Genomic DNA, 70,583 nt, shown 5'->3' on the forward strand with positions numbered 1-70,583 from the left:
CTCTTTTGTTTGTTTGTGTCGGTTGTCTTTTACTAATAATCCAACGTCCCATGACTCTTGGAATTAGTCTTTTAGGTGTCTTCGAGGTTCCAATTATTGGTGCAGAAGATTTGCAGCCTTTGTCCTTTAGTGAACGGAACATTCATGCTGTCCTGACTGTTACTTAGCTTCGTTTGTTCTTTTCGAATGTTTCACGGCTCATGCTGAGTTCCTACAAGGTCAGCTTCGTTTTGTTTAACCGCTCCTGAAGAAGTCTTCAGTTTTAGTCAGCTTCGTTTTGTTTCTGAATTTTAACTCCACTCAGCTTCTATTCTGTCATGCTGAGTTCCTCTCTACTCAGCTTCGTTTGTGCTGACTTTTATCCTGTCTTTACTTTATATATTTTTGCACTCAAGATTTAACAAACATATTAGTACAATTAAATCAAAGCATCTAAATTTAATTGCCTCTTAATCATGGATGATTTTGTCAAATCAAAATCTTGTGAAAAGGTGTTTCAACAGTTGAGTTCGACGAAACTGACCCTGTAGGAAAGACAACTCAGTCCGCCGAAGATGACCCAAGCTCAGCTTCCGCTGACCAAAATGGAGCCGCTGAGTCATCACCACAAGAGCTGACCAAAAGTAAACACGAACCCGAAATTACCTTTGCTAACCAATCTACTCCTGCAGACATTGTAGAAACACATATTCCTGACAACTCAACATTACCCAAAGAAATAAAAATTCCAAGAGGACACTCGGAGAAGTCCATTATTGATGCTGCTGAGAACAACCTGATGACAAGAAATCAACTCAGAAGATATCTTAGCAATGTTGCGTTCATCTCAGTCTATGAACCAAAGAACTTCACCGATGCTGAGCACGACGAATTCTGGATCAATGTTATGCAAGAAGAGCTTGATCAATTCAAAAGAAATGAGGTATGGGATTTAGTACCAAAACTTAGGAATCATAAGACCATAGGAACTAAATGGGTCTTTAGAAACAAATTAGATGAGCAAGGCAATATAGTCAGAAACAAAGCCCGACTTGTAGCCCAAGGCTATAGTCAGCAAGAGGGCATTGACTATGGTGAGACTTTTGCTCCCGTTGCTAGGTTAGAGGCTATACGTATATTATATGCATATGCTAGTTTCATGAACTTCAAACTATATCAAATGGATGTCAAAAGTGCTTTTCTTAATGGATTTATAAACGAAGAGGTATATGTTAGTCAGCCTCCGGGGTTTGAAGATCTAAAATTTCCAAACCACGTTTATAAACTCAAGAAGGCCCTGTACGGGCTAAAACAAGCACCACGTGCTTGGTATGAGAGGTTGACCAGTTTCCTGCTGACCATGAACTATGTCAGATGCAAAGCTGACACAACCTTGTTCATTAAGAAAAAAGGTAAAAATACTCTGCTAGCACAAATTTACGTAGATGACATAATCTTTGGTGCTACTGATGAATCTATGTGCAAAGAATTTAGTAAACAGATGCAAACTGAGTTCGAGATGTCAATGATGGGAGAACTCAACTTCTTCATTGGACTACAAATAAAGCAAGGGAAGAACAGAATCTTCATCAGTCAGTCTAAGTACGCCAAAGAAATGTTAAAGAAATTCGATATGGAAGAATGTAAACCCATATCTACCCCAATGGGTACTGACACTGTCCTTTGTACTGACGAGAAAGGTAAGTCAGTAGACAGTAAGTTATATCGAGGTATGATTGGCTCTCTACTTTATCTTACCGCTAGTAGGCCTGGCATTCAGTACTCAGTATGTTATTGCGCTAGATACCAAGCTGACCCCAGGGAATCTCACCTTATAGCTGCAAAAAGAATTTTCAGATATTCGCAGAGCTCAGTTAATGCAGGTTTATGGTATCCAAATACAAATGACTTTACACTCATTGGATATACTGATGCTGACTATGGACGAGATAAGCTAGAGCGTAAGAGTACTTCAGGAGGGTGTCACTTCCTTGGAAGCTGTCTAGTATCTTGGTTTAGCAAGAAGCAATCGTAAGTGGCCCTGTCAACAACTGAAGCTGAGTACATTGCAGTTGGAAGCTGTGTGGCCCAGGTCCTATGGATTAAGCAACAGCTTAAGGATTATGGTGTAAAAACAGAGACCATCGAAGTCAAATGTGACAACAAGAGTGCCATTGACTTATCCAAAAATCCAATCCAACACAGCAGGATGAAGCATGTCAGCATAAGGCATCACTTCATAAGGGATCATGTACTCAAGGGTGAGATCAAGCTGACCTATGTTCCAACACATGAACAACTTGCGGATATCTTTACGAAGCCTCTGGCTCGTGAGCAATTTAACATACTAAGGGAAGCTATCGGTATGTCTAATCCTCTTCACTAAAATTCTATGTTTAAATTGAATGTTGAGTGATTACCATGCTGAGTGATTTGTGTTAAATTAGTAACTGTTGCATGCTGAGCTAAATATGAACTATATCACCCTATGCTGAGTAGACATACATATTGAGTGATTATCATAAACTGAGTTACTAAGCACACAAACATTCCTTCTACGTAAAACTGACTTCCTAGAATCTCAAACAATTAGGATTCTCGAAACTGAGTAAAACTCTGATGCACAATAAATGCTAGCACGCGCATTAATAGCCACCTAAGATGACGTAAGCGCAATAATTAGAAAACACATGCGCCGATTGTGTCATAAATGCCAGAATAATTGTCGATTGACCATCTCGAGGTAAAACGGCTATTCCAACCCTTCAGATCAACTTGGCATCCTTATAAATAGTGGACGAATTCCCACTCATACCTCTTTACATTCAAAATTTCTGGCATTCTATCTCTCTCTCTTTTAAATCCCAAAATCCTCTCAAAGTCTCTCAAGAAAATCATGTCTGATTCTCAAAATATCTCCGATGCCGATTACGACGAAAATCCTTCATCTCATACTGAGTTAGAGCATGGGGAGACTTCAACTGAGTCTCAGGGACATGGTCAGCATGACCAATCCAAGGTCAATACTCCGAGCAAAAACCCCCAAGCTGACCAGGCCACTCCGTCGAAGAAACAACAGAAAAAGAAACAACCTAAGGAAAAGGTATTTCTTCAGGTTTACAACAGCGTACAGAATTGTGAGGTACTCCGGTGCTGCTGGTTCTCTAAGGGATTCATAGAGGCTGAGCAACGATTCTGTGAGTGGATTTCCAAAAATGGTTGGTCTGAATTCTTCTCTCTCCCCAGAAATACCTTTCCACAGTTAGTAAGGGAATTTTACACAAACCTTAGGGTTAACAAAGACAATGCTGATCATCTGGTAACCAGTGTCAAAGGCAAGAACATAACAATTACTCCTTCCTATCTAGCAACTTTGCTAAATATGCCGGCCAAAGGTAAAGAATTTAGGACTACAAATGCCAAACTGGACTACCCTGTTGAGTTCTGTAAACCGAAGGACCACAAAGGAGAAATAGCCAGCACGTGTATGGGTCAGAATCAAAAGATGGCTCATTACATCCTGACCAACTTCATATTCCCTAAAGTCAACTCTGCCTCATCTGCCTCCAATTTCGAGTAAAACTTCATCTGGCACATGCTGACCTACAAACCACTCAACATGCCCGTATTTCTTGTCGGTGCATTTCAACGGAGCATAGGGAAACTCAAGATGGGCTCCCTCATCATGAAAATTCTCCAGGACCACCAGGTGAGCACTATCGGGGAAATAGAAATATGGGGTACAGAAATAATAGCGGCTCTGCTGTTCGGGTTAGCATACAACCAACCCCTCAAGTCTAAGAAAGGAAATGGGGTTATTGAGGAGAATGTGGAAGAAGTTAATGCTGAGGAAGGAGCACAAGCTATGCCAACCAAGAAAGGAAAGACAGTGGTGGTAAGCAAGGAACCTGCTGATCGCACTAGGCAGGATAAAAAGAGGAAAGCTGACGAAACCTCTTTCAAAGATATTAACTCAGCCCTAATGAAAATTCGGTTTGTATCACGTGGGAAGAAAGTTGATACTGAGCAAGGTCAGGAGGAACCTAAGTCAGCAGAGAAACGAAAGGAACCTGAGGAAGAAAGTGAGGAAACCCCCGAGCAACCTTTGCAAAAGAAGAAGAAAAGTTCTAGGGTAAAACCGATTGATGCACCTCCTCTTGATTTTTTAGTCTCGGAAGACTCACACTTCGTGAGAAGTCAAGAAATTGATCTTGAGAAGACTCCTACTGACCAGGAGGAAGAACTGGGTAATGATAAAGGATTAACAGAGGCTTTGGAATTACGCCCAGAGTCAATTTTGAGATGCATGGGTCAACTGTCCGTTAGCTAAAAGACGAACTGGCGCTAGAAGATGAACCTGTCGGAAGAAGACAAACCTGACGCCTGCTAATTTCAGACGACAGGATTGGCCTGCAAAATCTGAAGCTGACCAGTACAATGACGCAATAGATCCGTTTGAATCCAACGCATAAAAGGACAAGTTCATTCTTAGATCCTTTGCCGATTGCCGAAAAATACAAAGAGAAAAAGAGCATACATACAAAGCACATTCAAACAAGAAAAAGATCTTACACCAAATTTCCATTTCTGTGTAAAAGCTAGATTGATTTTGTAATCATCTAAAGTGTTTTTCATCTAGAAAGAACAAGTTTGTATCAATTGTAAAATTGAGAGAGTTGTGCTGGGTACTCGGTTTTAAGTACTCAGCGGTAGAGAATCTGAGTGTTCGGTTATAGCGCTCAGTAGGAGTTGAGTAGACGAATAGAGGAAGGTACTCTTGCATATTCAACTTCCTTGTAAACGGTTTGTGCTCTACCTTTAAAGAGCTCAGTATTGGATTGAAAAAGCCCGGAGGGACTCTGGGGACTAGACGTAGGCGGAGAGGCCGAACCAGGATAAGTCTTGCTGAGTAATTTCTAACTCTCTCTCAATATATATTTGTATGTGTTGCTTGATTAAATTGCTCAGGATATAAATTGTAAAAGCTGACACTGAGTAATCGTGGTGCTGAGTTGGAAGCTGACCTTAAGTGTTAATTCCAAACTCATAAGTAAAACAGTTCTAGTCAGCACCTGACTAAAGCTGTCTTACATCTCTCGGCCGTGCTAACCAAAATAAAGTCAAATAACTTAAGAATTAATTAAGTCGGCATAATTAAACGAAAAAGTTACATTAGTTCCTAACCCCCCCTTGAAACTAATCACACGGGACCAACAGGATTCATCGGTGGGATTTGTTCGACCAGTATCGACATTCTACTGCAGCGCAGCGCGAGGGTGAATTGGTCAGGATTGATTTATTGGTCTCCTCTGTCGCCTTCAATTTATAAACTGAATTGTGATGCGACTTTTTCAGTCCTGACACGTATTGGACCATTTGGTTTAGTGGTTCGTGATTCTGTAGGTTTGGGTTGCTTTATCAGGAGGTGGTCCGATAGGTTTTATTATGTCAGCTTTACATGCTGAGTTATTGGCAATTTTGTTGTCAATTCGTGTGGTTTGTTATGCATGTTTTCATCATATTATGATTGCTTCAGATTCACTAGCTTCTATTCGTCTTCTACAAAAGGAACCAATCGTTTATAATTGTCTTGATTTGGTTGTTCTAATATATTGGAGGAGACATTGCATTTTGCACATATGGATTTTATTTATGAAGGCCATCAACCAAATACTGTTGCATATAATTTGGCAGCCTGTGCTACTACTCTTTCACATATGGAATTTTTATTGAAGATTTCACTATGTTTGTTTCATTTTGTATTTAATTTGATACAACCTTTTCTGATTAATGCAAGTGTGTTGGTTATTAAAAAAAACTATCAACTAATTTAAATGTTAACTAAACCCTGGTTATGAATTTGGTAATTTAATAGCCCTTTAAAGTTGTAGAGTATAGAGAAAATACTCCAAGCTTGCTTAAATATATGAAACACAACTAGTGGTAGAGCTTTTGTAAATATATATGTGTTGAAGGAATATGTAATAGTTTAATAAAATCGTATGACAATCGAGTTTGATATGTTTTGTTCTTTTATGAAAAGTAAAATTATTTATGAGATGAATTGCGGAAGCATGATCACAGTAGAATGGAACTAGATTAGGATGTCGAATATGTATCTCTTTGAAAACATATAAAAGCCATTGTACTTCACTCGTGAGAATAAACATCACTTGATATTCTGCTTCTGTGGTAGATTTTTCAACTATTGGTTGCTTCTTACTTTTCCAACATATCATGAATCTGCCCAAGAAAGCATAAGCATGTAATTGATGATCTTGTGTCAAAGCAAGTTGTCCAATATGCACCCGAGTAAGCATTGCGAGTGAGAGAAGACTTAGAAGAATAAAATAAACCTTTACGTGTATCATTTTTAATATAATGTAGAATAAGTAAAACTACTTTGTAATGTACATGAATTGGTGTCTGAAGGAACTGAATGAGAGTATTGATAGAAAAAGTAATGGTATGTCTTGTGTTGGTTAAATAAATCAACCTTCGATATATAGTTCGGTCTATCATTATTATTCATGCTACCTTTGTTAATCTCAAAGTTGGATCTAGTAGAGTTGAAGCGGGTTCACAAGCCAACAATCTTGAATCTGTCAAGAGATCAAGAGCATACTTAATATTGATTTTAGATTGAATTCTTGCCACCTCCAATCCAAAGAAGTATTTCAATTCACCTAATTTAATCTTAAATTTTGCATCCAAATGGCTTTAATATTGTTAACCTCAATAGTACATGTTCATGTAAAAAATGCAGACTAATAATATTGTTTATAAAGAACTATTCATTTGTGTGAAAAGAGAATGATCCGAAACAACTTGTTTATATCCATAAGATGTAAGAAAAGTAGATAATCTACTTGCTTGTTTTAAGCCATAAATTGAATTTTCTAACTTATAAACTAATCTGGATTTGGAAGACGTAAACCAGTGGTGGTTTCATATAAACCTCTTTATTAAGATCCAAGAAAAAACTCGCCAAACCCTTTCTCCCTTTTATAATACGGAGATGGAAAATGAAACGACGACCATTATCATTACTAACAAGTAATGATCAAAGAGCATTATTTGCTCCTAGCACGCCTCTTCAAAGAATGTGAAACACAACACGTGGAGAGCAGAGACAAACCGACATCAACTTGAAAGACACTCAAACATATATAAATGCGCTCTAACACAGCTGTAGTTAAGAGCAGGCCAAATGATGAGCAATTCAATCAACAAGAGCCAGCATAACCTCCTTATCCCTCAAATCTCAAAAATCCCTAAAACATCAAGATAAAGTTCTCTCATATCAAAGCTCGGGCACCCTTCTCATATCAGAGGGCATTTGATATTAAACGAATATAAACATGCCCACGTGGTAGTTATGAAGCCTGAACCACCACCTGAGAAAGAGGACACATTGAGTCATCGCAGAGTACCAATTCTCTATACAATCTTGTCTTATGGTTTTGGCTCGGGAAGCTTCGATAGACCCCGTCAAGGATCAGTCTGTTACAAAAAATCACGCGCAATCTTGTGGATCATGGACTAAGTGGGCTTAATGTATACTGAACCCTAGTCTACGAGCGTACGTTTACCTATCAACAAGTAACACGTAGCACGACCTATCTAGAACTTGTAACCACCTCTCATAGTTAGACTACATTATAAATAGAGTAAGACATTCCTCAAGGTACACGACTTCATTCATTAAGCTTATATTATAATTTGATTTACTGTTGTGATCATATTCAAATCTTCCCACAAAGCTAAATTAGACATCAGAGTGAGTTAGCCAGATTTCAGCCCCTCTTTGACCTTATTTCTATCTTATTGCGGGTTTACAAGTAAACTTACATGATCCAATCACATCACTAGATAATAGATCTAATAAAATGGAGCTTACCTAAGTTTAGAGGGCAGAAGCAAAAGGCCCAGGTAAAATATAGTAAAAAAAATTTTTGAAGAGCATGTATGACTTAAGTTTATTTTGTTGTAATTTAAGTAGTCAAAGGTTGATGCGATCCATGCAGTGTTCAAGAAAAAAAAATCGTTTGGACCGTCTAAGGATTCAAAATCGGGAATTCTTTCTAATTTTTTCCGCTTAGCCCATTTGAGCGTTTTTTACTGTCTAGGAGCTGGTTAGGAGCCGCACAGGAAAAAAAAAGAATTATTATTTTAAGTTTTTACTTTATTATAAGTCATTTTCAAACATTGTTGCATGTTTTTTTTTTTTTTTTTATATTGTGTTTATCATTTTCGGATAATTTTTTTAATTGTATTTTCTACTTATTTTCATGATATATGATTGAAGACTTTAAGGATATTGTTTTATAGTTTTTAGTTAATTATATTACTCATGGGACAATTAATTTTTCAGTTGTTTCATTGATATTTTTTTTCTTGAATTTTTACACTTTTTTAAGGACATATATTACAATTAGCAACCGCTCCGCGTAAGTGGCCTCCTGACCTCGATCCTCCAAGAATGGCTCTTCTTCTCGCCTTCGAACAATGGCCATGCGGGGCATGATCTAACTGACGCGTTGCGTGTGGGGTGGGGGGGGGGGGGGGGTTGTTAGCTCGTTCGTGCCTTTGTTCCGCTCCCGTTAAACCCTTGTCCTCTCCGGCTCCCGGCTTCGGACTAGAGATGTCTTCATTAGTATTTTACAATTTATATCCCTATATTTATTGTATTGTATATATCATTGTGTATATATAATGAATTCATAATAAGAAAATTAAAACAAAGCATGAGAAATGGGCAATCTCTAGCTTAGTTAGGAGCTATGATTAAAAACATTAGTTGATGCTTCCCAACCCCCTTGCAATCATCCCCTAATTTCCAAATATTAGAACTACAATCATCACCCCACTTGCCATACCATTAATTAAATTAAAATCAAATCCCTCCAAAATAGATCTCTCTATTATTATTATTTATTTATTATCATAAGTAAAAAGGAATAGTATTTACTTGTACTACTCTGTGACACATTCCATGTGAAACCCTCTTCTCTCTCTCTTTCTTACATTATTATATAAAGCTTTCTCAGATGCAAACTTAACCTTCCAAAACACAACAAAACCTTAAATTACATAAAACAAACCCAACATTATGGGTTTCAATTTCAAATCCTTAACCTTGTTTCTTCCTTTACTTCTCTTATGTTCTTCTTCTTCATCTTCATCCTCCAAACCTGCGATCTTCAACATTAATGGCACCGCCGCCGACACAGATTTGGTAATGAAATCGACAAAATGCAACTGGTTCCGAGGAAAATGGGTGTTTGATTCTTCTTATCCACTTTACGATTCCTCAACTTGTCCTTTCATTGATAATCAGTTCAACTGTAAGAAAAATGGCCGCTCTGATTCTTCTTATCTTAAATACAGATGGCAGCCTTTTTCTTGCAATTTACCCAGGTACGGATGAACTGGTTATTTTAATTTTGATTAATTTTGGTAATTAGGTTTTAATTAATTTAATTGAATTAAATTAAGCAGGTTTAATGGGTTGTATTTCTTGGAGAAATGGAGGGGGAAAAAGATAATGTTTGTTGGAGATTCACTTAGCTTGAATCAATGGCAATCTTTGACTTGTTTGATTCATGCTTCTGTTCCTAATTCTAAGTACTTTATTATACGGAATAATGGCTTATCTTCCGTCACATTTCAGGTAATTTTTTTATTATCCGTTTAGTATTTATTTTCGTTTTTTCACTTTAAATAGTAGAATCGTTGATTAGGATTGAAAAAGGCCTAACGAACGTAAAAAAAACAGTTTAATAACTAAAATTTGGTCGTGAACCGGTTTTCGTTGAACCAAACAGGTCGTTAATTTAATTATAATGTAATAAAAGAATGGAAGTGATTTTTTTTTTTAATTTAGAGTAAATTATTATTGTTACCAAACTATAATATAAATTGTCTGCTGTTATTATGGTGCATGCACGTCTTGTCTCTTTCTTTTTTTTTTGCTGGAAGGTAAAGTTTTTAATGATGGGTTTTAATTAAATTCTGTTATTTTCCGGGGGAAAAATCAAATTTTTTTTTTTTGAAAGAAATTATTTTTGTTATTAGAAAATAATTCCTTTAAAAAAATAATTTTTGTTATTAGAAGGAGAGTTTTTCTTTCTTGGCCATGTTAGAATTAAAGATAGAGCGTGATTGGTGGTGGGTTCTTTTTTGTTTGCCGGACTCATGTTTTTTTTTCTTAATTTTTAATTATTAACTTTTTTATGGAATTTTTCAAATTTTAAACAACATTGAAACCTTTTCCTACTGTTGTTGACAAAAAGAAAACACCTTTAAGCTCATGTTTTTTCAAGTTTACCGATTGAATTTTTTTTTTTTTTTTGGTAGGATTACCGATTGAATTTTTAATGTTTCGTAATTAGAAATGTTAACTGTTCATCAAATTCATTTTAAAAATATGCTCATTTTATTTCCAATTTGAAATTATCTGTTAAGACAAAATTACTTCAAAAGCATATAAAATTTTATTTTTTTTATTATTTAAAATAAGATTTTTTACTTTAAAACAAGATGCAAACAATAATTAATTTAATTAACAATAAAATATAATTAAAATAATTATTTATTTAAAATAATAAAAGTAAATTAATCAAATTTAAATGCAGTTGGTGAAATAAGGTTGTTCATGCATTTGATTTCTTCTTTTGAGAACTGTAAGAGAAGAAAGAGTTAGATTTAGTAATTTAGTGACATTTAAGTTTGGTAATCATTACTTCAACTAAAATAGTACCTCAAAATTCCATACATCATATATATATGGTTAAATCTATAATTAAGCTCTTGAGATTTTTTTATTTTACAAATTAAGCCTCTGCTCTCTTTTTTTCAAATTAAATCCTTGAACTTTAATAGTTTTAAAAATTAACCTATTCACACACATTAAACTTCTCGGTAATAACAATTATGTTATCTAAACCGTTAATGAAAAACTCAATGTATGTGAACATAAATATCAGAGAATTTTTTTTATAGCTTATCGAAACTCGTCGGACACTCTTTAAATGGATCGTCTCTCAATTAAAGCTTTCAGCAAACGTTAAGGCTCGAATTCAAAGTTTAGCTTAAATGATTTGAGACTCTTAACTACTCAAATCAACCTTAGTTGATTAAATATTATAGACTTAATCCCTAAAGTTTTAAAATTTTGAGAGTTTAAAATTCATAGAATAAAATTTAAAGTTGCACATCATCTATTAATAAAAAAAAAATCTATCTTTTTTTATGTTATTAGAATTATAATTATAAATAAGTAAAAAGCTAAATTGATTTTTTCTCAATAAGTATAGGAATTAAAATGGTACCGTTAGAACATTTTACATTGATAGAATGATATTAATAAAATAATAAAACTGCCGACTGATCACCGTGGTCCAAAATATTTAGCATTTGGGACACAACATAAATCACGGACAAGAAAGTTCAAAATCACATGAATAATACACATCTTCTCTTTCTCAAACATTTTAATAATAATTTATAAATAATAAAGGTCACATGTTTTTACATCTAATCATTTTTATAATAATTTAATATTTGGTATTAAGAAAATACGAACTCTAAATTCAAAAAAGAAAATATGAACTCTGAACTTCCCATATTTTATTTTACTTTTTTTAATTAAAATAGTTATAATTATATGGCACTTTGAAATTGGCACGTGTGTTGGCATTGATCCGATCGAGTTCATTGCGTATACGGCAAATGATAAAAATAATATGCGACGTGGTAGTAAATGCTCAAGGGCCATATATTTAAAGAAAAAAAAAAAAAGGGAAATTGTGTGTGATTTGATGATATATTTTCCTGAAATTTCAATTCAAGGGCCATATTGTTCCTATCTTATTGGAGCAGTCACATAGACATTTTAGGACACCTTAGTCATGTCACAAAAACATTATCTATTCAGATAGTGACTACCTCTTTAAATAATTTTTGCCATTCAACTTGTATTTTTGGTCAATTTTAATACATAAAAAATGTCATGTATATCTGTATTTTTTTTTTATGAAATGTATATCTGTATTTTCATTGTCTAGTGAAATAAATTTTTTTTTTTTAATACTAATATATATATTTTTTAAATTATGGATGAGTACAGGAGTATGGAGTAACAATATTGCTATATAGAACACCATATCTAGTAGATGTAGTGAGTGATAAAAGAGGAAGGATACTTAAATTGGACTCTATGTATGGAGGAAGATCATGGGTCGGGATGGATATGTTAATCTTCAATACTTGGCATTGGTGGACTCACACCGGACGAACTCAACCGTAAGCTCTCTTATTATTTACTTTTTTTTAACTGAATTAGATATTTATGACTAATTAATTATAATTATCGAAAGCTCCATGTATCAAATGAAAAACTCAATTAATAGAAAACGAAAAAAAAAATATTATACCTTTCCTAATTATTTTTTTAAATGCAGATGGGATTATGTGGAAGAAGGGAATAAAATGTACAAGGATATGAACAGACTGGTTGCATTTTATAAAGGATTGACAACTTGGGCTAGATGGGTCGACCGTTATATTGACCCTTCTAAGACTAAGGTCTTCTTTCAAGGCATTTCTCCTACCCACTATGAGTAAGCCCATTCCTCTTTCCTTTTATGTTTATTTATTTTATCTAATTAGTTTACATCAATTTTTTCAAAAAAAAAAATAATATTTATGATATAGAAAAATGTCAAGATGAAGGAAAAAAATTAATTTTGTTACTAAATTATTAAGGAAATTCAATTTCACTTTTATTGTAAGAAATAATTCAATTTTACTCGTATTTTAGAATTTCTAGCTCAATTTTACTCTTTTCCAAATAAATTTATTAAATTTTGTCTGTATTTACTTAGAAATTATAGAATTGAGCTAAAATTTCAACTACGGACTATTTTATAAAATAAGAATGAAAGTGAAATTTTTCCGATTACACTAACAGAAAATGTCACCCTTATTCCAGAATATTAGACGTCATTTGAAGCCTTAATTAAGATTTAATGGATTAATTTGATCAGAAAACTCCTAGTTAAGGCTTCAAATGACGTCTAAAATTGACGGTCACGATGAATTGAATTCAAATCGAAGTTCATGTATCAACTCAGTCATCAAGTTATCAAATTTGACAAATTACTTCAAAATTTAGATATTAAAACATACTGTATTTTGATTAATTTGTCAAAAATTACCAACTTGAAAACCGAGTTGATCAATTGATACCTAAATTTTGTTTCGAGCATTGATACTAACTACCAACTTTAGTGATCATCAATCAATTCACTTATATAAAACAAATTTAGAGCCCAATCAACAACATCAAATGCATCATTACCTAATTCAAATTGATAAAATTCTGTAAATTAGGGGGAAAGATTGGAACCAACCCACAAGATCATGTAGTGGAGAAACACAACCATTCTTTGGAACAAGATATCCAGGAGGAATGCCTATGGAATGGGTAGTTGTGAACAAAGTTATGAGCAGATTGAAGAAACCAGTCCACTTGCTTGATGTAACAGGCCTATCTCAGTACAGAAAAGATGCACATCCTTCTGCCTATAGCAATGACCATAAACTTGATTGTAGCCATTGGTGTTTGCCTGGTTTGCCTGATACTTGGAACCAACTTCTCTTTGCAACTCTTTTCGCTTAGTTTTTAAAATTTGTTTTTATTTTTCTTCTGTTTACTAGCTAGTTCAATTTTTTTTAGTTAGAATTAATGTCATTGTCTCGATGATAGTTTGGTGTATGTATCTACGGGTTGTAGTTCAGTTGGTAATGCGAGTTGGATTATTATTCTTTTCATAACTTCAATTGTAAAGTTTAGATTGTTTTTTGGGAATTAAGTTGCCTTTTAATTTGTTGTGTTAATTAACTACATAGTTCATTGAATTTGGAGATCTTTTTATTTATAATTGATTATATATATATATAATTAAGCTTGTGATTATTACAAGCGATTTTTATAAGCGACAGTACAAAGTTAGAGAATGAATAGAAAAGAGGAAAGAAGATGAGAAACATAAGAGCATCTCCAACAAACTTTTAGTGCACTCCCTACAAATAATATAAATAATTGACTCTTAGTGATTTAAGAGTAATTAAGACATATCATCTCCAACGATACTCATTATATTTACTCTTTATTATTTTATTATTAAAATTATTGACTATTGTTATATTTATCAATAGTGAAATGAGAAAGACTCCTAAAAATGAATTAAGGAGGTACTAAGAGGTGTAGATAGACTCTCTATTAATAGAGAGGATATAGAGGCTCTTAGTGATTTGAGGAGCTACTAAGAGGCTGTTGGAGCTGATTTTTAACTCTACCTCCTCAAATTTTAATTTAAGAGCCAATTTAAGAGGCTGTTGGAGATGCTCTAAAAGTCTCAACATCAAAAAATAAATATAGTGTGAGAGAAAGTTAGATCTCCTTACTAATTGTGTTGATTTGCCTTATATAAGGCTTTGAGATGGGTCTGGTTAATAGTGGGCCTGATTTTGATAGTAGAGACCGCTTGGTTGAAGGCCCCTACTCCCTAGTTTATGGGTTCGACTATATTCTATTTACACGTGTCTATTCCTAATTGGGTTATAATCTACCCATTAAGTATAAACACATTGTTTTATGCTTTGTTACCTCTCCTCAAGTTGGAGTGTATATGGATAAAACTCCAAACTTGTCTAAAATAGGTATAAATAACTTTGGTAACAAAGGTTTGGTGAATATATCTGCTAGTTGGTTTGCTGAAGTTACTAGCGTAATTAACCCTCAAAGTAACTTTTCACGTACAAAATGACAGTCCAACTGTATTTGTTTAGTTCTCTGACAAAATGTAGAAGTGTTAGTGAGATAAATGGTAGTCTAATTGTCATAAAATAATGGAACTGTAACTTATATGACATATTTAATGCCTATGACAAATAAAAAATCCATTGAATTTCTATTATAGCTAAAGACATGGATTTGTATTCTGGTTCAGTTGATGATTTTGATATTGTAATTTGCTTCTTAATTTTCTGAGATATCAAAGGCTAACCTAGAAACACACAATATCTTGATATGTTTCTTCTTGTATCGATGCATATTGTAATCTACCTCTGAGAATATCTTCTAACTCAGTTGTGTAATAAAACAGACATTCTCCTAAATCTCTTGATATAGTGAACTCGTTGAGCTGCTATAAAGTGTACTTCTATTGGTTTTTCTAAAAAATAGTTAAGGGCATTAACTTCAAATGTGATGTCTGACCTTGTTTTGCAAAAGTATCAAGGTCATCCGGTTAGATCATAGTGGGGAGTCCTTGAGCCAAAAGTTTGACTCATATGTTACAGAGTGGGGGATAGTCTCAAAGCTCACCCCCTAGGACACCACAATGGAAGGCTGTGTCTGAGAGAAGAAACCGAACCCTATTGGATATGATTTGGTCAATGATGAGTCAATCATCACTTCCTATTTCCTTCTGGGGCTATGCCCTAGAAACAATTGCTTTTCTGCTTAACCATACATCGACTAAAGCAGTAGAAAAGACACTATATCAGATACGAACGGGCAAATAGCCCTATATGCTTTTCCTTCGAATTTGGGGTTGCAAGTCCAACATTAAGAGATTAACCAGTTGTAAATACCTATTTTTCTCTAGAAGTTTTTAACATTTTTTTACGTTTTTTTCAATATCTGAACAAGCCGCAAACGTTTCCTTTTATAATTAGAACAGATTATTAAGCAAAAGCATGTCTTTTTTTGAAATTAATTTCGATGAATCGTTAAAGTTATATTTGAAATGTAAATGATTAGAATTAAAAAGTGTGAATTTTAATGAGACTTTTTGCTCGAAAAACGTATTTTTATTTCAAAAAATAAAGTCGAGTTCGTCCGGATCGGAATTATCATTTATTAATCGATTTAATCATTGATAATTAATTAATTTGCAATTATTTTCGATTGATTAATAAATACCGTCCTATTGTCATTATTCGTTTTAAATTACAGCACGCTTATACTTCGGCTTGTGAATGGTAAAAATTAAATGTTAACTTATCGAGGATTTTTTATTTATAATTGAAATATAACTTGTTTCTAAAAAAAGACGATTTACAATAAGAAGGGATAAAATAATTGAAGGACACAGATGCACGAATAATAAATAAAAATGGAAATTTTTGTTATTAATAAATAATATTATATTTTATTACAAATATTTATTGATCTATTTTTATTTTAGGAAATTTTTTGCAGACCTAAATTCCTCGCGTTAATGTCGGAGATACTGAAAGTTCTCACTTTGAAATCGAAGGCTGCTTGAATATTTTCGAAAAACCGAGTCGAGGCCAACATTCGATTCGAAAATATTTTTTAAAAGTGACCGAATTATATTTTTAAACGACGGAGTCATTCTAATCCAGTTTCAAAGTCCAATAATTCTAAGCTCGGGACATTGTACAAGTCCAACAAAATCTATTCGGATCAGAAGTAATTCAGAATCCAGTCTGGGTTCCTTGTTCATACTCAATAAGAGCCCAACAACGAAAAAGTTATGAAAATTGTTTTCTCCACTTGTTATTTATTTTATTTATATAACTTAGCAAGTTATATGGTGGATAACGCATAGTAAAATCTTTCTATTTTTATTCCATATCTCCTTTACATGTTTTTCTAATTGTTCTATATTCTTTTAAATAATTCCATTAGAATCGGGACACCCATGGATATAGCTCATAACAATTTATGGTTCATTTATTTATTTAAATTCTTTTAAAGTGTATAAATTTAATTTCATTTAATTGGGTAATTCACTAAAAAAACCCATAAGAATTGAATATGCAAAAGTACGAAAAGTTGAAGGATGTAATTTACTAGTGTTTTTTCATGTTAACTTAGATAATTGTTAAATTTGAGTAAATTATATTTATGGTCACTGAATTTTATCTATTTTAATATTATAGTCATTGAACTTAAATTTTTAATAGTATCGTCATTGAATTTTACACTTTTTAATATCGACGGTCATTTAATTTTAACTAACTTCTCAAAATGACCGTTAACGACCTCAAAATGAAAATATTCAAGAATTAAAGTTGTTCAGAACGGCATTTACCATGAAATCATATTTTTTATTTTCCAAAATCACATTTTTTGGAGCATTCTCTCTCTAAAAATTTACTTTCTATCTCTTAACCAAACAACACTTAAATGATCTTAAAACGAAAATTTTCAAGAATTAAAGTTCCTTATAATATCATTAACTCTTCGAATTTTTTATTTAGACCATCAGCGGCCATTTAGAGATGTTGAGTGGCTACATATATTAAAAAATATAAAGTTCGGTGGCCATACTGTTAAAAATTAAAGTTTAGTAGTCATAATGTTAAAATGGTAAAGTTCAGTGGCCATGGGTGTAATTTACCCGTTAAATTTATGGATAAAAAAGGGACCTGATTCACTATTACCAGGTGGCTTAATTCTACGAGCCCACACGTTCCAACATCACATAACCTTAAAGCCACTGGCTAATCTTCCTACCATTGTAAGTAATAGCTGCTGAGTCATCATTTTTATTCCACCGCTTTAACACCTGGCATCAACTTCCGACACGTGTCCTCTCCCTTCCACTCCTTCATTCGCCACGTGTACTCCCCCCTTTGAATACCGCCATTCCCGCTTTCCTTTTTAACTCCATCTCCATCTCCGCCGAATCAAGAACTAAGAAATTCAATAATTCAATCACAATCTGAATTCTTAAAAACCCAGAAATGGCGTCGGAGCAATCACGCAGAGAGAACAAGACGAACGAGCAAGATATTCAGCTGGAGAAAGACAGAGTTCCGAAGATGACTATGCATTTCGAGTCTTTAACGACGAAGCCTAAAGCTGGATCGGAGGAGAAAGAAGTTAACCAGACAGATAGAGCTCCGGTTGTGTCTCGAGTTCATCATACTGTGAAAGATCAGGGTGAAGAAGGCGGTTATTCTGTCGGAAAATTTGAAGTGAGTGGCGGTGCAGAGGAAAATAAAGATCAACGGCTTTCCATCGGAGAAATTAAGAGTCTTCGACAAGCTGCTCAGCAGAGTTCAAATGAGGCAATCAAGGGTGCGAAAGAGAGGTATGAAAAAGCGAAAAATGAGATGAATGAAGGCGAAGCCAAAGACACCGTCCCTGAAGGTGCCCGAAAGGTGTCTCAGCAGACAGGAGAAAAGGGAAGCCAAGCCAAAGACACTGTCGCTGAAAATGCCCGAAAAGCGTCACAACAAATTGGGGAGAAGGGCAGCCAAGCGAAAGACACTGTCGCGGAAAGTGCCCAAAAGGCGTCGCAACAGATAGGAGAGAAGGGCAGCCAAGCGAAAGATACTGTCGCTGAAGGTGCCCAAAAGGCGTCGCAACAGATAGGAGAAAAGGGCAGCCAGGCGAAAGACACTGCCTATGAAGGTGCGCAAAGAACTGGCCAGTATGTCGTGGAAAAGGGCGGACAGGCGAAAGACACTGCCTATGAAGGTGCACAAAGAACTGGCCAGTACGTAGCGGAAAAAGGTGCACAGGCGAAAGACACTGCCTATGAAGGTGCACAAAGAACTGGCCAGTACGTAGCGGAAAAGGGTGCACAGGTGAAAGATACTGCCCTTGAAAAAGGCGCACAGGCTAAAGACACTGTCGTAGAAGGTGCACAGAACACTGGCCAGTACGTCGTGGAAAAAGGCGCACAGGCTAAAGACACTGTCGTAGAAGGTGCACGAAACACTGGCCAGTATGTCGCGGAAAAAGGCACACAGGCAAAAGATACTGTCGTGGAAGGTGCACGAAACACTGGACAATATGTCGCGGAAAAAGGCGTACAGGCGAAAGACACTGTGGTTGGAGGAGCTCATAGAAGTGCAGAATACGCAGCTGAGAAAGGAAGAGAAGCTAAAGATACTGCGGTAGAAAAGGGTCAACAAGGTTACCAAACCTTGGCATCTGGCAAGGATTATGCATTGGAAAAGGCTGCCGCAGCCAAAGATGTGACGGTGAAGAAGAGCAAGGGGGCTGTTAATTACGCGGGAGAAGTGGCTGTTGATCTGAAAGACAAAGCTGCAGCAGCTGGTTGGACTGCGGCACATTACACCACGGAGAAAGCCGTGGAGGGGACTAAGAGCGCGGCAGGGGCGGTTCAGGTTGTGACAGGGAAAGCTGCAGAGGTTGTTACTAAGCCTTTTAGTGCTGCTAAGCAAGCTGCTGTCTCTACTGGTGAGAGTTTGAAGGAGTATACTGCTAGGAAGGAAGAGGAAGCAAAAAGAGGGCTTGAAACCAGGGAAACTACTCAAGAACAGGTATAACTATCACTATCCAATAAGAAACTAGTTTTCAACCTAGCTTTCAATTTCAATTTAAGCATGTGAGGTAAAGTTTGTAACTTTGAATGCTTCTGATTACATAATCAGAGATGTTTGTCTTTTTGTGTTAATTGTGAAGTTTTAGTCTCTTTTTGTGTTAATTGAAATGCAATTTAGAAATTTTATGGTTTGGTAATTATGGGGGATGATAATGAGAGATTCCAGGGTGAAGAGTACAGAGAGGAATCACAAGTTCATCATGCAACAGGAGGAGAGCAAAAATGGAAAACCGAGTCAGGAACGGACCAGCAGCAGCAGCAGAAGGGTAGCAGGAGCGGGGTTCTGGGGGCGATTGGGGAAACTATAGTAGAGATAGCTCAGGCAACTAAAGAGCTTGTAATTGGACAAGAAGGAGAAGGGGGAGCAGGAGGTGATGATAGCAATGTTGTTGAATCTTATGAGGAAACCCAAACTCAAACCCAGCACAAGAAATAAGGATAAATGTTGCAGGCTAAATGTAGTTTTAGCCACCAAACTAGTTAAAATTATGATGTGTTTTTTGGTTTTTTGAAGGGGTTTGAGAAAGGGCTGTTTTCTGTGGCTTTGTATAGTTGTATTGGTTAATCTGATTCTGTCAAGAGTGTTGAATAAAATTTGTTGGAGTGGCCATCTATATTTCAGTTCATATATATGATCATGATGTTGGGTATTTCATACACATTAACAAGTTGAGTTTAGCTTATAGTATAAATCTCTAAACTAGTAAACTTACTCACAAATGATAAATTATTAGAATTTGAGATTTCGACAACAAAAAATCGTGTGTGGCATTTCAACCTGAATTAGTGGGTTAAGAGTTTCAACAAAACTAAATAAAACTATGGAGTAATCTGATTTGGACCTGTCAATTTGGTAACAGAGTTAAAATGCTATTTCAAAAACAATATAAATATTTAAAAAATTATTTTTTATGTCACTCTAAATAAAATTATCATTGTTACTTATAGATAATTATGTAAGTTTAGCGGCGATGGGAGTAGGGAGGCAGGAACAATCAATCTGGATGGGAGATGTTGCTCATAGAATTAAAACTGGTTGGTCGAAGTGGAAGAATGTTACATGTTTTTTCTGTGACCCCGACATGGAAAATCCTACCGCACGACAATTAGATCTGCATTGGTATATGATATGGAGTGTTGGAAAGTGAAACACTGTCATATTCATAAGATGTAAGTGGCGGAGATGCGTATGTTGAGATGGATCTGTAGGCATACAAGAAAGGATCGGGTGAGTAGTGAAATAATTAGGACAAACGTAGAGGTTACATCTATTGAGAATAAAATGAGGGAAAACCGACTAAGGTGGTTTGGCCATGTAAGATAAAAATCGCTTGATGCGTCGGTTAGGAGGACTGAAGAGTGGCAAAGGGATGTAATGGTGAGGGTAGAGAAAGACTTAAGCAAACTTGGAAGAGGGTAATCGATACTGATATGAGTTTATTGGAGATTGAGCAAAATATGATAGTGGATAGGAGGAAGTGGAGGCAAAGAATTTATATCGCTGATACGACTTGATTTCACGGTTTTATACGATGATTCATGTTATCCAACCCCGAATCATTTCGGGACTAAAGTTTTATTATTATTGTTAACATATTACATAAATCTAATATAATATGAACCGATTAGTAGTTGACTAATAAATTTGAAATTAATTATTAGATGATCCGAGTGAACCTATTAATTAGATGGTATAATTATATAGAAGTAATAAAAATGTCACTAACATAAGTATGATTAGTTAACACAACAAGTGAACAATATTTAATATACTTTGATTAAATATTATTATACCCAAAATTTGGATTGGTTTGTTTAACACGACATGAATACCAACAAATCACACAAATTACCAGCCCTAAACAAAACATCACAAACAATTTCAAAATGAAATATTTCAACTTATTATAAAAATATTATTGAAAAAGAAAAATTTAATGAATTAGAAAAATCATTATGCCATAAGGTACAGGAATACTATGCCTTTGGCTAACTCCCAACTCCTGCAGAATTTCAGGAATGTACAAAATTCATGATGCCATAAGTTTTTAAGTATCAACAAGCAAAACCCCATATCAAACAACAAACACAAAAATCAATGGATGGAATCCGCGGTGTAGCAGAAAGATGGAAAGAATTAAGCGGGGAAAAAAGCTGGCAAAAACTCCTCGAGCCTCTCGACATTGATCTCCGTCGATACATTATCCACTATGGTGAAATGAGTGAAGCTGCATATGATGCTTTCAATGTCGAAAAAGTTTCGAAATACGCAGGAGACTGTCGGTACTCGATGCAGAATCTCTTCTCTTCAGTCGGTCTAACTGCTGCGAATCCGTTTGTATACAAGCCCACCAAGTACTTGTATGCAACTTCCAAGATCAATCTCCCGGACTGTTTCATTGTGAGGTCGTTGTCGAGGGAAGCTTGGGATAAAGAATCGAACTGGATAGGGTATATTGCAGTAGCTACGGATGAGGGAAAAGCTGCATTGGGTCGGAGAGACATTGTGATTGCTTTTAGAGGAACGGTCCAGTATGCCGAACTAGGTACAGGAATGAATTTTCCTTTGGTATCAGCTGCTGATTTACTCGGTGATGATACCGATTTCAATCCTCTGGTTCATCAAGGATGGCTTTCTATGTATACATCTGATGACCCCTTGTCACAGTATAATAAAACTAGCGTTCGATCCCAGGTTTGTAACAACGATTTTTACATCGTCGCAAAAATTGGTTTTGTAAACGTTTTTGCAACGATAATTATGCAGTTGTAACTAAGACTTTTCGCTTTTCCAATCTCATTCTCAGATTGTTGAAGAGTTGAAGCGGCTGTTGGATGAATATAAGGATGAGGAAATCAGTTTAACTCTAACAGGACACAGCTTAGGCGGAGCACTTTCGACTCTATGTGCAGCTGATATTATTGTCAATGGATTAAACCGAATTGAGAATCGAACAGAAAAATGTCCGGTCACAGTCTTCGCTTTCGGGTGCCCTCGTGTCGGGGATAAGTACTTCAAGGACCTATTCGATCGTTCAAAAGATGTTCATGTTCTACGTATTTCGAATGCTCCTGATGGTGTTCCCCACATTCCGCCTATAGGATTTTCTGAAGTCGGACAAGTGCTGAAAATCGACACCAGGAAATCGTTCTACGTGAGGACGGGGAATTTAGTAACCTGGCACGATATGGAGCTGTATCTTCATGGAGTTGCTGGAACGCAAGGCAGAAGAGATCTTTTCCGTTTAGATGTTAAGAGAGATATTGCTTTGATTAACAAATGGACGTCAATTTTGAAGGATGAATATTTGGTTCCAGGTTCGTGGTGGGGCGAAAAGAACAAATCCATGGTTCAACAGGAAGACGGTTCTTGGCAGCTTGAAGATCATCAGATTTGAAAACCCGCTTAATCTCTGAAAATCACGATAGCTGAGTTCTTCCCAGATAGAATCTGAGAATTTACATGTAAAAAGATGACAGAAATAACAGTCCATTGCTAATTAGAAGCAATAACTGATTGTACCCAAGAGTTTCCCTTTTCATTTCGTGACATTAATGTCCAAATCAAAAGAAAATCCGTTAAAAAATCAACGAAATAATGACCTGGAAATAGATATTTGACAATAATTTTAATCACGTGGATAAGAAAAGAATCAATGATGTAGTCAAACTTTTCCAGGTAATCATTTCGTTAATTTTTCAAATGGATTTTCTTTGATTTGGACTTCAATGTTACAATAATGTAAAGTTCAACGACTTTTATGCCACGAAATGAAACTTAGAGACCATAATGTTAGTAGTGTTATAATTCAAGGATCATAGATATATTTTAGTGTTATAATTCAAGGATCATAGATATATTTTACCTGCTATACTTATATTAGAACATGATGCTTCCAATTCAAATCAACATAAAGAAAAATCTCATGACATTTCTAATAAAAACAGAAAGTTTAATCAGACAAATCTATTCTAACACAGATTCAGAAAAATAAATCAAACTTGTATCCTTTTATTTACGAATTGTGCCTATCAAATAGTCGCTACAATAGAAATTTAGGGCTCTAAACAGGAAAACAAAAGCACAACCAAGCAGAATATCGGCTTGAGTGACGCACACATTGGTGAGAATCCAATGCCCCAAAAACTTAAGGGTTCCTCTGCAAAGTTCGTCCACGGAGGGTGAATCAGGGCCTAAGATCAAGCTGAAAGGCGTAGTCGATGGACCACATGGTATATTCTTGTATTACAGCTTGTTGGCCCCGAGAGAGAGAGAAGGCTAGATTATCAGAAAGATGGTTATCGGTTCAAGCACGCACCATGTTCCTGCTTTTTCAGAGTAAGATGGCACAGAGCAAATGTCTCGAGCCAATGTTCGAGTACCAGGCGATACAAGACTACAGTAACCCATGCCTTGCTCCCAGGAAAAGCTCGAACCACCTTCACTTGCACCCAAAACGAACACAGGTGGTGTAGGTAGAGAATACCTAGAGGCACGAGACAACTCTCTCTGGAACTTGGCAAAGTAGCCCCTTAACTTTGGACGGAGGAGTGCCTCCTCGCAAAGGGGTCGCAACAACAACTCAACATACAAGTGTTAAATCTTACAAAGAAACCCAAACCCAGTATGCAAGCAAGGCTGAGGAACTAAAAGCCGAGAACATACACACACATATATATAGCATCTTCCATATATTCAGTTGATAAATGATTCCACCAAATTGTGCTGCAATTTCTACTTGAAACTCAAAATAAACAACCTAACTTGGTGCTGCTCCAGTTAGACTTTTCTTCAGGCAAGTGCTAAGTAGCAAATATTTAAGGTACAAGAAAAACATACCTTGTTCTAACTTCCAACTCTGCGGATATTCGGGAAGGTACAAACATCATGATGCCATAAGTCAGGAATTTCTTTTTAAGTACTAACATCAAGCAGTAGCAACCTGATATCAAAAAACAGAGAAGGATTAATGGATGGAGTCTCTGATAGCATAGCAGAAAGATGGAAGGAGTTAAGTGGAGAAAAAAACTGGGAGAAACTCCTCGAGCCTCTAGACATCGACCTTCGTCGATACATTATTCACTATGGTGAAATGTCTCAAGCTGGATATGATTGTTTCAACAGTGAACAAGCTTCGAAATACGCAGGAGACTGTCGATTCTCGATGAAGAATCTGTTCTCCTCGGTCGGTTTAACTGTTGCGAATCCATTCTTATACCAGCCTACCAAGTACTTTTATGCAACTTCAAGGATTGATCTCCCGGCGAGTTTCCTATTCAGGTCATTATCAAGGGAAGCCTGGAATAAGGAATCGAACTGGATCGGATACATTGCAGTAGCTACTGATGAGGGAAAAGCTGCACTCGGTAGGAGAGATATTGTAATTGCTTGGAGAGGAACGGTCCGGTATATGGAAATAGGTACAGGATTTGATTATCCAATGGTACCAGCTGATGCATTACTAGGTGCAGATAAGAATCTTTTTGTTCATGAAGGATGGCTTTCTATGTATACATCAGCAGATCCCTTGTCACAATATAACAAAACGAGTGTAAGAGACCAGGTAATCAAAGCCGAGTTCTTTCTTTTTCTTCGGTTTTATGATCAACTTGTCTGTTTCTTGAATTTTCAGTTTTCCCACCGTAATTCAGATAATCGAAGAGTTGAAACGGCTGTTGGATGCATACAAGGATGAAGAGATAAGCTTGACTTTAACAGGTCACAGCTTAGGAGCAGCACTTTCAACTCTGTGTGCAGCTGATATTATTGTCCATGGATTCAACATAATAGAGAATCAAAGCAAGAAATGTCCGGTTACCGTCTTTGCTTTCGCATGCCCTCGTGTTGGGAACGCCGACTTTAAATACATCTTTGATCGTTCCGAAGATGTTCATGTTCTACGTATCTCCAACGCTCCTGATGCAGTTCCAAATTTACCGCCTCTAGGATTTGCAGAAATCGGACAAGAACTGAAAATAGACAGCAGGAAATCATTCTACTTGAGGGGTGGAAATCTAATGACCTGGCATGATCTGGAGGTATATCTTCATGCAGTTGCTGGAACACAAGGAGAAAGAGATCTTTTTCGGTTAGACATTAATAGAGATATCGCTTTGGTTAACAAATGGATGGCAGGTTTGAAGGATGAATATTTGGTTCCTGCTGCTTGGTGGTGTCAAAACCACAAGTCCATGGTTCAACAGGAAGATGGTTCTTGGAAGCTCGAAGATCAACAAGTTTGAAAAAATGTTTGTATCAATCACTGAAGTATCAATGCTTTCTGTACACTATGATATAGATTATAGATTCAGATCCAAGAAAATGCAATTAATGAACAGCTGAGCTCTTTCCAATCATGTTAAAAAGTAGAGAATATATCGATTTTGAGAAGTGCAGATTTAGCCCTAACATACTAATTACTAAATGGTAAATTTTATCACTAACGTTTCCAAGCAAGATCAATTTTATCCATGCCTAATAGAAATTCGAACAGACTAGTTTACCACTATTTGACCCGTTAATTAAGTGTCACATCGGACCTTCTAAATATCAATTATGTTTGTGTTAGTAACAGTATACAAACAATATGCCAAAATATCAACAAACTAAGTTTGCCACGTATAAGTTAATCACAAAAAACTGACTAAAATTTTACAATGTTATCAACACAGTTACAAACAACCTGATAATACATGAAACAACTCTCAGTTCATCGACAGTGAAAGGTACGGTATGACAGTCAAATAATGATCAAACCAGTTTGTTCATATTCTGTTAAGTAGAGGTCAAATTAATCTTGCTTGGAAACATTAGGATAAAATTTTACCATTTCGTAGGTTAGAGCTAAATCTGTATTCAGTGGGGGAAATTTGGACCTTGTCCATGAAAAATAACACAAAATAAGAGTTCTCCTTTGACACATCTCATTAAAAAGAGGAGTCTGATGAGACAATTGAACAAAGATTCGAAGAGATTCAGGAAAGCCAAATTCCAGAGAAGTAACTCAAATCTGAACATTTTTATTAATAAATAGTGCCAACAGAAAAATATCTACATAAAATTCAATCCCAAATCCAAATCTAAAACCTAATTTATCTATGTTTGCATCATAATCATCATCTTTGATTATAGAAATAAATTAACAGGGTATCTGAGAAGTGAACCATTCCATAACATGAATAGGGGCTTTAATCAACTCCAGAGCCAGCTCCACTATTATTGTCACACACAAACAGCAAGGACATATACAAGTCAACAACAACCTGCAAAATTCCAATTAGAAAAGGATTAGAATCCCAAAATTGAGATCCAAACAAAAAAAAAAAAAAAAAAATCATATACTTAACCCCAAATAGAGCACACCTAGATCAGAAATTAATACGCAGAAACCAAAATGCAGTAAGAAGTATAATTGAACAGAAAAAATTGGGGGAAAATGGAGAAATTAAAAATACCCGACGATCCAAATGGCAACGCCAACAATGGAGATGATTAGAGAAAGGAAGGCGAAAGGAAGGCCTAAAAGAAAACCCAAAGGCCTACAGTCGTCGCACATGTTTTCCGTTTACTTGCTTTACGGCTTAGAATTCAATCAACTGGGATTATGTGACGGTGAAGAAGACGAAGAAGAGATAAAAGTGACGACTTTTTTCTTGATTTGATTTAGTAAACGCGTATTGTTTAAACGTTAAGCTAGTTTTGTCTTGTTAGCTTGCTTCAACGCAATCACAACCGGGTCTGTCTATTGCACTTTCTTAATAGGGAAATCTGAGAGCAACTCTCCCTCAATCATTTCTTTACTTTTTATTTTTATTTTTAAGGCATTAATCTATTTTATATTAATAATATAATTAATAAAAGAGAAAATTACAAAATTGAATCAAATGAATGCTCATTTATATATTTAACTCATTTACTCAACCTACTACGTCCATCTTCTTGTTTCTTCTCGTCTCTTGGTTTCTTTCTTCTTGTTCGGATCGAAGAAATCGTTATTCGACTTTATTTTCATTGTCTTTCTACGTTTATCATATGGTTATTGGCGATTTTAATGGTAAAATGCGGAAAAAATGTAAGTACAGTAAAACCTCTATATATGAATACTCTATATAAGAATAACCTCCAATTTGTTATAAAAAATTTCGGTCCCAACTTGGGCCGGTTATAAATAAGAATAACCTCCCAAATGTTAATTGTTATACATAATCCAAGTCCCACCTTTAGAAACTATACCCCTATATAGGAATAATTATGTAAATAATGTGTATATGTATTAAGGATTTAAACAAAATTTATTAAAAATTTTAAAAATTATTGAGATTAAATATGAGTTGGCACACAAATTCCAACTTTAACTATAAATTCTTACCATTTTCCCATAAAACTCTTTTCTTTATGTATTGGAAACTAAACTCAAAACTCTTCCAATTCTTTAGGTATTGGAAATAAAACTCGTAGACTTGATATGCTAAACATTAATTTGTTTTATTAATCTATTCTATTGTACATTGTGTATATAAACCAATTTCAAACAACGTTGCATAATTACTTTTTGAATAATAAAAATTAGAGAGTTCTTATTGTTGTTAAATTTATAAACTTTAAGTGTTGATTTTTTTTTTTTTGGGTACCAAACTCTATATAAGAATAACCTCCCAATTGTTATACAAATTGTCCGGTCCCAAACGTATTCCTATATAGAGGTTTTACTGTAACTACTATTTTCTCTTCGGTTTTTCCAGAAAATCACTTCACGAAATAGGCTTTTGTGAAGGTCTGCGAGGAAACATATTACGTGAAGTTTGCGAAGAGAAATGTTCATGATTTTTACTTCGCGAAAACATATTACGTGAAGTTTGCGAAGAGAAATGTTCATGATTTTTACCTTCGCAGACTTCACGTAATCTGTTTTCGCGAAGTAAAATCGTCACATTCCTCATCGGAGACTTCACAAAATCCTCTTTTCGCGAAGTAAAAGCATCATCTTTCTTACATATTTCTCTTCGCAGACTTCGTTAATTAACGGAAAGAGAATGTTATAGAGAATATAAGGCGCACCAAATGCGAGAAACTAGAGAATTTGGTGCGCTTATAGGAATGGCAGGATGCACAAATATTGCATCACAGCAGAAATAGTTCGATACAAAATTCATTAGCACATAGATGGTGCAGACAGCCTCCCCATGTTCACAAGTTAAAGGTTGATGTTTTCCTGATTCCAGGTTCTGGTTTGTTAGGGGTTGGGGCCAGGGGCGGAACCAGGGGGGTTGGGGTGGGCTCGAGCCCCGGCAGGCCGCGGGAGAATTGAGAAAAAAAAATTTAGTAATGGTGTCTGCTAATATTTTGGAGAGAATTATATTCACCATATATAGTATTCAATGTTTAAAGGTAGATGAAATGGTTAAGGATGCTTATTTCTATTTGAGAGATCCTATATTCAACTCCATAACGAGCTGGATTTTGAAAATTTACTGTCAACCGCACGGTTAATTTTGAATTTTTTTTTTTGATGTTTTGAAATTTTTTTTACTGATATGTTTGAGCCTCAGGTCATCTGGGGTCTTAGTTCTGCCACTGGTTGGACTGTGCTTTGCAATAATGAAGGTCAGTTCTGTGGTGCGTTTTCTAAACTTCTCACATATAACTTTCAAGTCAAAGATGGAGAAGCAGTGAGTATAAGAGAAACATTGAATTGGTTAAAAATAAAGGTTTGGAAAGATATGAGATTAATTCGGATGATGCTACAGTAATTAATCATCTTAGAAAATTGTCTTTTAGGTTGCTTATGGTTTTATATTAGAAGAATGTAAATTTCTATCAAATTCTTTAAATTACGTGAGTGTCACTTCCGTTAGCCGTTTGGTGAATAATGGTCCTTAATACCTCTTGATTTTATTTGTTCGGTATTGTATCCGGTCGTTAATGAAATTTTGGTTTTTGCTTAAAAAAATTTTAGAGAATATAAGGCTGTTGTACAAACTAAGACCAAAACCACAACTGCAATTAATAATGTAACAAGTTCAAATTGAAAACCTTGGAAATAAACGTTAATGGTAAATTGAGAGTTTTATCCCTTTTAGTTTCTGATATTCCATATGTTCAAAATTTGAGATTTTCACCCCTAAAATTAGTTCCTTGATTTGTTCTTCTACAGGAATCGAAGTATACCTTTTGCCCACATTCCCTGTAGATACTTCAGCCGATTCATGATTCTGATAACGGGTTTCATCCATTGACAGTCCAGCCGATTCAACACAAATTATCAAACCATTGAAAAAAACTTCATGAATGTCCCCTTTCAAACTCTATCCAAACTCAAGCATTTGCTTACTGCACAATATCAATCTCTCTTCAAACACAATGCAATCAATTTGTCCCTTACCAAGACTAAACAGCTCCATGCCCACACCATTATTGCAGGTCTTCTATCCTCACAAGAATCCACCCATCTCCGCTCAGGCCTCGCTTCTGCCTACATCCGCTGTCAGCATATCCCATATGCTCGCAAAGTGTTCGATGAATTGCCTAGTCGGACTGTAATTTTATACAATAACTTGATGAGTGTGTACCTCAATTGCCGGCTATACCTTGTTGTACTAAAGGTGTTTGTCGAAATGCTTCAATCAGGAAATTGCTTTCCGGACAACTATACGTACCCGCTCGTCATCAAGGCCTGTAGTGAACTACGGTTGCTTGGATTAGGTAGAGCGGTTCATGCGCTTATAGTGGTGTCTATGTTTGGTTCGAATTCGAATATCTATGTGCAGAATTCGTTATTGTCTATGTATATGAATTTTAGGGAGGAGGAGGTAGCGGAAAGAATTTTTTGTGCAATGAGGAAGAAGAGTGTGGTCTCTTGGAATGCTACGATTAATGGGTATTTCAGAAACGGGGATGCTAAGAAAGCTTTGTTGATTTTTAACCAGATGGTTGATTTTGGGGTTGAGATTGATTGTGCCACTCTGGTCTCTGTGTTTCCAGTTTGTGGATATTTGAGGGAATTGCAATTGGGAAGAAGGGTCCATGGATTAATGGAAAGGAATGGTTTGGATAAGAAAATTGCAGTCAGGAATGCATTGGTTGATATGTATGTAAAATGTGGTAGCATGGATGAAGCAAGGTTGGCTTTTGATGGTATGAATGAAAGGGATGTGATCAGTTGGACTTCCATGATTAATGGGTATGCCTCGAGTGGAGACTTGAGAAGTGCTTTGGCACTCTGTAGAATGATGCAGAATGACGGGATAAGACCTAACTCGGTGACTATAGCTTCGATTCTCTCGGTTTGTGATAATTCTAGGGATGGAAGTTGTTTCCATGGGTGGACAATTAGACAAAATCTTGATTCAAATGTTGCTATTGAAACTTCATTGATTGACATGTATGCCAAATGCAATCGGATTAACCTTAGCTTCGGAATCTTAACAAGAACGACAACAAAGAGAACAGTTCCATGGAATGCAATGCTCTCTGGGTGCATTCATAATGGTCTTGCAGCTGAGGCAATAGGTTTTTTCAAACAAATGCTATCAAAAGGGATTGAATCAAACGGTGCAACATTGAAGAGTCTACTTCCTGCGTACGCGATTCTTGTCGATTTACAGCCAGCAAAGAATATGCATTGCTACCTAATGAGATCCGGGTTTCTTTCAAGGATAGAAGTTGCCACATGTCTAATTAATATATACTCGAAGTGTGGAAGTCTAGAATCTTCGCATCGGATTTTTAACGATATCCCCTTAGCAGGCAAGGATATATATGTGTGGAGTGTAATAATAGCTGCTTATGGAGTGCACGGACATGGTGAGACATCTGTTTCGCTTTTTGGACAAATGGTTCAATCTGGGGTGAAGCCAAATGAAGTAACTTTTACTTCAGTTTTGCAAGCTTGCAGTCATGCTGGTTTGGTAGACGAGGGTTTGCATTTGTTTCAACTCGTGGTGAAAGACCTCAAGACGAGTCCTAATGATGATCATTATACTTGCATTGTTGATCTGCTTGGTCGTGCAGGTCGATTGGATGAAGCTTATGAGCTTGTTAGAGGGATGCCTTTTCGGCCTAGTTATGCTGTTTGGGGCGCATTACTTGGTGCGTGTGTTATACATGGAAATGTTGAAGTGGGAGAAGTTGCAGCAAAATGGCTTTTTGAACTAGAGCCAGAGAATACAGGAAACTATGTGTTGCTAACAAAACTTTATGCTGCAGTAGGAAGATGGGAAGATGCAGAAAATGTGAGACATAAGATGAATAATATAGGTTTAAGGAAAACACTTGCACTCAGTATGATTGATGCCGTAAATGCTTAATGTCACAGTTTCAGAGTTTTCGTACAGATGCAAGTGTTTATTGTTGTTGATAGGTAGTACATATTAGTTGATTTTTGCTAAAAGCAAAATTTTACCTAACATCTTTTATCTCCCGTTTAGAATTAAAAGAAAAAAGTAATTTCGAAAAGTGGAACCAAACCTTAATGTAAATATAAGTTCTCTATTGAAAGCGAGTGAACCCCAAAATGAAAGGCAAAAATACATGGTTTTGGTCTTCTGGTTCTTCTACATATACACGTGAGTTGTGACCTCTAGGCTTTCCTTAATCTGTTGCCTTTTTCCTTATTGTGGTGAAATTCCATCATGCTCGGGCAGGTCTAGTTGGAAGAAAATCTGTCATCTCTAATTTTCTATCTCATGTCTTCAACTCAATTTATAACATGTGACATACTTATCGTAATTTAACTTTATTTATTTTGGTTTACTCTAACTCTTGATTCTACTAATTTCGATTAAAGTAGGATAAGTATGTCACGTGTCATAAATTGAGTGGAAAAGAGAAAAGGAGATAGAGAATCGAGGACAACATTTTTTGTTTCGGTGCAGTCAAATCCATGGATGATTAGAATTGCTAGTTTTGTTGCATGTGTGCAGGGAGAGATCTAGGGGTCATGAGGAGGTTTGAGCATCTACTAGTGGACGGAATAGACATGAGATGATATTTCTGAAGTTTCCCTACAAGTTCTGGCCTACTGGCTATGGAACTAAGTTCTTCTGTTGCATCCATGTTATTCAGATAGGGCCGGCTTATTATCGTTTGAGGTCCTAGGCGATATATAAATTGTAGGTTCTTTATACATTAGCCTAGTGTTTGAAAGCTTACCTATGTCTTGGGAGGTTATGGGTTCGAATCACATCTGGGTCTGGTGGTGATTTTTCTTTCTTCTTTAATGTAAAAGCATTATGCGCAATTTAAAAAAAAAAAAAATTAGAACTACATATATTTGTATAATTTTAATTTAATGAAAAAATGTATCTTTTTCTGTTGTTCTTTTTTTTATCTTTGTAGTGTTTCATTCCCTTAATTGATTTTATATTGGCTTTAGTCTGTAGTACTTATATGAGATTTTATTCCTTATTGTTTTCTTACTGTAATTGTATTTTTTTTATCTACTGAAATGATATAAGCATTTTCATTAAAAAAAATTGATGAAAAAAATTATTTATAATTTGTAAAAAAAATTATTATCTACAAACTGCTGTCCCATAATCACTAATTAAGATTTATATTCAATGTCATTTAGTCTTTTTTTATAACTATTCTATAAAATATTAATGATATATTAAAGAAAAATTATTATATGGGAATCCTATTTCTTGGGGGTCTTAGGCAGTCGCTTTTATTACCTAAGAGCGGAGCCGGCCCCTGATTCAGAATTCACTAAAAAAAGGTGCTTAGAGTACTCTTTGATGGTTCGAACCACATATATATGGATAAGAAACCAGCAAAATATAGCGAAATTTTTATTCTTACACATTATTATTCTGTCTCGTTTCGTTACATTAAAAACTCATCTTATATTTTATTTTTGTTCCGCATAGTTTTGGCATACCCGTTAAATATTCATACCTATTAAAAACTATTTGTTTAAATATACAAATTAAATTAAATAAACATATTGCATCCTGATCCCTAAAGTCAACGAAACGTTTTGTATTTGAAATTCTTTTTTATTATAAATTGTCTTTTAAGACTTCCAAATTGGGGTGCATAAAACGTGACAACAAAGTCAAACAATTAGAACACTTGGAGACACGCAATCCTCATCAATTTGACACACAAAATATGAGAAGGCATCCGCATAGTTTAGGTCATAAAATATGAGCTGCCTGGTGGTGCAGGTCAAAAATTGAATTTTTGGTTTTTGATCAAAATTATGAAAAAGGCAAAAAAAATTCAAAAATGACGGCGAAAAAAAAAAAATGATGGCGGTATTTAGCAGCTCACTAAATAAATTTTAAATGTTTTATTACATATAATGATTTAAAATTGAATCATTCGGAGTTTTTCCAGAGACTTGGGGTTATTTCGCAATTTTTTTTATTTGTAGCTTTTTTTATTCTTTCGTTTTATGTGAGTAATTGTCTTCTTGGTGTTGCTATGTTTTCCTCCATGAAAAAACATAAGAGTTTTCATTATTATTACACAGATCTAACTCATAGAAATATCATGCTGTCATTTCTGACGCAAAAAAGAAAATGAAATCGATTATGGGTGAAGTGTATTTTTCGCCGTTTTGTCAAAAGTATTTTCAAACACTATCTAATATTGCTCTATTACGATCTATGGGGTGCTTTCTATGGTTATTTTATTTTTGACAAAGTAACCTATGATATTAAAAATGCAGATTCCAACTTGTTTTATATACTTCTATATTGTAATTTTTTAATTACTTATATCAAAATGCACTCTTTTTTTAAAATAATTATCTATTTTTTAGAAGACAATTGAAAAATTCAACTACTAAACACATAATCCACATAATGGATTATAATTAAAGTATAAAATCAATTTAACCATTTAGGCACGTACTGATCCTTTTTTTTTATCTCACTTGATTAACTTTTAAGGATTAAAAGTGCCCCCATTGTTAGGATTTATGCCAATCTGGACAATATTAGATCACCAGTAACGGTATATCTTATATAAAGAGTGTCACTTTAAATTATCATATTATAATCGTATTATATTAATAATATGTTAAATATGATTATATAATGATGAGTTGTTAGATGCAGGATGGGTTTAATACATCATTTGCCCCTTGAACTTGTCCAAAATAGTTTATTGGCCCCTGAAGTTTCAAAGTATCTCGATAGCCCACTGAACTTGCATAAAATGTTCAGTTAGCCCCTGAACTTGCATAAAATGTAATCAATTAATCATTCAGTTGTAAAAAAGTAAGTTAAATGCGGAAGATATGTTACACGTGCCTTAGAATGTTATTACATACTTCACAAAATAGATTAAAACATGTTAAAAAAGAATTTCTTACATATTCAACTATATAATATTTTCTTCTTTAATATTATAATCGCATACCCCAATCTTGGTCGTTTTACTTTTTTTAAGATGCGTACAACATATCTTCCGCATTTAACTTACTTTTTTACAACCGAGTGATTAATTGATTACATTTTATGCAAGTTCATATGGCTAATTGAACATTTTATGCAAATTCAGGGGCTATCAAGACACTTTGAAAGTTCAGGGGACCAATCTGTAGATTTTTTATCTCAGTTGATTTGTATTGAGAGTTTGTGTTCTCTTAAATAGAGATTACATGATCTAAAGATACAGCTAAATAATATTTGAAAGCTAGAAAATATTATCTAATCTAAATACAGATATGCACTAACTAAGTACAGGATATTAAGCTAACAGATTTACAAAATCAGATTTGGTTAGTCTTGACCAAGACGTCCCTTATCATCCCCGCTCAAGTTGACGGGGGAAGACCTTCAACTTGTTCCGTAATTCAAGAAATCTGGATTTTGACAGTGACTTGGTAAAAATATCGGCTGTCTGATCAATAGTCGATATGTATGATACCTTAAGCTCTTTATGTGCAACCTTGTCACGAACAAAATGGAAGTCGGTTTCCAAATGTTTAGAGCGATCGTGAAAAATTGGATTGGCCGTGAGATATGTTGCACTAAGATTGTCACACCATAACACTGGTGATTTGTTTGAGTAATATCCAATTTCAGTTAACAGCATACGAAGCCATAGAACTTCTGATGCAAGTGAAGCAAGAGCCCGATATTCTGCTTCGGTTGAAGACCGTGACACAGTCCTTTGTTTTCTAGACCTCCATGAGACAAGGTTTGGTCCTATATAAACCGCATAACCGGACGTTGATTTGCGATCGTCTAAATCACCACCCCAATCTGCATCACTAAATCCTGAAATGTCCATAGAACGACTCTGATGAAAAGTAAGCCCATCCGTTATAGTCGAATGTAAGTAGCGTAAAATACGCTTAACTGCTTTCCAATGATCAAGAGTGGGGTTGTGCATAAATTGGCTAACACGATTGACTGCAAAGCTGATATCTGGACGGGTTATGGTAGCATATTGAAGTCCCCCAACGATGCTACGATATAAACTTGGATCATCAAAAGGTTCACCGCTGTCAGCCATAAGTTTGCTTGAAGTACATGAAGGAGTCGATATGCCCTTGGCACTAAGCATTTGTGATCGTGTGAGAAGATCTGTGATATATTTTTGCTGATTGAGGTGCAATGTAGTGTCTGTCCATGTTGCTTGCAGACCCAGAAAATAACTCAGTCGACCAAGGTCGCGAATAGCAAACCGAGACTGAAGCGTGGTAACTAACTTTTGAATTGCATCAGCACTTGAACCTGTAATCAATATGTCATCAACATATAGAAGGCAAAATAATTTGATACCTTTATTTTGAAAATAATAAAGTGAAGAATCAGCCTTGGAACATAAGAATCCGAGTTCACAGAGAACAACTGTGAGACATTTATGCCACATACGGGGTGCCTGCTTTAGACCGTATAGGCTTTTCTTCAATTTACACACATGTGAGGGAAATTGAGGATGTATAAATCCAGGGGGCTGCTCCATAAAAATTATTTCATCAATGGTACCGTGAAGAAAGGCATTTGATACGTCCAACTGACGTATATTCCATCCGTTTGAAACCGCAATTGATAAAATAACACGAATTGTCGTCGGTTTAATTACTGGGCTGAATGTTTGCTCAAATTCGAGACCGGGGCGTTGATGAAACCCCTTAGCTACTAACCGAGCTTTTAACGATCAACGGAACCATCAGCATTTAATTTGGTTCGAAATACCCAGCGACAACCAATGATATTTGTGGCATTAGAACAAGGCACCAATTCCCAAGTACCATTTTCAATCAATGCATTATATTCTGTACTCATAGCTTCACGCCACTCGGACTTATGTAACGCTTTACTGTGACAAGTAGGAGTTTCGGTTGCAACAACAGCCTGCATTACCTTTGGACGCGAGTGTCCTGTTTGAGAGCGAGTGACCATTTTGCGAGTTTTTGTAACGGGTTGTGCTGCTGATGGGGCTGATGTGTTTGTAGAGTTCGTGTTTAAAGTATTGGGGGCTGCTGGCTGTGTAGAGGGTGCTGCATATTGAGACAAATCCTCAACATGAAGAACTGAATAATGTGATGTTGCAGGTGGAATTCCAACAAATGGCTCCTTAACTGATGAAAAGGTAATAGTGGAACAAGAATTCAACTGATTGCTTACGGACTTTGAGCGAGCTTCACATTCTAACTCTGAATAGGGAAACTCCTGTTCATTAAACACAACATGACGTGAGATAAAGACTTTATCAGTAATTAAATCAAAACACTTATAACCTTTATGAACTCTGCTATAGCCAAGAAAGATGCATTTTCTAGAACGTGGAATTAATTTGTGAGAATTATAAGGACGCAACCACGGATAGCATAAACACCCAAAGGGTCTAAACATATGATAATCAGGCATTTGTTGGAACAATTTATCATACGGAGTGTGATAGTCAAGACTAGCAACGGGTAAACGATTGATGACATACATAGCACAATCAAAAGCGTATGTCCAAAATGAATTGGGTAATTTAGCATGATTTAGCAGGGATAGTCCTGTTTCAACAACATGTCGATGTTTACGTTCAGCACACCCGTTTTGTTCGGGTGTGTATGGACAAGAAACTCGATGATTAATTCCATTCTGAGACAAATATGTAGTTAGGGATTGAAATTCACCTCCCCAGTCTGATTGAAACGTTTTAATTGGACGTTTAAAATGTTTTTCAACAAGAGTTCGAAATTTGATGAACATACTCATGACTTCAGACTTATATTTCACGAAGTAAATCCATGAAAATTTACTGTAATGATCAAAGAAAAGCACGTAATATCGAAATTTGTCATGAGAAACAACAGGTGCTGGACCCCAAACATCAGAACATATTAAATCCAAAGGTCCAGAAGCTTTAAAATCAGATTTTGGAAAAGGGAGACGATGAGATTTGCTTACACAACAGGCATCACATAACTCACGAATTTTATTATCATTGAATGGAATATTATTCAAACACAGAGTTTTCTTAACAATTGGCATGTTTGCATGTCCTAATCTAGCATGCCATAATGGAAGAGAAATATTATAGGCTTGAACTCAAATAGGCAGTGACTTTGGAATTGACATGGTGTAAAGTCCATTTTTATTCATTCCTCGATGTATCTCCTTCTTTGTCTCCAAATCCTTCAAAACAAAGTGATTAGCAAAGAACTCAATGGAAATAGGATTAGAACGAGTTAGAGATGAAACAGATAATAAATTATTAACTGTTCTAGGAACATGAAGAATATCACGAAACTGAATCGAAGAATTGGAAATTTTGAATTTAGAATTGCCAATGTTGGAGATAGGAATAGTGTTTCCATTACCTACTGTAACTTCTTCAGGGCCGTCATATTCAGAGTGAACATGGAGATTCCCTAAGTCTGCAGTCAGATGGTGTGTCGCTCCAGAGTCCATAAGCCAATCAGTTGAACTTGGTTGAGATGTTGCAGCCATATTGGAAGCAGGTTTATAATTCATTCGAGAATTTCGATTCATTTTTGGGGAAGGACATTGTCTAGCAATATGCCCTGTGCCTTTGCAATTGTGGCAAGTCAGAGTACTTACATCAAGTGGAGCTGTAAATGATGTGTTTGGCCGGGCAGAGTATTGATTGGAGTAATTGCCACGACCACGAGTTCGACCCCTGTTATTGTGGCGAGCAGAATAGTTCACAGAAGGTATGAATGATTGAAGGGGAGTCTCCCTAGCGAGCTGTCTTTCCTCGCTGAATAACAGACCAGTAAGGTCATCAAAATTCACAGACTCAAGGCGAGCCTCTAAGGCACGGACAAAGGGGCGATATGCAACTCCAAGCCCGTTGAGTGTAGCCTCAACAAGATCGTCTTCAGATATGGGGCTCTGAAGGGCTGATAGTTGATCACTAATATGCTTTGCAGATTGCAAGTAGTCTGAAATGGATTGATTCTCACGTCTGAGATTATGTAACTGATGCTTGAGATCGCGAATCTGAGATCGCGAACCTGTGGAGTAAGCTTTCACAAGCTTTTTCCATGCTGCAAGGGTCGTGTCAGCGCCAACAACCTGTGGTAAAACGCTTGCTGATAAGGAGTGAATGATCAAGCTAAGGACCTGTTGGTCCTGTTGTTCCCAGATCTTAAAGGCCGGATTAACAGCTCCGGTAGGCAGCTCCTTTGTTGGTGAGACTTCGGTTGCATCAATATGATGTGCCAACCCCTGGCCTTTTAGAATCGGCATTAACTGTATTTTCCATAACAAAAAATTGCTGGATGTCAATTTGTGAGAAATTTGGTGAGAGATGGTGTGAGAAAGAGTAGTAGCGGGTGTGGTGTCTGTATTTGTCGAAACTGTTCCATTGGTGGCCATTGAAAAATGCAGATCGTGAACTGAGAAGGGGGGAAAAAAAAAATCAGGGTTGTTAGACCTCAAGAGGCTCTGATACCATGTAGATTTTTTATCTCAGTTGATTTGTATTGAGAGTTTGTGTTCTCTTAAATAGAGATTACATGATCTAAAGATACAGCTAAATAATATTTGAAAGCTAGAAAATATTATCTAATCTAAATACAGATATGCACTAAGTACAGGATATTAAGCTAACAGATTTACAAAATCAGATTTGGTTAGTCTTGACCAAGACGTCCCTTATCACAATCAACCATTTTAGACAAATTCAAGAGGCAAATGATGTATTAAGCCGGCAGGATGAATATTCCAATTGCCAGTCCTGTGTTCGGATATAAGCTCTGATCATAAAGTTAGTCACAACCAATCATCACCCTTGTGAAGTGTGAAAGTAAAATGAAGAACTTGAACCTTGCATTTATTAGGTTAGGGATTACGGGTAAAGACTCTTCTATCCCTTTTCGTGGTTATCACGTGAGTTGGACAATTATTAATTAGGTTGTCTCTACGCACATAAAATAATAACAATGTCAAACATGTCACATCAAATCAATAAAATTGTCTGTATACATATCCAAAATATCACATCACATCACATCAAACATGTCAATTAATAGTCGGTAACAGTAACAGATCCAAAATTCACTGACAGAAGGTGCTCTAATATCTATGGATGCTTAATTCAAATCTTACGAGCATCTTTGAAACTCCATACATAAATTTGATAGAGTTTTCCGGCGACCAACAGATGCTCAAAACCCCTCCCAATATTCCCAGATCCGTTACTGTTGACAGCTCTGTATTTCATGTAAAATTCCATATCTGTCTTCATATAAACACTAGACTTTGTTCAGCTTCAATTTCACTGGAATGATTCAAGCAAATGCACTATTTTCAATCATCGATAGAACTGCACAAAAGAAGAGAGAATACACTTGACTTGATGGATCTCAAAATCAGAACTTCCATAGCAAAGACTAGTCTTTTATCTCAGGAATCAATTTAAATAGGTCCAATGTTTTGTCCTTATAATCCTTTTTTTTCTAATAAATTCCAAATTTTGCGTTAACATTTTTAGAAAAGTGCACATATACCTCTAATACACGAAATCATAAATAATTGGACTCAACTTTTCCAACCAATAGCAACGATAAGCTCAGATAACGAATCCATTTATGGAATCCATTAACCGGGCCTACAATGGCTCCTGATTGGAAGCGTAATCTAAAATTTTACTATTTCCTACATCAATGGTATATCCAGTGGCGAATAAAGGACTGCTCTGCTGGGTGTCTCCGCCTCTGGGTATAACTGCATTTTTTCAAAAACGTTAAGAGTCAAATTTTGACCTTTATCCCTCCTTTTTCCTCCTTAGATCCTGAATCCTCAAAGAAAATATCCAGTGCCAGAAATTACAAAATTCCACACCTAATTCTGAACTGGAACTATTACTTTAATGTCACCAAGCTCAATAAACTTCTAATGAAGCTGTAAAGCCAAAGACAGAACAGGCTCAGCAAAATAACCTCAAAATTGTCGAATAAAGTGGGCCCATGTTGTTACCGATGAACAATATAATGGTTAGGTTTGAAATTTAGCTCAGTTGCCAAAGAAAACAAAGGATTAAAGTCTACTTACCAGCAGAACCTTGTTGAGTTTGAACTGTTACACCGCATTAAGTACTAATCTGGAGGCTTAATTGAACTTGCATTTTCACACTCCATTGATATGATAGAAGCAAGCCTCTCATAAACCTGTAATCATCACCGTTTTATGTTAATTTTTTATTTTTCCCCCCTCATTTAGATGTTTTAGTCTCCAAAGAGCTTGACTTAACAGTTAACATCATATGCAAGTAGGGCTGTAAATCAGCCGAGCCACTCATGAGCCGCTCGGTGGTCGGCTCGATAAAAGCTCGGGTTGACTTGGAACGATTTATAAACGAGCTGCTCGCGAACACGATTTAGAAGATCGATTCGTAAATGAGCCGAGCTTGAGCATGACAAAGCTCGGCTTGAAAGCTCGCGAGCAGGCTCAGTTATAGGCTCGTGAATAAGTTAATGAACAAGTTCGATTATAATATTCACGAACAATCTCGATAGATGCTCGTGAACAAGCTCGATAGAAGCTTGTGAATAAGCTCATGAATAATATCGAATATTATTTATATTTAATGATTATAATTTGATAATTCTAATTCTTTTTATTTGATATTATAGTAAAATATAAATTAGGTTAGGAGGATAGGGAAGGGATTTAGGGTTTAGTTCTTCTCTTCTCATTCCTATTTTCATTTCCACCTTCCTCTCCTCACACTATTTTTTATTTAATGATTAAAAGGAGATGTTTAATGTTCATGCATGTAAGACTATATTATTTCATTTACTAAATATGTGATTATTTTATTTGATATTATTTCATTCGCGAATACAATAAACGAGCTTTGTTCATGAATATGCTTAACGAGCTACTCGCGAGCAAAGCTCGTGAACAAAATAAATAAGCAGCTCGCGAGCTAAGCTCGTGAACAAGATAATCGAGCCGGCTCGTGAGCACCTCGTGAACAAACAAGCTTCTAAACGAGCCGAACTTAAACACAAATTTGAGCTCGAAATGAGCTTGTTAACATTATGACGAGCCGAGCTTGAGCAGGCCAAAGCTCGGCTCGGCACGATTACAGCCCTATCTGCAAGCGTGCGTGATTGAGGACAGAGAGGGAGAAAGAGATTGCAAACACATACCACAGAGAGCTGCTCGTTTGTACCCTGTTTGTCCTTGTGTCCATTATTTGTGGGAGACGTGTCGTACCTAGATAACCAAGAAGTCAAAACCAGTGATCCTTCTAATGTAGGTTTCGAAAAGATGGTTCGTTTCTTTCATTTCCAAGGAAAAGAATCGCATACTAGAAATCAAACTAAGACACAATTGTTTTTAACACTTAAGCATCACCGATATAATACTGTTCTTACCAGTCACGGGGAATCCCAGCTTCATCTCGAGCTGCATAGTTAAAGGGTCCTTTCAGCTCCACATTGTACTCTCTTAACAAGTCTGCATTCTTATCAACAAAAGGATTTTGGTACTTTGTAAATAAACGTTTAGTTTATCCAGCATAGTGCGTGGGAATTAAAGATCGTGCGAGGTAAGAAGAACTGCTAATACCTTTAAAAGTAGAACAAGGGGCACAGCCCAATTTCTTACAGACAGAGGCGAACCAGTAGACACCTACAGCAACATGTGCAACTTCCTCATCAGCAATTCTGGCCACAATTTTAGATGTTTGAGAATCTCCAAAACCGATTAATTTTTGCACCAGCCTTGGACCAGCGTCAAGTCCTCTCGCCTCCTACATCAGTATGTTAGAGATTTATATAAGATCTATGATTGAATCTTAATTATCAGCTTGAGCTTTTAATTAAAGTGGTTCCATGACATAGTATAAGAGCCGCTTGGACCAAACGGTCGAGGGTTTGAGTCCTGACAACCTCATTAATTGTGGAATTACAAACACATGATGGGCCTGTGTTATACAGCTTGAGCTTTTAGTTAAAGTGGTTCCATGACACAGTACAAACAGAAAGAACGTTGAAAATTCTTCATCGAAGATGCATATCTCAAATATAGTCCGGTTTTACATCCAAAAAGTTGAATTACAATGAATTGCGAGTAAGCCTAGCCAGAGAAACCCACTTCAAATGTCGGTTTTTTATTCTTAACGTTATTTGACCCAACAATAAGGTAACATTAAGCAAAGGGCATATTCATGAAAGTTCAAGGATCATAAGTATAAGTAATAATGAAAACGTATACTAGTACAAAAGAAAGCACAAATCTACTGAGCCACTGCAAAAGGACTATCCCATGTTAAAGGTCGTAATCAACAGAAAAAAGGGACCCAAAGCAAGAGAGAATTACTATAAAATGTTATCATATTTCTGCCACCAAATTTACTACATGGAATTGAAGTTCAATCAATTCAAAGATACAGCAGATATCCGGAATGTCAAATGATAGAACACAGAACAACACTCCAACCCTCTTCACCGACTTTTCTTCATTAGCACAATGCATAAGAGAAAGGTTCTTCCTTTATTGAAGTATGCAGATAATCCATAATTCAGAAGCGATTTGATATAACATTCCATTAAATTACTAAAACTGAACTAATCAGACAAGACAATTGGATACAGTTCAAACAACTAATCAGAGAAGTTCTGTCCTGGTTAGAAGATAGCATGCAGCTTATATAGCGGTTCAGATTATAAAGAAAATGCTGTAAGAAGGGGAATATTGTGAAGATAAGGACTGATTTTAAGCAGTTTTACAAGTATATTCTTGGTGATGGTAGCTTGTTTTCTTTTTGGCATGATCCTTGGGCTAATGGTTCTAGTATTGTTGATTTATTTCCTCAACTAAATATGAAGGATACTGATGTGGCCAAAGGAGCAAATGGTGGATTGTTGGAGGGAGATTGCTGTTAGATGTCGTGTTCCACTTGTTAATGTTTCTTTGTTTCGATGTGTGGCATGGTTATGCAAGAAGGCTGCAAGTAAGACTCTCCTAGCTCATGTGAGATGTATGGTTTTTGCAGTTGCAGTTTATGAGATATGGAGAGCTCGTAATAGGCTCTGTTTTCAACAAATTCAGCCACACTATGGAGTTTTGATCAGGAATATTTTGCATACTGTTAGGAGTCGACTTTGGTCAGAAAAGAATGTTGTTAATAGTGTATGGGGTTTATGGGTTTGAGGTGTGGATTTAGTCTAGTTGTTGGTACTGATACTGGTTTTTGTTTTGTTGGTTTATAAGGCTACAAAGCTTTATTCACGTACTGGTGTTGTTTTGTTGGTTTATTTCTAATATCAATTATTACTCTTCAAAAAAAAGTAACAATATGCTAGCTTGAGACCAAATATCTGTCACGTACCAATGCAGGAAGTAGAAGGACCAATTATGCAATTAGTCATCTTCAAGTTAGTTATGTCTGTTATTGTTGCTTTATTTGTATTTGCTGTTTAATTCGTTGCTGGTAGGCAGTAATAGTTTGTTATTGCTTGTTGTCTCGTAATGATGAGTCTATTAGTTGTTATGCCAGCTGTGGTATTTACAGCTATAATTTTGCATTGGCTTTGACATCAGCAGTACTATTATTAGCAGTACTATTATTCCCCATTTAGCTCATGCCTTTGTATGAGTGAAGTATCATTAATGAATATAGGAATTTCCTATCTATTTCCTTTCTCTTCTCTCTTCTTTCCTTCTTCTGTTCTCTATTCTGCTATTTTCTCTTTCTGAAATTCTAACTGTCAGCCTATACTTGACAATAATAGCTAGAACATATTCTAGCAAGTGTTAGTTTAGAAAAAGCGTACCCCTACCAATGTAATACCTGGACCATTGGGATCACAGCCAACCGTGCAGCAACATTATCTGACGATTTTTCGCACTCCCTCCACAACAAATTATGAGCAGGCATATCTCCGTACCTAATCAGAATAGAAATATGACACTGATCAATCCAATTGTTCAATTCAAAGACCGAAAATCAACAAATTGTATTGCAAAGCAATCATTCTTCGCACTTGAAACCTAGCTCTGCAAGTCTCTGAGAGCACCAAGCAAAATGACGACTCTCATCATCAGCAACATGTGCAAAGTCAGCAAAGAACCCTTCTCCAAGAATCGAAAGAAAAGGTGAAAACCGAACAACTGTATCCCATGCCAAATCAATTGCATTAAGCTCCACATGAGCAAGATTGTGAAGCATATAAGCATTGAGAGGCAAGCCAGAATCTTTAGGGGCCGGAATTTCCTTTGGGGAAACCTGAATTTCACAAATATAATAATCCCAATTACTCAATCAATAATGAAGAGAAGTAATCCAAACACAATTACAGAGGCAGACAAGGTTAAACGTAACAAACAAGAAACCAACACCTACACTTCACATCCCTAAACAAAATGAGAAAAGCAAGTGTTAGAAATTGGAGCAGTGTTGATTATAACAAGCTTGATATGCAAAATAGGAAAGTAGATATGCAATCACAATCACAAGAATAAATGAAAGTGGTTCAATTAATTTTGCCTACATCCATGGATAAGGAGAAGCACATAATTCATTATTAATTGGCATACTGACACAAAAGTAAGTCAATTTTTAAATTTTATTCTTTACTCAAGTCTTGAACCCTCAAATCCCATGAGATCCGATCATACACCACTGGCGCACATTCACATCCCAAGAGCAAAAGTTCCAAAACTCCTCATGCAAATAAATAAACAAACAATGTTTAATTACATAGACCTAAAAGTATAATCATTTTCTTAAGGTCTGCTTGGATGAAGATTATTGAAGGTTAAATAATGAAAATCCTGCTTGGAAGTAGGTTATGTTATTAGGAAGGGAATGTTAATTGGAGGTTAAGAACCTTTATTTTCAGCCCCACTTGAATCCAAGTGAAGCATTATTCTAAGTATTTGGACTAAAATAGAAATTTGCAAGAAATTGTCTAAGTGGGTTGAACAAATAGATACGTGATTTGCTTTTTGAATTCAATATTATTTAGTTGGCTAAATTACAGACATTATCTATTAGTTTTATATTTCTTAGTTGGCTAAATTGTAGGTATTATTTTTCTACAGATCAGTAGAAGTTGTTATTTGGAGTTTTATTTAAACTCTTCTTTTGTTACGGATATGACAGTGAATTATCAATAGAAAAATCTGTGATTATTGTTCACCCACCAAATTGGTGAGGTTTGAAAGTTCAGCAATAACCTTCAATTCAACTTACTCCCTTCCATTATCTAAGGTTCCTTAATCTTCATCCAAAGCAGACCCCTAGTAGCATTCAATTAAGAGAAAATTTTAAATTATAATAGGATTCTAGACATACAGTTAATGAAAAGAAAAAGCTCTAACTGAACTACAAAAAAATACAAAGCTTGGAAAATTGCAAGAACTGATTTAATAGTTAAGCGAATCATGAGTAAGGAAACGAACCAGTTGGGGTTTAATTGGGCGAGCTGGTCTAGAAGGCGGAACACAGGACCCAATTGGAAGCTTTTCGTTGCGCCACTTGGAGAAAGCAAGATGAGAAAGCTTGGATTTAGTGAGGGGGTCACCAGCTGAGAGAACCAGAGAACCAAGCTCGGCGAGAGAGGAAGCAGAACTGAGTCCGTAGTCATTGGCATCAAAAGAAGAGGGTGAAAGTTCAGGGCCATTGCGTCCCCAAAAGCGGCTCTCATTCAGAGGACTATCTCGCCAAGCTTGGAGACCGGACCATGGCGAAATCTCCAAAGAAGAAGAAGAAGAGAAAAGATTGGTTGTGAGGAAACAACGAGGGAAAGAAGAGCAAGTGAAAAGAGTTGGAGATGACATCAATTTCAGTGGATGCATTTTCTACTCATCAGTGAAACTGCTTCTTCTTCGCATTTTCATTATTCCTTGTAGCTCATCAAATTTTTGTAGCCTTAAATTACTTTAAATTATGATTTTGAATCAATCGCCAATTTTCTCTTATGCAAAGTTTTTGATGAACCTAAATTTCATGTTTGATTCTTCAAAAAGTCGTGGGCTCGGCTTTTAAAGGATCCACACGACATTTCTTTAAGGGACACAAAAAAATATAGGTCATGGAGTCGGTCTTTGTGTCACTTTCATGCTAATACCACATTTCCTCAATTGGAGGAACGCTCACCAGTCTCAACTTCACCTCCTACTTATTGGTAACTTTTTTTCTTGGTTTGTGTAACTCAAAGTGGCCAACTTGACGGAGGCCAAACTCATATAGTTCTTGGACAACTTCTCTCACTGCCTCCATAGTGAATAATAGAACATGTTGAGGCATGCCATGCTGCTGGTGAACATAAAGCATATGAGAAAATACGGTGTTTTTTCCATTTCCTCTATAGTTGCCCCCATTTCACCAGTGATATGGTGGCGTACTGCCTCCTCATTATATGAAGTTATGTGGAAGGTAGGATTAGTGTTTCCAAAATATTGAGGAACGGGTGACTTACTAGAATTTTCTTGTCCTATTGAATTAACGGTCTTCTGCAAGATGACCTCCTCCATTAAGGGTAGAATCTGAGATTTCTCATCGCCGGACACACCACATCCTTCATTAAATTCTGATGAGCCTTGAGGACAATGGTTTCCTCCATTCTTGATGACTCCTGGTTGCGCTAGCTTCTGGTGTATCTTATCCATCTTCTGATCCATTTTGCTTCTCAGAGATTCCAAGTTCTTTTCAATGGAACTGGATTATCTCTCCAAGAATGGTGAATTTTAAATCTCTATAGAGATCCATTAATATCCTTTGGGGCGAACATTCTTCTCCCTTTCAATTCGTCCCACCATATATGAAACATTGCCTGTTGCCATAATCTCCTCTTTTTCTTCGGAGTTGGCTGCTACATAATCTTTGTTGTTTTTATTATTTTTCTCTGGCGGTATTGTGATTCGGTCTCATTAGGCGTGCCAATTTTTTTTTTAGCTCTTTCGCGGGAAATGTGGGCATGCCAGATAATTATAATATTCTCCAAATATGAAATTAAACTGAGTGCGCCTACTAACTTCTAAAATCGAATGACTGTTGGAAATAAAAGAGACCTTGAAATTTCCTGAGGTTCTGATAATCAAAACGACACCGGCCTAAGAAATACTTGAAGAACAAAATAAAATAAATTGAAAGAAAATGATGTGCTTGGATTGAAATTAAATTGAACAGCTACAGGCTGAGAAATAAAATTGAAAATGGAAAATTGCACTGAAAATTCTAAAAATGATGAAGTTTTGGGATAATTTGATAGAGTTTTGTTTGAGTGCATTGAGTTGTTGAGTTTCTCATCATGATTTTTGCCTTTTGTAGATGTTGGGAGTAACTTCCTGTTATTTTCACCAATTCACGTTCTTCACCATATTGAGTACCCTAAAATTCACTCTAGGAAGTTGGTTTCCCCTAAGGTACACTTTAGGAAGTTGGTTTCCCCCGAGGTACACTTTAGGAAGTTGGTGTCCATCGAGGTTCACCTTAGGAAGTTGGTTTTCCTCGAAGTTCGCTTTAGGAAGTTGGTTTGCCTCGATGTTCACTTTAGGAAGTTGGTTTCCCTCGAGGTTCACTATAGGAAGTTGGTTTCCTCGGAGGTACACTCTAGGAAATTCTAAGTGAAAGGTGCACCAGGAAAATATAAAAAAGTTCCTAAAATGAAAAGTTTCCTAAACACTTCTAAGTAAAAGTTTCCTAAACAGTTTTAAGTAAAAGTTTCCTAAAATGAAATTTTCTCCCATACAAAGTGTACACCAGTATATGCATTAGGAAAACTTTATTTTTGGTGCAAAAAGTGTGGTAGAAACATCAAGCCTTGTTCGAAAATGCCAGTAAGAGCTTGCCAAATAGCCTTTGCAAACGGACAAGATACAAATAAATGGCAGTGGCTTTCAACATCATCAAGGCAAAGTGTGTACCGAGAGGCCATGGCGATTCCCCTCTGTTGAAGAAAATCAATAGTTGGAAGGTGCCCAATGATTGCTTTCCAAGTTGTGATCGACCGTGATGGGAGGAGAAATTCCTTCCAGATAAAAGAATCCCACGCAGAACGAGGTTTAGATGAGCGAATGTTATTAAAACACTCTTTGGCAGAGAAATTGTCGGAAGTACCCAACTGCCAAGAACAGAAGTTCTCTTCAATATCCTTAGGAGAGACTACACGAATAGAATCCGCAATAGCAGAAGGGACAAACTGAACTTCAGACCAACCGGTATCCGATAAATAATTGGATAAAGGCTCATTTAGACAGTGCAGCTGACATTCTGGCACATTCAAACGCTCTGCAACTGAATTACTAGTCTTTATCCCGAATTACTATTCTTTATCCAAATAAATATTTTTTTATTCTTTTACTAAAAATAAACTAATAACACGATATACGTATTCATCTAACTACATTTTAATCGGGCAGGTGACTGAAGAAGGAAAGTAGAGGATTCGGATAGGCGAGTCAAGGCGTTTGTGTGAAAACTCTATCTATCTCAAATATAGATGGAGGAAGGTGTTCAGTCAGTAAGGAAATCGACTTTTTTTCTTTTTCACCAGGTGTGGCGATCCGATCCCAGTTGATTGATCTCGACTTTACAGCTCATGAACGACATTCGTCAAACCAGACTTGAGCAGTAGGTTTCGACTTGGTCAACTGTCTTGTCTTGATGAAGATTAACTTCGGGCTCGCACTTTCGATCCGATTCGATCAACGAACCTGAAATAACATAATAAGAGAAATCGTTCAGTATGCTAATCTTGACAATAAAGACGAGTGGGATGAAGAAATATCATTTGATATGATTGAGTTAGATGGAAAAAAAAAAGAGTAGTGCCCGAGAAATTCAAGTTGAGAAAACGGAATCGGTGGGTCTCGTTGTTCTACGAAGAGTTACATGTCTAGTGGAGATTCAATATGAAAAACTTGAGGATATAACTCTTTGGTATTGTATTCACTGTCTAAGCACATAAATCCCTTCTATTACCCAGAGACCTAGAGAGAGAATCTGCAACTTGTGGTAATTTCATTTATGTTAGGGCTTGAACATCTACTTAGATAGTTGCACCGGGGCTCAGTCACAGCATTCATTTTATGTTATACTAGGGCGATTGGCTTACTTGCTACTTTGCTTTGACCAGAAGACATAACCTAACTCAGGCCAATGTGTCAAGATTAATGGACCATATAGCTCCCCATTACTCCATATGGTTTGAAGGGGGCAGAACACGTTAGATAAAATAGACCATAAAAATACATTCATAACAGAAGCTATAGGACAGTCTTCGGCGGCTCTTCCCGCACAGGCACAGACTGCTACTAAGAATCTCACATGCCTACTAGAGAGCTCACTTGAGCTATATTCGTTATATAAGAACTAAGACATAAAATCAATTAATAAATCTAAATTTACTATTCCTTTTTTAAAAATTATATTTCTTTTCAAAATTATTTGGATTAAAATTAACAATTAAGCTGATGAATATTATTGAAAACTTTGGAAATATTATGTTTTTATTTTAGTAAAATATTAAATTAAAAATTAATTGATATATATTATATAATGTCTGAGATGCTAGCTATTAGCGATCCGAGTTTAAATTTTGCAAAGTTTTCTCATGATAGTGTGTTATTCAATAATCTTATTCATTTTACTTTAACAATTTTTTTTGAATGAAGGTGGGAACGATACCTAATTATGACTGATATCCCAACTAGGTTGGCACCCCAGCCGCCATTTTACTTTAACAATTATTAAATATTAACAATATAGTCTATAATTACATTTTTAGGGAAATATTACTTAGTAGAAAGTGAATGTTATTTAATGCTCTACCACTAATGCTCTACCACAAGATAAGGTATCATCAACCATAATTTCATAGTGTAAATTCAAGAAGGTCTAAAAAAAATTCAATCATGACTATTCTTTCTTAAGAAGTCCTATTGGAAGGGTATTTGATATTTTGAAAGCGCAATAAAAAAATATTAGAAAAAATACTCAAATACTCATTGCAAGATCAAAATAAAATAGTTTATGATGCATTTACACTATATAACTACATAATATTAAACAAAATTCTTGATCCAACATTTAATATCATATATGAAAATCCCATTTTCTTTCCTCATGAATATGAATTGTTAAAAAAAATGGTCATAAAATATCAATGTCCTTATTTATTATTGGGTTAAGGTGCAAAAATACCATTAACATTTTCGATCAAAAGCAATTTTACCCATAATGTTGGTAGCCAAGAGCAATTTTATCCCTAACGTTGATAATTTGGATCAATTTCAGACACTATTATAAAACACATATTTTTGTTCCTTATTCCACACCAATTGCATATCAATTCGTTCTAAAAAAGGGATTTTATGTTTTTTATAATTTAATAATAGAATTAAAGATTAATATTTATAAATTCGGTGAGTTTTAGAAATTTTTTTGTCCAATTCGTAAAAAAGACAGTATATTTTTTTAATTTTTTCACATCCCAACATATGTTTATGGTTTTTTATTTATAAAATGACGCACATGTGAAGTGTAAATGTCAATATCCATAACCGAGAAAACAGTTTGATGAATCATTTCTCAAATTGACCCAATTTATCAATGTTAAGTGTAAAATTGCTTTTGACTTCCAACGTTAGGGGTAAAATTGCACCATTTTAGACACTAAGAATAAAATTACTCCTGATCCAAAATGTTAGGGGTATTTTTACACCTTAGCAACTAGATTTATGCAAACAACTAGTTAAATCAACTGAATACAAAAGTGATGGCTAACTGTTAATATAACATATAACATCTAAACTCTATTTAATAAATAGAACTATTAATCAACTAATAATAAGGTCTCGTTTGTTTGGGGGAAAATATTGTGTTCTGAAAAATTTTATCTAGAGAAAATATTATGCAGGAAAATAAAATATTTCCCTGTGTTTGGCAACAACACTGGAAAATATTTTCCGGTGTTTGGCTACAACATTGAAAAATATTTTTCAACCACTAAAAACGTGAAAACACAAAAAAAAAGCGTTGTTCATGTTTTGTCCATTTTCAAGTGTTTGGCCATGTTTGGTAAAGAGCGTTTTGGGATAAAAAGAGCGGTTTTGACCAATTTTAGAGGTTTGACCACTGAAACCGCTGATTGGAGTGTTTGGTGGAGAGAGGTTTGGGAGAGAGTTTTGGGATGAAAACGCTAATTTAGAAAAAGCTCTTAAAAGGAGCTTTTTCAATTAGCGTTTTGGAATATTAAAATTAATGGACTTCTTTAACCCTAATAGATAAACTCTCTTTTCCTGCGCCAAAATTAATGCCCTTATTCGTCTTTTTGCACAAACCGCTATTATCAATCAGCTAATTTTTACCAAACAGGTCTACACAAACAGCTAGTCAAATCAGCTAATGTAATCAGCTAACAGCTAATGTAATCAGCTAACAGCTAACAGCTAATTCTCAAACAGGGCCTTTGATTTTTTTTCCGTTTTTGTGTTTTTCACGTTTGTTCACCTTTTCATGTTTTTTGCAGGTATTTTTTCATATTCTCGTGTTTTGTAACATTTTCACGTTATTCATTTTTTTCGTGTTTCATATTTTTGTATTTTTACATTTTTTAACATTTTCCTCATTTTTCTTTAAACGCGTATGTTTTGGAGAAAATGTTTTACTCTTTTGAAAATGGTAAAACATTTTCCCTTATTTCTTCGTTCATTTTCCATTGACTTACCATTTATTTTCCTTTGACTTATTTTCCTGCCCAAATAGACACTAGAAAATTGGAAAAATATTTTCCTGCAGGGCCTAAATAGGTTTTTTTTTTTTTTTTTTTGAAATAGCTAATAATAAATAGGTTAATCAAACAACACTTAATCAATTCAACCAAACCATGAAAATCCCGTGTACATTAACGTATCGCATGGTGGTGACACCCATTTTCTCTTACACCCATTCAATTTAGTAAATAAATACCACATGACAGTAGTAAATGAATACACAACGCTTATATATTCTATAAAATTAAAACTAAATCGAGAAATGAACCGTGAAATCAAAATTGAAGCTGAGTTCAATTTTAATTCAAGGGCACAAACGTCACTTAAACGATCTACACAACCAGCTCAAAACAATGTAGTATAAGTTGTTTATAATCCCTCAATTCTAACAATCTAAAGATTTGTACTCTCTTTTGTGAATCCCCATATCCTTCTCTTCGAAATTCTCTTCGCCTTCCATCAACATCGATCTCGATTTCAACTCCATTGAGACTTTGGCTTCTTTATTTGTTGCATTTTACAACTGAAATTAAATAAACCTCCTAATATCAAAGGAGAGTTTACTTAAAAATGTTTGAAGGGATTTTACTAATGCAAAATGCAAAAATGAGATTAGTTACTTCATTAACACAAAATTAAGTTTTAATACATATTTACACCGTTAAATTTAACAAGTAGTGCTTATTAACACTTTGAATTTCATGTGCAAAACGGCCAAATGAACCAACTAACAATTTCATGTGCAAAACAGCCAAATGAACCAACTATAAACAATGTGATAGGTTTTTAAAACCAACTATAAACATGTTATAGGTTTTTAAAACCAGTGATTATTTTAAAAGTTCAGGACACCAATAGACAAAACGTGCCAAATTTAAACATGTAAACATGCATTAAACCTAAAACGAATTACATCTCATATATTCTAATGATGACTTATTCTCGGATTTTCTATACATCAAAAACTAAAAATAGCACTGACAAATTACATTACAGCATGGCATCACTCATTTTCTATGAGCAGCATCCATTCATTCATTAAAGGGCATCCCCGCTAAGCGAGGGTCCGAAGAGGGATCCCACCACAAGGGTGTACTGAGAGCAAACCTTCCCTCTACCATTTTTTTTTACAAGAGGCCGCTCCTAAGACCCGAACCCGTGACCTCTTAGTCACACGACAACAACGTTTACAGTTGCGTCAAGGCTCAACCCGCCATCCATTCATTCATTCAATATGCAAAAACATTGCAAGACTGCGAACTGAACACATTTAAATACAAGCTGAAATGTTTCAACTATCATATCACTTGATGAGATATTGAATTACAGATTTTTTAAAGAATCCTCTGACTGACTGACTGACTGAATCTGCAAGGAGAAATTCAACATACACAAAAGTTATGGAATCAACACTAACATCATCCATCCCAATAGTACTGTAGTTGTTAGCCATCATCATATCATTATCATGTACACTGTGGTGCAGAAAATACAAACAAACCCCCATCTTCTGCCTTTTTATCTAATCATCAAATCACCAATATCCCCTACCCAACATATTATACAAATTTTATGTCTAAGACAAAATAAACCAACTAACTGTGATTCAAGAAGCCACAAAAGAAACCACTCCGCTAACACGGCTCCATAACGTTTGCCCCCAAACTTCTCCACTGTACACCATTTGCAGATTCCTTGCCAAAATCCATCACCTCTTACTAACCCATCTACTCTAAATTTTCTGCCAACTGAACCAACAAACAAAGATACCACAAATTAGTAAAATCATCACACAGATAACTAGACCAGAACTCTGCAAACTACAAAGACCAGTGGCATAATTAGAATTGCATTCTACATCTTAACAGAGCAAGATTCAGACAAAAGGACTCTTCAGAAACATGCATTCATTTGGCAGTTGGAAAACAACTGTTATCAACTCAATGGAGGTTGCAGACACACATCAATTCCATATACTCCCTCTTATTCTTTTTTATATGTCCTTTAAGGTTGTTCACCAAGACCAATGCAACATTAATTACACTATTAAAATGATTAATTTACGCTCAATACATCTCTCCTGAATTTCTATGCAAAAACTCTCTTCTAAATTTATTTTAGGGATAAGGTACCAAAATATGCCTATAGTTTTTGGAGAAGTATCAATTTAGACCCCACGTATAAAATAGCACCAATATAGGCTTAACGTTTAAAAAAATGTATCAATTTAGGCCTCGAGAACGGATTGGACACATCATTCCTATTACTCCGTTATGTTTTGATTTCTCCCTCCACGTACAATTGACAGAACTTAACGGAGTAATATCAACGTCGTGTCTCGTTCCGTTATCGAAGCCTAAATTGATACTCTTTTAAACGTTAAGCCTATATTAGTGCTATTTTGTACGTAGAGCCTAGATTGATACTTCCCTAAAAACCATAGGCCTATTTTGGTACCTTATCCCTAAAATTTATGGCTTAATTGGGATTATTTGCATTAATACTAAACTGCTCTCTCTTATCATAAATAACAGCAAAACTGAGAAAATATTTCTAAAAGTGCATTGGTAATACAAAACGACATAAAAAAGAACAAAATAAAAAAAGCTAAAACGTCATATAATAAAAAAAATGAAGGGAGTAATACTGTTAGTTATGTATATAAGTTTCTATCATGTTCATCTATGATAAAAGAAAACACTCCAGTTCCAGAAGATTAACATAACAAGACCAACCCAAATTTTTCAAATCCAAAGAGTTCCACCATGACTTTCAACTAAAACCTCCATCCAGTTATTGCGTCTTGACACTTCTAATTGACAAGCGTCCAAAAGCTATAATAGTAACAACCATACTTGCTAATAGCATTGCCTAAATCACTTCAGGATTTCAAGATCTTTCTTGGAAATTTAGCACCTCTATATGATAAATAACAACAATTCTCGATTGCCATATAGAGTAAAGGTTTTCTCAAAATCACTCCATACAGTATTTATTCATCATGTAGTGCAAGCATGTTCTTCTGTATTCCTTGCTCTAGTTTATGCAACAGATCCAAAAGTACACCAATTGTCTATAGAAAGCATAGTTATCTAAGACGCAAGGGGGTCCTGGAGCCTTGGCGCAAGGAGCAACTTAAGGCGCGCCCCCAAGCGACACAAGGCGCACAAAAGAAAAAATCATAAATTCATAATACTAGTCACAAATAATCACAAATAGTCAAATACCAACAATAAAACCATAAAATGCATGAGTTAAGTTCTAGTTAACTACTAAGGCATAATCATAAACTCATAATACCAACTTAAAAGTTAAAACTAAAGACCAAAGTTCAACTTCAAATAATTAATAACACTAATAGTCTTCTTGACTCTAGAAAACAACTAATCTTTAACTTCCTAGTCTTCCTTCCTAATCTTCATTGGAACCATAATCATCATCATCATTATCACTTCCATCATCATATGCTTCTTGAATAAGGTTCTCAATCTCATCATCATTGTCACCTTCCTCACCAAGGTACTCATCATCTACAAAGTCGAGGCTGATGTCTGCGATATGGATGGAGAGCCTGATGTCTGTGATATCAATACTTTCTTTTGCCCTTCTCTTTTATTTTCTAAACTAATAAAAGAATTTAAAAAAAATCCTAAAAAGCCCTAATGTAGCCGAGGCACTGTAAGGCGCGCGCCTGGCTGACAGCGCCCGCCTCTGTCATCCAGAGGCGCCAAGGCTGGAGCCTTAGCCGAGGCGCGCCTTTAATAACTATGAAAGAAAGTGTCATTGTTCAATTAATTTCATATAGAAAAAACGCCCTAAGCTATACACCATAGTTATTAACTATGTTGCCCGGACACGGTATCCGACACGGACACGGGAAACATTTTTTCTATAAAACATAGGACACGGAAACGTGTAAATATTAAAAATATTGGGACACATTTATAAATATTAAAAATATTTTTTTATATTTGAATTTTTATAATATAACTAAATAAATACATATAAAAGAAATTATAAAACTCTTATCTAACCATAACTATTATATACATGAAATATAAATGATGTCAGAAAAACATTCAGAGAAAAAAAGATAAAACAAGTATGGATTCTAGCTCCGGTTCATCTAAAGTTGTCCTCATTGGTTTACCTAAGATTTATTGCTGCAGATAAAGATCCACGTACTCCTTTGGATATTCCTGCTCGTTTTCCCTTCAAATAAGGATCGACCATAATTGCTCTGTTTACCTCTGTTTTTTTCTGAAATGAAATGCAATCGTTTTTTGTCTGGGAAACGGGTTCCCCAGACAGATACGGGTATCCAACTTTTAAATATTACGGATACGGCCCCGAAACGTATCCTAGAAGTTTCTGTATCCGAAACGTATCGGATACGTGATACGCAGGCATGTTGAAGTATCCGTGCTTCATAGGTTATTAAAGGCGCATGGCGCACTAAGGCGCTAGGGGTCCTCGAGCCTTGGTGCACGTCGTCGTGCGCCATAGCGAGACAATGCGCACTTAGTGTGCCTTTGGAAACTGCCCCTTGGCGCAAAATGGCGCACCAGGCCCGCGTCATGGCGGTTGCACCACGCCTTGGGGGTGGCGCTAAGGCCTGCGCCATAGGCACGCCTTTAATAACTATGCTATACACAACAGTTAAGACTATAATAACTGCAACATAAATTCAGTCAGTTGCTTGGGTTCGAGAGGATCTTATTTGGCTTCCACATATGAAACCAACTGCAACACTTCCTTCTCCTGGATGGTCCTATATAGCATAGTTATTAGGGTAAACAATTTATAAGTCCCTATGGTTTTACATATTATACTAGTTAGTCCCTGTGTTTTTTAAAATAATTATATAGTCCCTAAATTCTGTTTGTATCAACTCTTTAGTCCTTCTTTAGAGTCCATGATCAAATTAAACTAAATAATGACAAAACTACCCTTTCTTATATTTTGTAATATAAAAAAAAAATTTATTTTTTCTATTTTCTATTTTTTTCGACACGTAATTTCTCCAAATATATAATATTTGATTTTTAAAAAAAAACCATAGAAGTTTAATTTAGCGGTGTAAATTTGGTTTCAGTAAAAAAATAATGAAAATACCTTAAAAATTATAAAATTAAGAGTAGAATTATATAAAATTATAAATGTAAACTTTTTATCTTTAATAAACTTCATGGATAAAATAAAAAGAAATATGATTTTGAAATAATTGTCAACATTTTTAATTTAAAGATTTTATATTAAATAATAAATAAAATGAGAACAAAAATTAAAAAATAATTTTTTTATATACTGATATGTATAAATATAAAAATGTTAGTGTATATATTATATAATTATATAATTTCATACAAATATGTTGATTAAATTTGAAAAATAAAAAACAAGCTTTTTTTGTAGTTTAGTGTAGAAAAATAAAAGGAGGGACTAAATAATTGATTAATACAAAACTTAAGGACCTTAAAATATGTGTGGACAGACTAGTATATTAGTTAAAAACATAGGGACTAATTAATGATTTACCCTAGTTAGTCCTGGAGCCTTGGTGAATGGCGCACGGCGATGGCGCGCGCCATAGCGAGACAAGGCACACTTACAAAAACAAAAAATTATAAAACTAATATAAAAATGCAATGAATACTAAATCATGACAATATTAAGCATAAATATGTTTTAAAATGCAAAATAAACCCCATATTAGTAAGCTAAAGTTGAATACTAAATCCTAAGTTCTACACCTCATCAAAACTCTCCAAATTAATCACTCATATTGAATTTGAATTCCATTGGCTGCTTTGTTTCTGTTTGAATTCATTTTCTGCGGTTTGTTCTACTAAACTTCTTCCTCTTATAATAAGATTTTTCCGTTGCCTCTTCTAATTAATTCAAATGTATAATCTCTCGCATCCTTTTTAATATTTGTTTTTTTTCTCATTTTGGACCTTTCAGGACACTTGTTCCATATATTTAACTGTCAAAAAAACCCATAAAACTGCCCCTAAATCACCAAGGCGCGGCTTAGTGCGCCTTTGGCAACTGCCCCTTGGCACAAAATGGCGCACCAGGCACACGCCATAAAAATGCAATGAATACTAAATCATAAAACTAACATAAAAATGCAATGAATATTAAATCATGACAATATTAAGCATAAATATGCTTTAAAATGCAAAATAGACCCCATATTAGAAAGCTAAAGTTGAATACTAAATCCTAAGTTCTACACCTCATCAAAACTCTCCAAATTAATCACTCATATTGAATTTGAATTCCATTGGCTGCTTTGTTTCTGTTTGAATTCGTTTTCTGGGTTTTGTTCTACTAAACTTCTTCCTCTTATAATAAGATTCTGCCGTTGCCTCTTCTAATTAATTCAAATGTATAATCTCTCGCATCCTTTTTAATATTTGTTTTTTTTTCTCATTTTGGACCTTTCAGAACACTTGTTCAATATATGTAACTGTCAAAAAACCCATAAAACTGCCCCTAAATCACCAAGGCGCGGCTTAGTGCACCTTTGGCAGCTGCCCCTTGGCACAAAATGGCGCACCAGGCACGCGCCATGGGGGTGTCATGGCGCTAAGGCCTGCGCCTGGTGCACCATTGGCGCGCCTTTAATAACTATGCTATATAGTTTCTTAAGACCCCCAAACCAATGCATACGATACTTCCTCCACAGACAGAGGAAAAGAAACCCTCAAGTGTGCTGGTGAGACTAAAAATCATACTTCCACAAAATATTTTAGATTGCATATTTGCACGAGGCTTTGACATCCACATATGATCACAATAATGAGGACAATAAGAAAGTTAGCAACATAGATGAATGAATTACCTCCCAATATCTAAGAGCTAAACAAGTTTCAGACATGCAGACCGCCGATTTTAACAAAACACGGTAAAATAATAGCGCATTGAGAAAAAGAAAAAAGAAAGCACTGCAACAACGGAAATGAGAAGGCATTTCAAGACATTTACAGAGTAAGATCCAAGTTTCAAAAATTCACTTGATGACTGATCTTCCATCCCAATAATCAATATCCCAAAACATTGATGATTTCATCAGTTATCCTATTTTATTTTACAGACGAAGACAATATCCGAGTCAGAACAATGGAATAGACCAACTGGAACTCCTACATACTTCTACTAATTTTTGGCCCGTGCGATGCACGAATTCATCTTGGCATATAAATATTAAAAGAATTTGTAATTTAATAATTAAAATTAATGACATAAAGGTGTTATCTAAATTAAATTTTATTACTTTATTTTTGCATTTATTTTAAATAATCCTTTTATAGATAAATATAATAATATAATTAATATGGCGTATGGAACTCTACAAGTTATATGGAATCACAATACCTATAACGATATCCTTCTACAAATATATTTACATGAGCTTCACATACTGCCCAACTTGCAAAGCATTTCTACTCTTCAATGGATACTTTATAGATGAATATGAAATCGTGAATCACCAAGCATCAACCAATGTTTAAAAACGACCACCAAATTTTATGCTCAAAAAATTGAATTTCCAGCCAAAGAAAGGTGTATCCAAAAGTGCACCCCAAACAACAAACTCTTATAATTATACCCAGACATTTTCACCTAGATCCATACAATAAAACGTGAGCTACACCATTAAATATATTATTAGCAAATTGCAGATTACCCTAATCTAGCCATGATATAACTACTTCTCTGCCAAACAATGCTATCATAAACAATGATTTTAGTAAGTTTAGAAATCAAGATGAGAGGAAAATACCCAAGTTATATGAACATTAAATACAAGCCTAATTCATATATACATTAAGGGTGAAGTACAAAAATAAACCTTTGTGGTTTGGTCAAGTTGACAAATAGGTATCTTGAGGGAGATTCCCCTAGCAAGGGCAGTCCAAACTGACTAACGGTATTAAAAGAACTTATGTGGCAATTTTTGGTCAAATAGTCAAGGGATAATTTTGTCCTTTCATGTCTCTTTTCTCTCTCCCTTCTCAATATCCCTTCTCTCTCTCTTCCTCAATCGCAGGATGAAGCTTTGATTATGGCAGAGAAAGCCACTGCCAACTTTCTGTTTCTTCTCCTTCTTCTAACCTAAATCTATGAATGAGAAATTCAACATGTAACATCAAATCTCTAGTCGGTTCATATATCTTCCACTCAAGAAGAACAGTTGAGTCACTGCAGGTTCACATGTGAACTAGAGATGAATTCTTTTCTGATTACGAGTTCGACGAAATTACCCTTGCATCCATCGAAATCGTGATAGAGGTAACAAAGAGTATTGGTACGAGTCAACTTAATCACAACAAGGTAATTTGAATCTATGAATTTTAGGGTTAAAGGGGGAGAATTAAATGCAACTTAGAGTTTTGTTGAAACTTAAATTCACTTTAAAATCATCAAAATGAAAATGTTAATGCCGTGGATAAGGAATTCCAAGGAGATGGATCTGCAAAGAGAAAGCTACACCAGACATTAGAAGCAGTTTCAGAAGTTAATGAAGATAGCATTGATGATATCAACAAGTTCAGAAATATTCTTCCTTCTAGTGAGAATTCATATGGAAAGCGTAAAGATTTTGGAGAAAAGCGTGTACTGCCAGTGTCATTGTTGGGAACATTAGTAATGCACAAGGAGAAGTAGCGGCTAAAGAGAGAGTCTAGTAGTTCAAAGAAAAGAATACTCTTTCTAAGAAGATGAATGAAAATGGGGATTGATTCATGCGAAAGATAAGAAACAGAAATGTGATGAATGAAAATGCAGCTCGAGAGTGAGAAAAAAGAGAGATTGAGGAAGAGAGAGAAGAGAGATGGAGAAGGGAGAGTCCACGAGTCGATTAGTCAGTTGTATTTGCTAACGGAATAAACCTCAAGATACATGTTTGTCAACTTTTAAACCACGTGAATTATGTTTGCAAATCGACCAAACCACAGTTTATTTTGTACTTTTCCCTACATTATATACAAAAAAAAACATGTTCTGGAAAGCCAGAAATAGAAATGGACCAACCATGAACTACTAAACTCCTTGGTTAATGTCCCTACATCAGGATCCTGAGGCTGAGGAGCTGTCACTATCTGAATCTGCAGCAATTACAACATAAGAATGATAAATAGAAGCATTTCAGCAAAATATTATAAAATTACAAGGAAACACATGCATGCATATGTTAAACATTAAACTAAGACATGCTACAGCACAGAAAATCTTATACCGCTTGACGAAGATCCAGAGTCACTGCTAGAGCTGCTTGAACTACTTGACCTGGTTCCATTGTCTCCCGGGTTCCCTACTTGAACAGGTGATGAAGTGGTAGTGTTCCTCTCATCTGCTATAAAGGGGCACAAATAATTTCCAATAACCAATTAGATTGAACTAGTTTTTGGCCCGTGCGACGCACGGATTCATCTTGGCATATGAAAGAAATTGTAATTTAATAATTAACAGTAATGACATAAAGGTGTTATCTAAATTAAATTTTATTATTGCATTTACTTTAAATAATCCTTTTATAGATAAATATAATAATATAATTAAAACTAATATATTATATTATATTTTTTTACAAGTAAAAAAGGATGAAGTGACACATCAGCTCCATCGTTACTGTTATATATAATATATTCTATATATATATATATATATATAGATATGTAGAGAATTAGGGAGATTTTAGGGATTAATATAAATTCTGTAGAACTCTTAGATATAATACAAATAAAATAATCTTTTTATAGATAAATATAATAATATAATTAAAATTAATATATTATATTTTTTATCAGTGAAAAAGTAGAAAGTATTTATATTATATATAGATTACACAAAATAAGGGGGGAAAACGAAATTCCATCCTTGTTATCCAATATCAATACCTGTTCTAGTTTCTTGGGGTGCCCCAGCAAAGGCTTCAGCTGGTGCCTACAATGACAGGAAACAACAATTCAAGCAGCAATCATTTACCAATCCCTTAGAAAATTAGCAAAAATCAGAAAAACATATCGAGTACTTACCTTCTGTTGGACATTCTGCTGAGCTTCTGCTCTGGCTATTGCAAGTTCAGCTTTTCTCTTGTTCTTACTTAAACTCTTCTTGTAGTTGGTTACAAATCTATCCAGTTCCCAAAGAGTCTCTGCATCAACACTATCAATATCCACTTCAATTTCATCGTCATGTTGGGAGAGTGTCGAATTCCTCTTCTTTATTATCTGGACAATATTATCAAGCTTCTCTGACGGTAAACCCTGGAGGTTCGTGCTAAGCTTCTGCTTCTCCTCGTAAGTCATGTCCCTCTTGTGGGGATCCTTTGCCTTAGGCTTTTTTGGAGCAGGGGTTCTACCTGAAGGAGTTGTGCTGATAGATTTTGGTCTGGGATCAGTAGAAGGATACGCCATGAATTCTGATCTATCGAAAATCCTCCTCATATCAAGAGGGGGAGGCAACAGAGGAGTCTTTCTTGATGCGGGTGTGGGAATACCCAGGTCATAACTGGAAGGGAACCTCATATCACGATCATACTCTGACTTTATAACAGCCCACCTCTCCTCAAATATCTGCAATAGCATCTCTGCCATTATATGAACATCTTGCCCCTTTGGATTATAAGTCATAGCATTATGAAATGTAAGTCTCACATCCTCCGCGAACTCTTCAGGCGACTTGTACCAATTCTTGTTCAGTTTCGTCTTTACAGTACCCAAGTCCATGGGATGCTTAATAATAGTGAAGTAATCATGCAAACCAAGAGTTTTTACATCAACAGGAGCATTGAACACCCAACCATGCTTATGCTTCATCAATTTGTCAAGCAAAGTGCTACAATTCTTGAATACCTTGGATCCTGTTGAAAACCCGAACCCCGAATCCCCTCCTCCATGCCTCTTCCCATTCAATTTTGACTTCTTATTACTCTCTGCTGGTGGAAACTTGTCTTTTGCCAGCAAAAACTCAGAATTCCTGTAAAATTGATTGGCCTTTGGTGTTCGTTTTTCTTTCTCCACAAACTCACCTGCACCCTGATTATTCTCCAGTACTGATATGCTAAGCTGATTCAAAGGCCTGGTCTGCCTAGGGGTAGGAGTAACAATTGGAGTGGTACTCTCACGAGGAATACCCACTGACCCCACATCCGAATTAACCCTCCTAAATCCATTATCAACCCTATCATTTGGAGTAACACGCGTATTACTAAACCCGACAACAAGAGGCGGCCGCCGTTCTTTGGCTTCAATCTTTTTCACCAGACTCCTTACAATATCAAGTTCACTCTCCAGCTTCCTCCTGAGCTCTTTCTTCTCCTGCTTGGACTTCGAAGCCAAATTTATCTTTACTTTTTTCTCCAACCCTTGCTTCAATGTCCCATTCTCAGCAGGTGGTTCACGCACAATGTTAGCTACAGCTGCTGTATCTTGCTGCCTGTTGAGGCTCGAAGAATCATCAGAATTGGCATCCCTGCCTACAATGGGCGGCTGCTGAGCGGAATTTGTGTCTTCTAAACCTGGGGTTTGCGATTCTGGAACTTGAATTGTATTGTTTTCATCGTTCTTCTGCTGGGCTGAATTTGTGTCTTGTAAACCTGGGGTTTGCGATTCTGGAACTTGAATTGTACTGTTTTCATCTTTCTTCTGCTGGGCTGAATTTGTGTCTTCTAAACTGGGGGTTTGCGATTCTGGAACTTGAATTGTACTGTTTTCATCTTTCTTCTGCTGGGCTGAATTTGTGTCTTCTAAACAGGGGGTTTGCGATTCTGGAACTTGAATTGTATTACTTTCAAATGTCTTCTGCTGGGCAGAATTTGTGTCTTCTAAACCTGGGGTTTGCGATTCTGGAACTTGAACGGTATTGTTTTCAATTTTCTTCTGCTGGGCTGAATTTGTGTCTTCTAAACCTGGGGTTTGCGATTCTGGAACTTGAACTGTATTGTTTTCATTTTTCTTCTCGTTGGTATCGTCTTTGTAGCCGTTCTCCTTATTGTTCTCGGCTTCAGTGGTTGTAGCTGTGGTGGTGGTTGCTGTTGTGCTGGGAGTGGTTAGGTCCCTGTCTCTGTCTTTGTCGTTAGTGTTGGTGGTGGCTGTGGCTATGGTATTCTTCGGAGCGGTGGTTGTCAGGTTATTGATATTGTTGATGTTGTTCCTGGGCCCCTTGAATGCTTTCCTTGTATAGACTTTACTCTCGCTATATCTCTGCTTCTCTCTTGCTGCATCTTTTCCACCTCCCTCTTCAACTATAGACCCCGAAGCCATACATGTAACTCCAAAACCCTAATTCTCTGTATCTCTCTCTCCACAAAGATCGAGTTACAAAGTGTATCGGAAAACTAGGGTTTTTCACCTCCTCGGACAACAACACTCAAAAACCCTAATTTTGCCCCAAAATCACGATTTCAATTAGGGCAAAACACGAAACAGACGCGAAAAGCTAGTCCAAGCTCGAACCTTCCACCATTAACTGTGACCTAAACTCTCATCCAGAACACACAGCTAGCTATTTACACATGTATGTATGATTCTATCTAACACATGACCGTACAGAGGGAGAGAGACAATTTTGAGATAGCAAGGAAAAAATAGGGTTAGGGTTTCGAGCTTTCTTTACCTTTCCCTCTCTCGATTCGATCAGATCTCCTTTTTCGCTCTGTCTCCCTCTAGAAACACTTTCTCTCTCTAAAAATATTTCTCTCTCTAAGCTTTTCTCTCTCTTCCTCACTATACCCTTATCTTACAGGTGTACGGTTCGCATGCATCCGTGTATAAAAGAGTTGTGTTCGGGAAGTCTCATGACAAATATCAGCAGTGTTGGACTCACGTCCTTCTGATGCGCGTATTGATCACGAATAAGTCGTAACTGCAGACTGAAGTTTGGGCGTAGTATCGACGCGCGAGTGAGCATATGGGAGAATTTAGTGGCGCGGAGTTTTGATTATTGGAATTTCAAGAGTTAGGCAGAGTGAGTAAAAGGCGCGTGAAACTTAAACGCCGGAAACTTGGGAATCAAGTTTCCGGTGAAGATCTATACGCGCCGATGATACGGTTGCTAATAGAGTATGAGAGGTTCGCAAATCAAGGCCCAAATTTTACTATTCACTTCCAGTTACACTTTGTTCTTTTTTGAAAAAGTTACACTTTGTTCTTAAAAAATAAAAATAAAATTTGGACTAAAAAAATCAATTATCTAGTGAACGTTATAAGATACTACCTCCGTCCCATAATATAAGTCGTTCTAGAGGTTTTCACACAAATTAAGAAATACAATTAATGTTGAGTCAAGTTAATAAATTTGTATTGGTTAATTTAAAAAAAATTCTCTCTCATGTCACTATTAGGCAATAAATATTGGAATGTTCAAAAACACATAAATCAATACAAAATATTTAATGTTTGGACCAAAAAACTAAATTAAAAGTTCTTGAAAAACCAAAACGACTTATATTTTGGAAAAAAATTCACTTTCTAAAACGACTTATATTATGGGACGGAGGGAGTATTAGGTAAATTAAAAAAAAAACTGTTGCGTTTACATTTTTATCAATTCGTATATTTGTGTTGTTCTTTTTAAACCATAACGGTATTACAGGAATCATTTATAACTTCAGTCACTTGAATGACACGGTTACACTTTTTATCAATTCGTATGTTTGTGTTGTTCTTTTCAAACGATAACGGTTTTCCAGTTACATAAAAAAATGAATCATTTATAACTTCATTAACTTGGATGACATAGCAAGAGATAAAATAGTCAGGAATTATTGAACCCTATAAAAAGCACCCATTCTCACCAAGACACGGTTCCTTTTCAATTTTTCTATCTTCTTCGGTTTCTTTCTAAATTAAAAAACCATATAATTCAATTCCTTCAAATCAATTTGAATTAATGACATGTTATTTTTTCCCTTTGTATTTTCGGTTGATAACCAACAGGTTTGAAGTAGAAATTTCACAAATTTTCAACTGAATTCATTGAACCCTAACTTTTTGTGTAAATTAAAATTGAAAATTGAGTACATGAGTTAAAGCTTCAATTCTTCGAGTTCTCAATTCTCTTTGGGTTAGTTCCATGGAGTGAACTATTTTTGTGGGTCTATGGTACTAATACGAATAAAATGGATAAAGAGAAACATTGGAAAGAGGTTCGTAAGATGTTGAGATCTATATGCAAGTGCATGTCGATTTTTTTGAGTGGATTAATCCCCCCCCCCCCCCCCACAAGTACAAGAGGTAGATAACTTGTAGAGGAGATGAAACGTATAATTGAACAACCTTTGAGATGAAAACGGGAATTGTTGTGCGCGTGAGGTGAAATTGCAATGTGATATAAGAGGCATGCTAAAGAGTAAGAAGAAGCTATAGATGGTTAATTTGAGTCAGTGGCATAGAGTGAACTATTTTTGCGGGTTTAGGGCACCAATACAAAGAGAATGGACAAAGAGAAACACTCGAAGGAGGTTTGTAAAATGTGTGAGATGTCCATATGCAAGTGCATGTTGATTTTTTTTAATGGATTAATCCCCCCACATGTCCAAGAGGTAGAGAACTTTTAGAGGAGAGAAAGCACATAATTCAAAACCTTGGAGATGAAATCTGAAATTGTCGTGCGCGTGAGGTGAAATTGTAGTGTGATATAAGAGGCGTGCTATAAAGTAAGAAGGAGCTAGAGATGGTTGATTTGGACACGAATGAAGAAATTGCAAGTCTAAACTCTTAATTTATTGTTTTGAAGAATAATTTGTTTTTTATTATAAAATCAGTAGAATGCCTTGTGATTTTGTTATTGTTTTGACGGTAGGTACTCTATTCAATAGAGACATTAACAATCAGATGGATGGCTTGCTTGGTTTTCCTGAACCATAGGCATATTATATAGTGTAATGTAGGTGTTTGTGTAAATGTCTTGGTGTATGTGTTTGTGTAAATACCTTAGTGGAGGTACTTCTTGTTTTTTTATTAAATGTCTTACCAAAAACTCTTTTTCATCTGATTATTTTATTTGGTTTAAATTCTGTTCCGTTTTGCCTTCCTTTTTTGTTTGTGTTTAAAAGGTAATTTTTTTTCACTTTTATATTGGTTGTTTTCTAACTATCTTAATATTTTCTTACGTTAGCAATTACCACAGTTGGCTTATCACAGTTCGTTGAATAAACTGCCTTGTATGTTTAGTTACTTTGAAATAGTGTCTATACATTTTGTGTCGTGTTTGCAAGTCAACGAAGATACACAAAAGATTAGTAATAGAGATTTAAAAAATAATCGATATGTTAATGACAATTTTATTTGTGTTATTTTACATGTATTTTTGTACGCTAATGAAGAAGCACCATCAGATTATATCAATATATTTTGGTAGTTGATACATGGTACAATATTTTTTGTTAGGATCTTAAACTTTTAAGTTATTATGGCACATGATGCACTTTTTAGACATTTTGCGTAGAATTTTTTAGATTATTATAAGCGTAAATTATATGTATGGCCGCTAAACTTTACCCATTTTAATATTATAGCCGCTGAACTTCAATTCTTAATGTTATGGCCACTAAACTTTAGACTTTTTAACATCGGTGGCCACTATGACCGTTGACCAACGTTTTTAACTTTTGACTCTATGTTTTCATTGGTTTTCTCTCTCCTTCCCTCATTTTAAAACCTTATATACCCATCTTACCCTTCTTTTCCATCTCCATGGATGAATTCCTCTCTCTCTCTCTAACTAGTACAATCTATTTCATTCTCTCTCTAAAACCATTAAATCAATTATACAGTTACTCAGCTCTCTAAATCGAAACAAATCTAGTTTTTAAAACCCCGAGAGAACCCAACTTAAGACTGAGTCCTCCATTGGACCAGTTAGCTAAAAAGATCTGATCTTTGCATTCCACACTTCAACCCCAGATGTAGGAACAGAAACACACATAATAGAAAGAAAGAAAGAAAGAAAGAAGTTTTTTTTTAGTTTTCCTAAAAACTACCAAAAAGAAACAAATAAAAGGAATAGAAGAGAAGAAAGAAGGGTTTGCTTGTAGCTATAGATTTCAATTGCTAGGCCAGCCAAGTCGTACCCTCATTTATCGTCCTCTCTATATCATAGCTGGTCTCAATCTTTGGATGAGAGATAGATAGAGAAATGTTAAGATATGGAGGCCTAAAATAGAAGGAGATGGATAGATCAATGTGTGAATGTGAATCCATCTAACTTTATTACCTTGTCCGATCTGCAGAAAGTCACCGGCAGAAACCGTATCGATTGAATCTCATAGCTCCCTTTAATCCATGGGTTGTAACATTAATTTATACAATTATTATAATTTTTCTTTCCTAATTTCATTTCGTTCTACCATTAATTACTTGATTTTACTAAATTGGCAATAATATCTATAATTGAATTAATAGTTGTAGAGAGAGAAATGGAAAGTTAGAGAGAGACTTTTTAGAGAGAGGAATTGATGGAGATGGAGAAGAAGGATGAAAGGGGTATATAAGGTTTTAGAAAGAAGGAAGGAGAGAGAAAACCGATAAAAAGGTGAGTCAACGGTGAAAAAATATTGGTCAACGGTCATAGTGGTCATCGGTGTTAAAAAGTGTAAAGTGTTGGTCCCGTGTGATTAGTTCCAATGGGGGGTTAGGAACTAATATAACTTTTTTCGTTTAATTGTATGTTGACTTAGTTATTTTGCAAGTTGGTCAGCTCAGCTTTTGGTCAGCTTTGCCAGATATGCTAGAAGACAGCTTTGGACGGATATTGACTGAAGCTGTTTTATTTATAAGTTAGATATTGACACTTTTGGAGGTCAGCTTCTAACTCAGCACTTGAAATTACTCAGAGTCAACTTTAAACAATTTTATATGCTGAGTAAATTTCACATACAACACATGCACATATATATATTGAGAGAGAGTTTAGAGTTTACTCAGTATCACTTATCCTGGTTCGGCCTCTCCGCCTACGTCCAGTCCCCCAGAGTCCTCCGGGCTTTTAGAATCCAATACTGAGCTCTTTAAAGGTAGAGCACAAACCAATTACAAGGCAGTTGAATATGCAAGAGTACCTTCCTCTATTCGTCTACTCAACTCCTACTAAGTGCTACAACCCAGCACATAGATTTCTCTACCACTGAATGTTTACAACCAAACACTCAGCACTACACTCTCAATTTTACAATTGATAAACACTTGTTCCTTTTAGATAAAGAACACTTTAGAAGATTACAAGTAATCACTCTAGCATTTACACAGGGAATAGAAGATGGGTGTAAGATCTCTTTTTGTATCTAAGTGCTTTTGTATCTTTTCTCTCTTGTATTTTGCTTCTTGTGATTCGGCAATGATCCAAGGATTTTGATTGTCCTTATATAGGAGAAAATCTGGAATTGGATCATTTTGAAATGATGTAGCCGTTAATGTTAAAACGGCTCTTTTAGGGGACAGATTCTGGTCAGCTTCAGACTGTTCCGGCCATTCCCTTCCTCTGCATTTCTTCAGACGTCAGGCTTGTCTTCTTGCGTCTGGCTTGTCTTTTTGCGCCAGTTGTCCTTTACCAATAATCCATTGACCCATACATCTCGGAATGTGTCTTCTGCGTATTTCCAAGGATTCAATTATTGGTACAGAGGGGCGGCAATCATTGTCTTTTAGCTAACAACTTTTTCATGCTGTCCTGAAGAGTCACTCATCTTCTACTTTGTAAAGCCTTGTCATTTACAATTTCCAATCTGAGTATAAGTTTAGTCAGCTCAGCTTCGTGAGATAGTTGTTGTGGGCGTGTATGTCTTTGTCTTTTGATGCTAAGTTTGATTCCACTCAGCTTGATACTTTAGGCTTCTATGCTGACCTCTTCCTGTCTTACTTCTTATATTTATCTTTTATTTATATTTATACTCAACATTGAACAAACGGATTAGTACAATTAAAATAAAGCACATAAATTTAATTGTCTCTTAATCATGGATGATTTTGTTAAATCAAAATCTTGTGGAAAGGTGTTTCAACATAAAGTTCAGTGGTCATACTGTTAAGAATTCAAGTT

At 35.6% G+C, this 70,583-nt stretch overlaps 8 protein-coding genes across 13 annotated transcripts; 5 read left to right on the top strand and 3 right to left on the bottom strand.

The window, feature by feature from the left end:
- Window positions 1–8,992: 8,992 nt before the first annotated feature.
- On the top strand, window positions 8,993–13,925 carry LOC136230428 (protein trichome birefringence-like 39). The gene is made up of 5 exons (XM_066019491.1): window positions 8,993–9,399; window positions 9,481–9,652; window positions 12,110–12,285; window positions 12,444–12,602; window positions 13,375–13,925. The coding sequence occupies exons 1-5, from the start codon at window positions 9,092–9,094 to the stop codon at window positions 13,661–13,663; spliced, it is 1,104 nt and encodes a 367-aa protein (XP_065875563.1). The 5' UTR covers window positions 8,993–9,091; the 3' UTR covers window positions 13,664–13,925.
- A 3,765-nt stretch (window positions 13,926–17,690) lies between these two features.
- On the top strand, window positions 17,691–20,005 carry LOC136230605 (seed biotin-containing protein SBP65-like). Of its 2 annotated transcripts, none has more exons than XM_066019731.1 (2): window positions 17,691–19,317; window positions 19,589–20,005. In XM_066019731.1, exons 1-2 carry the CDS (start codon window positions 17,767–17,769, stop codon window positions 19,685–19,687), a joined length of 1,650 nt encoding a protein of 549 aa, XP_065875803.1. In that variant the 5' UTR covers window positions 17,691–17,766; the 3' UTR covers window positions 19,688–20,005. The 2 variants fall into 2 exon arrangements, with proteins under 2 accessions (XP_065875803.1, XP_065875802.1); XM_066019730.1 differs by having other exon boundaries at window positions 17,692–19,317; window positions 19,546–20,005.
- A 1,472-nt stretch (window positions 20,006–21,477) lies between these two features.
- Window positions 21,478–22,778, top strand: LOC136229906 (phospholipase A1-IIgamma-like). Its single transcript, XM_066018772.1, has 2 exons — window positions 21,478–22,074; window positions 22,187–22,778. Exons 1-2 carry the CDS (start codon window positions 21,478–21,480, stop codon window positions 22,775–22,777), a joined length of 1,188 nt encoding a protein of 395 aa, XP_065874844.1. The 3' UTR covers window position 22,778.
- A 1,571-nt stretch (window positions 22,779–24,349) lies between these two features.
- LOC136229907 (phospholipase A1-II 1-like) lies at window positions 24,350–25,622 on the top strand. The gene is made up of 2 exons (XM_066018773.1): window positions 24,350–24,943; window positions 25,032–25,622. The coding sequence occupies exons 1-2, from the start codon at window positions 24,350–24,352 to the stop codon at window positions 25,620–25,622; spliced, it is 1,185 nt and encodes a 394-aa protein (XP_065874845.1).
- A 757-nt stretch (window positions 25,623–26,379) lies between these two features.
- Window positions 26,380–27,132, bottom strand: LOC136230361 (signaling peptide TAXIMIN 1). Its single transcript, XM_066019416.1, has 2 exons — window positions 26,835–27,132; window positions 26,380–26,642 (listed from the first exon to the last, which is right to left on the bottom strand). The coding sequence occupies exons 1-2, from the start codon at window positions 26,933–26,935 to the stop codon at window positions 26,519–26,521; spliced, it is 225 nt and encodes a 74-aa protein (XP_065875488.1). The 5' UTR covers window positions 26,936–27,132; the 3' UTR covers window positions 26,380–26,518.
- A 2,177-nt stretch (window positions 27,133–29,309) lies between these two features.
- On the top strand, window positions 29,310–32,561 carry LOC136231343 (pentatricopeptide repeat-containing protein At5g39350). Of its 2 annotated transcripts, none has more exons than XM_066020693.1 (2): window positions 29,310–29,432; window positions 29,534–32,561. In XM_066020693.1, the coding sequence occupies exon 2, from the start codon at window positions 29,664–29,666 to the stop codon at window positions 31,683–31,685; it is 2,022 nt and encodes a 673-aa protein (XP_065876765.1). In that variant the 5' UTR covers window positions 29,310–29,432; window positions 29,534–29,663; the 3' UTR covers window positions 31,686–32,561. The 2 variants fall into 2 exon arrangements, 1 of the variants encoding a protein (XP_065876765.1); XR_010689764.1 differs by having other exon boundaries at window positions 29,365–31,738; window positions 32,301–32,559.
- A 7,201-nt stretch (window positions 32,562–39,762) lies between these two features.
- Window positions 39,763–46,766, bottom strand: LOC136231039 (uncharacterized). 3 transcript variants are annotated; one of them, XM_066020272.1, is made up of 8 exons: window positions 46,221–46,763; window positions 44,801–45,042; window positions 44,608–44,704; window positions 42,381–42,564; window positions 42,188–42,269; window positions 41,960–42,026; window positions 40,857–40,972; window positions 39,763–40,128 (listed from the first exon to the last, which is right to left on the bottom strand). In XM_066020272.1, exons 1-7 carry the CDS (start codon window positions 46,614–46,616, stop codon window positions 40,901–40,903), a joined length of 1,140 nt encoding a protein of 379 aa, XP_065876344.1. In that variant the 5' UTR covers window positions 46,617–46,763; the 3' UTR covers window positions 39,763–40,128; window positions 40,857–40,900. The 3 variants fall into 3 exon arrangements, 2 of the variants coding, with proteins under 2 accessions (XP_065876344.1, XP_065876345.1); XM_066020273.1 differs by lacking the exon at window positions 39,763–40,128 and adding an exon at window positions 40,140–40,706 and having other exon boundaries at window positions 46,221–46,764; XR_010689644.1 differs by lacking the exon at window positions 39,763–40,128 and having other exon boundaries at window positions 40,899–40,972; window positions 42,188–42,276; window positions 46,221–46,766.
- Window positions 46,767–53,810: 7,044 nt separating this feature from the next.
- Window positions 53,811–65,273, bottom strand: LOC136229313 (transcription factor GTE4-like). 2 transcript variants are annotated; one of them, XM_066018012.1, is made up of 5 exons: window positions 62,582–65,273; window positions 62,444–62,489; window positions 61,783–61,896; window positions 61,578–61,651; window positions 53,811–54,283 (listed from the first exon to the last, which is right to left on the bottom strand). In XM_066018012.1, the coding sequence occupies exons 1-4, from the start codon at window positions 64,808–64,810 to the stop codon at window positions 61,614–61,616; spliced, it is 2,427 nt and encodes an 808-aa protein (XP_065874084.1). In that variant the 5' UTR covers window positions 64,811–65,273; the 3' UTR covers window positions 53,811–54,283; window positions 61,578–61,613. The 2 variants fall into 2 exon arrangements, with proteins under 2 accessions (XP_065874084.1, XP_065874083.1); XM_066018011.1 differs by having other exon boundaries at window positions 61,783–61,899.
- Window positions 65,274–70,583: the final 5,310 nt, after the last annotated feature.

Source organism: Euphorbia lathyris, chromosome 5 (assembly GCF_963576675.1).
Source record: "Euphorbia lathyris chromosome 5, ddEupLath1.1, whole genome shotgun sequence".
Classification (NCBI taxonomy): Eukaryota; Viridiplantae; Streptophyta; class Magnoliopsida; order Malpighiales; family Euphorbiaceae; genus Euphorbia; species Euphorbia lathyris.

Coding starts and splice junctions, on each gene's coding strand:
- LOC136230361 (XM_066019416.1), bottom strand. CDS start 26,935: ATGTGCGACGACTGTAGGCCTTTGGGTTTTCTTTTAGGCCTTCCTTTC. Junction 26,643..26,834: donor GTTGCCATTTGGATCGTCGG/GTATTTTTAATT, acceptor GGAATTTTGCAG/GTTGTTGTTGACTTGTATAT.
- LOC136231343 (XM_066020693.1), top strand. CDS start 29,664: ATGAATGTCCCCTTTCAAACTCTATCCAAACTCAAGCATTTGCTTACT.
- LOC136229907 (XM_066018773.1), top strand. CDS start 24,350: ATGGATGGAGTCTCTGATAGCATAGCAGAAAGATGGAAGGAGTTAAGT. Junction 24,944..25,031: donor AAACGAGTGTAAGAGACCAG/GTAATCAAAGCC, acceptor ACCGTAATTCAG/ATAATCGAAGAGTTGAAACG.
- LOC136229313 (XM_066018011.1), bottom strand. CDS start 64,810: ATGGCTTCGGGGTCTATAGTTGAAGAGGGAGGTGGAAAAGATGCAGCA. Junction 62,490..62,581: donor AGCAGAATGTCCAACAGAAG/GTAAGTACTCGA, acceptor CTGTCATTGTAG/GCACCAGCTGAAGCCTTTGC. Junction 61,900..62,443: donor ACCCCAAGAAACTAGAACAG/GTATTGATATTG, acceptor GCCCCTTTATAG/CAGATGAGAGGAACACTACC.
- LOC136231039 (XM_066020272.1), bottom strand. CDS start 46,616: ATGCATCCACTGAAATTGATGTCATCTCCAACTCTTTTCACTTGCTCT. Junction 45,043..46,220: donor GCCCAATTAAACCCCAACTG/GTTCGTTTCCTT, acceptor TGTGAAATTCAG/GTTTCCCCAAAGGAAATTCC. Junction 42,027..42,187: donor GCTGGGATTCCCCGTGACTG/GTAAGAACAGTA, acceptor TTGGTTATCTAG/GTACGACACGTCTCCCACAA.
- LOC136230605 (XM_066019730.1), top strand. CDS start 17,767: ATGGCGTCGGAGCAATCACGCAGAGAGAACAAGACGAACGAGCAAGAT. Junction 19,318..19,545: donor GGGAAACTACTCAAGAACAG/GTATAACTATCA, acceptor GAGAGATTCCAG/GGTGAAGAGTACAGAGAGGA.
- LOC136230428 (XM_066019491.1), top strand. CDS start 9,092: ATGGGTTTCAATTTCAAATCCTTAACCTTGTTTCTTCCTTTACTTCTC. Junction 12,286..12,443: donor CACACCGGACGAACTCAACC/GTAAGCTCTCTT, acceptor TTTTAAATGCAG/ATGGGATTATGTGGAAGAAG. Junction 12,603..13,374: donor ATTTCTCCTACCCACTATGA/GTAAGCCCATTC, acceptor TCTGTAAATTAG/GGGGAAAGATTGGAACCAAC.
- LOC136229906 (XM_066018772.1), top strand. CDS start 21,478: ATGGATGGAATCCGCGGTGTAGCAGAAAGATGGAAAGAATTAAGCGGG. Junction 22,075..22,186: donor AAACTAGCGTTCGATCCCAG/GTTTGTAACAAC, acceptor TCTCATTCTCAG/ATTGTTGAAGAGTTGAAGCG.